Source organism: Eucalyptus grandis, chromosome 6, assembly GCF_016545825.1.
Source record: "Eucalyptus grandis isolate ANBG69807.140 chromosome 6, ASM1654582v1, whole genome shotgun sequence".
Classification (NCBI taxonomy): Eukaryota; Viridiplantae; Streptophyta; class Magnoliopsida; order Myrtales; family Myrtaceae; genus Eucalyptus; species Eucalyptus grandis.
This window is the reverse complement of record NC_052617.1, coordinates 16,803,235-16,875,323: the sequence shown is the minus strand read 5'-3', so window position 1 is coordinate 16,875,323 and position 72,089 is coordinate 16,803,235. Positions and strand designations below refer to the sequence as shown.

At 39.1% G+C, this 72,089-nt stretch overlaps 5 protein-coding genes across 5 annotated transcripts in view; 1 reads left to right on the top strand and 4 right to left on the bottom strand.

Moving 5' to 3' along the window:
* Positions 1-9,785: 9,785 nt before the first annotated feature.
* Positions 9,786-10,790, bottom strand: LOC104430041 (probable glutathione S-transferase). Its single transcript, XM_010042818.3, has 2 exons — positions 10,378-10,790; positions 9,786-10,294 (listed from the first exon to the last, which is right to left on the bottom strand). Exons 1-2 carry the CDS (start codon positions 10,690-10,692, stop codon positions 9,962-9,964), a joined length of 648 nt encoding a protein of 215 aa, XP_010041120.2. The 5' UTR covers positions 10,693-10,790; the 3' UTR covers positions 9,786-9,961.
* A 36,131-nt stretch (positions 10,791-46,921) lies between these two features.
* Positions 46,922-47,900, bottom strand: LOC104448643 (glutathione S-transferase U25-like). Its single transcript, XM_010062502.3, has 2 exons — positions 47,500-47,900; positions 46,922-47,424 (listed from the first exon to the last, which is right to left on the bottom strand). The coding sequence occupies exons 1-2, from the start codon at positions 47,812-47,814 to the stop codon at positions 47,092-47,094; spliced, it is 648 nt and encodes a 215-aa protein (XP_010060804.1). The 5' UTR covers positions 47,815-47,900; the 3' UTR covers positions 46,922-47,091.
* Positions 47,901-53,526: 5,626 nt separating this feature from the next.
* Positions 53,527-54,470, bottom strand: LOC104448642 (glutathione S-transferase U25). The gene is given in 4 exon segments (XM_010062501.3): positions 53,527-53,937; positions 54,021-54,105; positions 54,107-54,143; positions 54,146-54,470. Coding segments are annotated over 4 exon segments (642 nt in total). The 5' UTR covers positions 54,333-54,470; the 3' UTR covers positions 53,527-53,604.
* A 3,782-nt stretch (positions 54,471-58,252) lies between these two features.
* LOC104448641 (ubiquitin carboxyl-terminal hydrolase 25) lies at positions 58,253-65,317 on the bottom strand. Its single transcript, XM_010062500.3, has 8 exons — positions 64,661-65,317; positions 63,986-64,463; positions 63,833-63,908; positions 63,647-63,739; positions 62,098-62,184; positions 61,149-62,014; positions 60,607-60,738; positions 58,253-59,117 (listed from the first exon to the last, which is right to left on the bottom strand). The coding sequence occupies exons 1-8, from the start codon at positions 64,884-64,886 to the stop codon at positions 59,006-59,008; spliced, it is 2,070 nt and encodes a 689-aa protein (XP_010060802.2). The 5' UTR covers positions 64,887-65,317; the 3' UTR covers positions 58,253-59,005.
* Positions 65,318-71,790: 6,473 nt separating this feature from the next.
* The window catches only part of LOC104448640 (peroxisomal (S)-2-hydroxy-acid oxidase), a 3,852-nt gene continuing 3,553 nt past the window's right edge, over positions 71,791-72,089 (top strand). The window contains exon 1 of the mRNA XM_010062499.2: positions 71,791-71,949. The gene's annotated coding sequence lies outside the window, so the exon portion shown is untranslated. The remainder of the gene's footprint in view (positions 71,950-72,089) is intronic.

Sequence of the window (72,089 nt, the reverse complement as noted above, 5' to 3'; positions counted from 1 at the left end):
ATTTTGCAAATTCATATCCACGAAGATTTCTTTTCGAAATGCAATATTTGTTTTTTTCCAAATGTATTATTTGCTTTTGAATTGAAATCTCACAAAAATAAATCCGTAAAATCTCTCCGAGGATACGGGTTTGGGCCGATTTGCTTTCTTCGTGGGCTTAGCCCGACTCATCAAATTAAAGTTTCTGAACCATCAATTCGAACCCATCTGTCATCGGCCCAATGTAAATGCAAATAAAAAATAAATACACCTAAAACTATATGCTATGTGATTAACTATTTTTTCAGGGATATAATTAATCCATAATTTTTTAATACGATAAATAACTAAACAGGTTGCCAAAATTTAGGTGTCAACAAGGCCATTCACGTTGACTAGTGAAGTCCAAGCGAACCAATCCCCACGAAGCCAGCATCTATCGCTTTTGTGTCGCAAGTCCAACAAGCGTGCAAATAACTAGCAACGGCCACTTTCGCATCTTGCGGTTGGCGACACCGCAACACCGTCCAGAACTGTTCCTTAGTTGAAGCAATCTGTGCGACCTTGTGCCACCACGCCAAGCCCCGATCATGATTCACGAGTTGCCGTTCGTGAATCCTTGGCGCCGGTCCCATTTTGGAAACAAATAATCCAAACAAGGTAATTTTCTTGAACCAAATTTCATCTCGATATTGTTTCCTAAATTGGAATATTTGATGCTAATAGCGATTTCATTGAGATTTTAGACATTATCCATTAAGATATTATTAGCAAAAAATCACTATAATTACTAACTTGATCCGTAAGACTTCAGATCACTTTTTTAATTATTTTGATCTTCTTCTTTTTTTTTTTTTTTTTTTTTGCGCATCTTTAACTTTAAAATCATTATAATTATTAATTTGATCAGTAAGACTTTAGATCAATTTTTTTAATTATATTAATTTTTCTTGCATAGAAAATACTAGGAAAAGCCCACATACAGCGAAGATTTTTTGTTGCCGTTGGAAAAAGTAGAAGTCCCACTCCTATTAACATAGGAACTAGAAGTGAAATGAAGGGGATAATCCATGAATTTTGAAATTTATATTCCATAAAAAAACCTTTTTATTTTTAATTAATTCTTTATAATTCACCGGCTCTTATATCTTTTTATAGGTTCAATAAAAAATCAAGATATGGAATACTTAAATAGAATTTTCTATTCCTAATTATTCTGAATCTTTCTTCTTTAACCAATATTTCAAATATTCAAATCAAGAAGTTAGAATTGGTCAAATGATATGAATATGATCAAGTTACTATTTATATTTAAAATGAAATAAGTTATGATGTTTAGGGTTACAATAATTGTTAATTTAATCCTTGAGTCAATGGATTATTTTTTCAATTATTTTAACCCTTTATCTGAATTCTCAATGAATATCTTGAGTGGGTTAGATATAATGCTTATATTTGGTAATTGCTTGTTTTCAAAAACATCCAAAAAAAAATCAAATTGCGTATTAGATAGGATAGTTTCCCAAGTTAGGATTGCATATTTTAGATTAGATTGCATGTTAGAATATATAGTATTTCTAGATAATATTGCCTAGTTTGAATAGAATTACATGTTTAGATAATTTTAGAATAGATTTGAATAGATTCTAGAAAGTATTTTCTTTCATATATAGGGTTCTAAATAATGTTTGCATGTTTAGATAATGTCACATCTTTAAAATAGGTTTCTGAGATAGGATAGGGTTTAGGTCAAATTAATCCCTAAACTAGATTAGATAACTATTCATTTTAGATAGTTTAATTAAGGTTTTTATTAATTTCGAATTTTAATATAAAAAGACAAAAATAGCTCATGCATATCATATGGGTTTTAATTTCAAGACAAGAGAAAATCCAAAAATGTAATTTCTTGCCTTGGTGTGTTTAATTCCTTTGGTGCAATTTATTTAATTCATTGAGTGTTTAATAATGGCTGCGCACCTGCATAATCACCCCATTGCATGATTGTGATATAATCTAAAACCAACCTAGACTGCTTGCAAAGATATTTTTGAAAATAAAAAGAATGGTACTGAAATGGCATTAGAGAAATCTAACATAACCAAGTCGCCATACTCAAATTCTCTTATTCGAAATAAAATAATTCTCCACTTGTTTTACTTAAGTATCTAATCAACCTATCATAAACTGATTAATGGTGACTTCTAGATAATAATCTTTTGCATATTAAGAACTTAAACTTTAAGTTGCGAATTCGTATGGGCTTGAGAGAGCTCAAGCTAAGTCTAAGCTTAGTAATCTATTAGCCAAACCCTAAACGATCCACTTAAGGTTAGGTCGTGACAGGCTTAAATGAACATCGCCTCTCTTAATAGCATGAGTCACTTTTCCATTAAGAGTTCATCTAGGAAATCCACCTGTGATGTTCCTCAATTGATTTAGAAGAAAAGGCTATCCTATCACATGTTCGGAGCGCCAATATCGATAATCTAATTTGTGGAGACATTATTGGGTTGACTGATCTTACCGTGAGTTGATCATTCGAAGTGGGCAGTTTCATCGCCATAAATAGATTGACCAAAATGCTGAAATTGATCATTGCTAATTGTTGATGTTGTCTCAGTCCCGTTCAAGCCTCCTTAATTGGTCTCTGCAATAGTGTTAGAACTATCACTACTAGCCTATGCGGAATGTATAGCCATTGTGGAAGGATTCCCTTTGAGTGCCTTTCCACCTTGTCTTGGTAGAATTGAGCTTCTCTCTAAGAGAATCGTAAGCTTCATTTCGATATTGAAGATAATGAAGACTGAGAAATCGATTGATGATTGGTTGATCTAAGATTTACAAATAGAAATTAGGGAAAATACTAGCGAAAAAGCCCATAACGAGGAGGGGGGGCTCCCTATAAAGAAAGGGTAGGCGTGCTATAAGCTTACCTTGCCTTGAGAGAGACCATAGGACAAAATAGAACCGGCAATGCATCTCTAGACCTAGGTAGGGTAGGTAAGTTGTCTAGGCTAACCCGTTCACTAAGCTCTTAGCTATAAGCCCTTAAAAGTAGATATGAAAGAACTCTCCTTTTTGTATGTAGGTTGTTTATGGGATCTCTCGTCGAAAAAATTTGAAGATTGGAAGGTCACAAACTGCCCTCTACAACTGCAAATGTGAAAGACGATGATTAGGAGAAGAGGATTAGACTTAACGTGAAGAACCCCTGTCTTAGTCGAAACTCTAGGGTAAGAAATCCTAGACTAAAACTCCTCGGGGATGGTGACCCCCGGAATCCCAGTGACATAAAAAGAAAGTCAAACTTAGACTTGCTTGCTTAAAACTAGCTTTATAATTGTTGTATTGATAACTAGAGCTAAAGCTCTATGTTACCTTTGTTTGAATTCGAAAGTCATACTCGAACTCAAACGAAAGTTCTTTCGGAGAGCTACTTTCATTAATGTGTACCTTGATCTACATATTATAAGTAGGGGTGAGCAGCGGTCAAGGGTCGACCCTGGACCGACCCTTGGTCCTGAAATTCCAAGACCAACACTGTGCGGGTTGGTCCTCGGTCCTAAGAGTTTTGGGTCGGTCCAACCCTGGACCAACCCTGTATATTATAATATATTATATTATTTATAATTATTTTATATATTCAAACCTAAGTAAAATGTCTGTTATATTATATTATATTGAGATGTTCTATCAATAGCACTAATAGTAATTTCAATTTAAAACTTTTGTTGAGTATTAATTACGTGTCGTTTGTTTTGTTTTTTAGGTGTTTAGAAGTTCAAGTGAATTAACAAGATGTGAAATTATATATTCATGGTTTATATTAAGTATTTTGAACTTTTTATGATTTAATTGTATTATACTAATGAATTTCAGCTGCACTTTGCTTTTCAATTTGTGTCAAATGGTAGAAGTTTTTGAAGAGTAGAGTAGTACTGCAGTTGCTACGGTGATTTGCTAGTCAAGTGGTGTGAAGCTCATTTTTTGGTTGAGTGGACTCTACATGATCAAATGCTAGTCAAGTGGTGTGAAGCTCATTTTTTAGTTGAGTGGACTCCACATGATTAAATGCAGGAAAACGCTTTTGCATATGGTGTTATGAATATTAAAAATAGATGATTACAAGAACTTTCCATCTTGTCACATATCTCGATGAGCGATTAGTAGGTACAAAATTTCTATTATTGTGTTATCTTAAATTTACTAAATATATATTGGTATTTATAGTTTAGTTGCACAATGCCGCATTGTCAATGGATGTGTAATTTGAATTTGTAGGTTTGCTTTTTTATGGAGTATAAAAAATAAGACGAAAAAAATTATTGATCGGTCCCTAGTTGACCTTGGAACTGGACCGAACCCATTGGGTCGGCCCGGCCCGGCCCTTGTTCCTAGGCTCAATAGGGTTGGCCATTGGTCCTAAAAATTGAGGACCGACACTGTACGCGTGGGTCCTAGGGTTAGGGGGTGGCCTGGACCAACCCGGACCATGCTCACCCCTTATTATAAGCCACAGCTCACTTCAACATTTCCAATTTCCCATAGAATCTTTGGGGCTTTCCTAGCCATTATAGTTTTGTTTTTTCATCTTCTTTGTCTGAAGATAGGTTTGATTTGCTTCACCTATGATAATTTCTACCAATTCTTCTTTTATTCATCAAAGTTCATCCTAATCCCCATCGAGATTATTGCCTTAGCCCTACTTGTGAGGAAAGGAGAGTGACAAGGTTCAGTTCAAATTTGACTGTTTGTAGCATGGGAGTGGACTACCCAAAAAATCCCTAGGAATAATATGAAAAAGATATCTCGGTAATGAAAACTATAAGGGGCTGGATTGGCGAGATCCAATAGTGAACAGCTACCAAAAAGAAAAACCACCTGGAAGTCCTTTAGTACCATACCCTACCCCTAAACCAGCAGCGTTTACGCCAAGCAAGACCACCTTTGTCCCTTTCCTTTCTCCATTCTGCCTCCTTCTTTTCTTTGTTTCAATAGAGTCCAAGGCAAGGAAAAATGCCAAGAACTCAGGTATTACTCCATTCCATATATAGGATTTGTATCACATTTTCATGGCGATGATTAAGTATGAAATCAAATAATTTGTTTAGGCTTGGCTTACAATTTTTGTTTGTCGACCCCGGATTCACTTCTTTGTGAGTAAATACTAAGCCTAAATGCCCATCTCTGACTTATTTATTGGATACTGAGAATCCGATCCACACCTTCTCATTGACTTGAACAACGTATACGGATCTTTTCAACCCTTTTTTTCATTACTAATGGAATATCCTTCACTATATTACTAAATAAGTAAGCTATACTAAATGCATTGGATGCTTGGGCAACTGCATTGATCCCTACTACTAGTAGATAGTGATCCAGGCAAGACATGCACCTCTTCCACAACGAGGAATTTTTCCTTAATAGCCACCGGTTTTGGCTACAAGAATTCTATTGTTGAAGGTCGTTCAAGCTTTTTTTGGGAGTATGACATGGGTTACTTTAGTGCTATAGTGTCTAGCACTTGAACATTGGCTCAAAAGAAGTGATGTAATTGAAAAATGCAAGTCCTCTTTTTTAGGATTGATTCAATTTGAGGTTCACCTTCTCATAAACAACAAAACTTGATGCCGCTATGCTATTCGATCCAATCCATCAATTTCAGTCAATCAAATCTATCTTATGAGATCTTAGGGTCAAAGAGATGAAATGCACACATCACATTCAACCTTTAGGAGAAATAGTCATGCCGGAAGGGCCTAATCTTTGATCACTCAATCATATCTAGGGCTTCTCATCGATTAAAAAGAGTATGTGAAGAGGTCTGTGAGTAATCCCGTCTATCAGTCTCCTTCTTTTTACTATGAGCAATCTTTGTACTTTATATGTAAGTTTGGCTTATCCCATTGGCTACTTCATAGGCCCTTCCCCGTACTACCTTGTCTTAGCTTCAAATTGTTTTCTAACCTTCATTCTTTCACTTGGTTAGATCTTTCTTTCCTATTTATGAAAAATTATCCACTACACTCTAAAGTGTTCAACAATTATATTCATTAAGTCATTTTGAAATGGAGTTTTTTTAGTTCCATTTATTTATCTATAAAAGCTGGCGCATATTCATTAGCTACCTTTTCGTCTGTGATCAAAACATCGTCACCAAATACTGCATACTTAGTAAAGAGCCAAGAGGTCATATAGATCGGAACTCAAAGCGATAAGAACGAAAGCCCTACCCACAGCTACAACTATTGGTGCTTCAAAAGGCTTAGATTTGAAGGGCTGTCAAATCATTAGCTCCTTTGGAATCGAAGTATTAAGTACTCGAGGTATTCGTTAGTCTTTTTCCCAAGGGATGGCAAGGCACTCCTAGGGGAAGGCTTTTACCACGCGATAGGTCAGCGAAGTGTGAGCAGGTGCAGAGAAGGAAAGGCCAAAGACTTCGGCCTAAGGGAAATGAGCAACGATGAAATGACAAAATGAGGTGCTTCAAGCACTCCCATTTAGAAAGTTCTGTTTATTCCTAAAAGGAAGAAGGACAAAGAAGCTCTTTGAGAGAATGAGCACTCCGTTAGGTAGTTAGGAGATAAGTACATTATTAGTGCCAAAAATTGTGTATGGCGCTTATTTTGGTGCCAAAAGTTTCCATCGGATTACTTAAGTGCCAAATCGGAGAAAAAACGATCATTTTAGTACCACCAATGAGAAATTCTGACCAGATTAATTATGTGGCTTTTATATTTATTTTTTTTTAAAAGTTGCTCAGCTTTCAAACAACGTCGTTTTCCATCCTCTTCAAGAAATGATGTCGTTTTGCCGTTATACATGGACATCCTCACAAAAACAACACCGTATAGCTCATACATGGATTGAAATTAGGGTTAGGGTTTCTTCTTCGCCGCTCAGCCACCGTTGTTTGCCCGCCAATGCTCGGCCACCATTGTAGCTGCTCAACCAAGTGAGCGAGTAGAGAATGAGATTGTTGCTCAAGCAAGAAGTGGCAGGAAGAATAGGAGGCGAGGGTAGAGGAGGAAGAGGAAGAAGAGGGGTCGAAGGTGCCACTATTGGTGCGCCGCCACCGCCGCCACTAGTGCCAGTGCTGGTGCTGCTACTGGTGCGCTACTAGTGCTGTTGTTGGTACCATTTGCTACTGGTGTTGTTCTTCGGGGAAGAAGACGACATGCCTCCTCTCTCTCTCTCTCCCTCTCCCTCTCCCTCTCGCTCTCACTCTCAATTTGAGGATTTAGGGTTTTGAATTGGGGGAAATAAGCCAAACAACGTTGTTTTGTGATTTAGATGCTAACTGTACTCTCCGCCAAGCCGCCTCAACTTAAAAAATTAATAATAAAAAAATGCCACGTTGGATTTCCGGTCAATCTGATCGAAGTTGGCACTAAAATGATCGTTTTTCAAATTTTTTGGTACTTAAGTGATCTAACAAAAACCTTTGGCACCAAAGTAAGTGCCATACACAACTTTTGACACTGATAGTGTACTTATCTCGATAGTTAGAGTCTTTGCCTTTTCGAAACGAAGTATAGAAAGGGACACAGAAGACCCTTCTTGCGAACCACGGAAGCACCTAGCACCCAAAGGAGCAAAGCTCATTTTCCTTTCAACTTGGAGTCTGTATCATGGTGAAGGTAAGGTAACGCTGTGATTCTTGCTCAAAAAAAAAAAAAAAAAGACTGAGAAGCAAGTGAATGGGGCCAGTGCGTGGCAAAGGGAAGGGTTCATCAAGCCATTTCTCACCTCAACCTCAAAATCAAAATATTAGTTCTAATAAAACAAGTTCTCCTGCTAAACTATTAACATCAATAATAAACATTTGGCAGAAATGAAAAAATAGAAATGTTCGATTTTCAGTTGAAGTCTTTCCAATAGAATAGAAGAAGTCCATTGCGAACCGAAGAATTCTTCATCCTTTGGATTTAGAAAAATAAAAAATAAAAAATGCTATGTTGCTTGAGGAAGGCAACAGTCACAGGCTCATTTATTCTTTTCTTCTCCAGTAGCATCTTCTTCATCGGCTTATGTCTCTGCATATGGGGATGTTGTTCTATATCTTGATTGTATTCTAGACTCATAGGACTATGTTTCAAAGCTAGCCTATGTACCTTCCCCTTGAGGAGCAATCAAAGGCTTTAGTTTAGGGCCCTTTCTGTAGCAATTGGACAGACAAGCTCAACTATGGCATAATCAGTTCAAATTATTTCCGAAGCAAATGCTATGGAATATTCCATTCTTATAGCAGCCACTGCTTCGGATCTCATTCTACCCTTTTGACCTAGTCGATGTATAATAAGTCTATTTCTTAACATTTCTTTGACAGAATTGAGATCTCTAGCTCCACCAGAGCATTTAAAAAGAGTGCTCAGGAATAAAGCCTAATCAAAGCAGGCAAAATTTCCTTGCTCTTATGTCACACCCACACCTCAACACTCTTTGTATACTTCCTTTTCTTGCTCATTATAGGAAAATTCTATGTGAAAAGGCTAGCTTTTCTTTCTCAGGACAGTAAAGATAGAATCAATTCGAATCAGGAGAAGATCTCCCCGGAGTGAGTGACTCAAAGAAAGATGGCCCAGGGCGCCCCCCTCTCGGTGGGTCTTCTTCTTTCTCCATCTAAGGAGAAAGGGGCATTCTCAACTATATACCTTACCCATATCGTTACCCATGTATCCTATTGAAGAAGTCGGCTTGGTGACTGAAAGTATATGGATTGTCGTTACATCAAGATTGAAATTCCTGATGATAAAGGTCGTGTTTAAGTGATTTAAAGAACGAATTCTTTGAAAGCCTGAAACTGAATAGAAAACGAGCTCGGAGATGAGCCTTTCTTCGGCGCCAAGAAGTTTGGTTTCTTGGACAAATTGTTCATCGGCTTCTGCTGCTGGTTATACTCTTACGAGATGTTTCCGAGCTTCAGCATCGAAGTGGAGTGTCCCAAGCTCGTTGCGTGGGGCAATAGGTGCATGCAGAAGGAGAGTCTGTCCAAATCTCTTCCTGACCCTCGGAAGGTGTACGGCGTGGTCTTGGAGCTGAAGGAGCGATGGGCGTAGAGTAGAGGACTGTGCTTCTGCTTTCGCTAGATCCTGTTTACTTCTCTTCGTCCTGGAGTACTAGGAGAATACTACGTTGCCCTGAAGTAAGGCATGACAGCGCATGTCCTGCTGAGGTAGTAATTATAGTGGAAGGGAAGGTTCAGGTCAAGGTTCTTGTGTTTCTCAAGCTTCTCTGGATCCCGAGGCCTCCGAGTTTATAATCATGTATTCTCTCGGAGTTTGTCTTCAACTCGATCGTTACAGTAAGTTTTGACTCTGCGTAATTGGGCAGTCGTAATTAGATGGCCGAGATACAAAGCGCCCATTGACGATTGTTTCGGCGACGACCGTCGAAGAAGAAAGAGGTCCTTCAAGTTTCAATGCGAATTCCTCGTTATCTTAATCATCATCATCATGACCTCCTCCAGTGTTCGCTTTACTTTAGCTTTCCTCATAGACGTTCATTGTATGTGTCTTAAATACGTGGAGTGTCTTCGCACGTTCACGCAAGAGAGATAAGTAAAGCATGGCATATTTTTAGCAATTCATGGGGAGGCGGCTTAGTAAAGTTGAGTGAAATTCATTCGTCGAGTGAACGCTCGACATGTGATAAATAGATTCTTTTGTCTTTTAGAATATTTGTTTTTAAAGACATTTTGAAAGAGGAGACATTCTCTCGCAAGACTACAAGTAGTTGATGATGGAATTGATTGATCTCCATCGCTCACTTGACATACACGGCGTGGATAACACAAAACATAGTAGTAAACCAGAATTCATGCGATAGTGTATATAGTTATTTAGCTGATCCAGAGCCACAGTAGAGTACTAAAGGGAAATCATAGAAGTACAAAAGAGTTCAGCCTCATCCATTAAAAAGGGGTTATTGAACGAAAGAGTGATGAAATGAGCAATGATCAGCTCAAGAGAGTTATTTATTTGGCCTGAAGCTTCTTCTGGCGCACCAAGAGGAAGTCACGGAGCTTGTGCTGGTCGGGCAACGACTTGGCCACGCTCTCCCTCTGCATGCACCGCTTGGCCCATGCCACCAGCTTGGGGCACTCCTCCACGACGCCAAAGTCCAACGCATAGAACCAGCTATAGAACGGTATCAGCGACACATCCACGTACCCGAACCTCTCCACGCCAAAGTAGGCCTTGTCCCCGAGCTCTCCCTCCAACACCTTCAGGCACTCAATGAAATCCCTCTTCCCCGCCTCTTGGGCCTCCCCTGTCGACAGCCACATCGTTCGCATCGCCGGATTTAGCTGCACGGTCATTTCGTGTCATGATGTTAAGCGCGGTTAAGGGATAGGGAAATGTTGGAAAGATAAAGGAGTTGTTGTCTCACCTTCTTGTCCACGTAATCGGCCCAGAACCCGGCCCGGGCACGCTCGTAAGGATCCGAAGGCAAGAGAGGAGACTCGCGAACCCAGCTCTCGTCGATGTACTGGACGATGAGGAGGGACTCGCAAACGGGCTTGCCATTGTGGACGAGGATAGGTATCTTCTTGTGGACCGGGTTCATCTTCAAGAGGAGGGGGCTCTTGTTGCTCAGATCCTCCTCCCTCATATCGAACTCCACGCCTTTCTCTCTCAGGGCAATCCTGACCCTCATCCCGTACAGGCTCGGCCAAAAGTCCAACAAAATCACTTCCTCCGCCATTGGAATTGTCACTACAAGCTGAAGCTTTTGGTAATTTGAACTGAAATGAAGAATGCTTTCCTGTGGCGTGATCGGGCTAACGCAGGGTGCCACTTGTATAGAGGGAAAGGGAAACTTTTATACTTTGGGCGATGCGTGAAGAGGCTGTCCAATATTGTCATCGCTTGCGTCACTCTCGGGACTTTCATACTCTGCGAGGCGGGCTCAGAGGCTGCCCGATATCGTCATCGCTCGCGTCACTCTCAGGACTTTCATGCTTTGCGCGGTGGCTGAAGAGGCTGCTCGATATTTTAATCGCTCGCGTCACTCTCAGGTCCAACTCTAGTCTCTATGCCCGAGCCGATTAGGTCATGGCTTAGGTGTCGCATGCACAAGAAACATAACAATAATAATTATTATTATTAGTTCTGCCGGTGGTCGCTTCCTCCTTTCCGGTGCTTCTAGGTCCTCTGACCTTCTTCATTTTCCAACGACGGCGCTGCAAGCAACCGGGGTACAAGGCTAGCCTGCAGTTTTTTGCAGCACCGTAAAGCGTGCTAGACCTTGCAAAGTGCTAGACCTTGCAAGTAGATCTTTCAACCACCTTACTTATCTCAAACGCAAATGACTACTATATCAACCTGCCTGGCGATAGTTAATGCAAGCTCACCTTGATATGGAGTCTACGTTTTTATTGTGAGGTCCTTAAATTCTCTCTCTCTCTTCCCAACAAAGAGGGAATACAGAAGACAGCACGGGATCTCCCACCCCAAGATAGATTTCTCGCATGTTTCCTCCTTTAACCTTTTAAGAACTTGCCCAGGTCCTAAAAAATAAAAAGTGGTGGTTCAGTAGACTCAGCCCATTGGGTCATGATGGGCCCGAGTGGCACCAGCCCATTATCCTCCCACTGTCGGGAACGGGAGGTTTTCGCTGCTCTGTGAAGCCAGCCTCACGCAAACACCTCCACTCTAGGACCCGCAAGGCCCAAGCCTTCGCTCGAACCGCATGGAACAACTCTCGGCTTGGAATGGGTGGGCCAAAATATTGTCACAACGAGTCCGGCCCGCAAGATCTAAACTCATGTTCCACCACATTGTTGCCCCCACTTGGGTCACAAGCCAACACAACTGAGCTCGGCTATCTCTCGTTGTTATGTACTTGGACACAATCAACTCTTAAAGTACCATAATGAATCATTTATAACAAAAAAAATAAAGATCTGAAAAATTGTTTAAAAAATCCTAAACTACTATACAGCGATCAATCCAATCTTAAACCTTTCAATCGTGTCAATTTAGTCTTAAACTTATTATACAGTACTCAATTTAATCATAAACCTTTCAATTGTCCCATTTTAGTATTAAAATTTTTAACTAACAATTCTTAAAAACTAGGAATGTTCTAATTAATTCTAGTAGTATGCTCTGCACTTGTCAAAATGTGAAACATATGCATCGAAATTCTGCTACCCTAAAATTCTCTATGATATGAATCAAAAAATGAAGAGGAATTTGGTGGGTAATAGGTAGTTCCTATTTTGAGGCCATGGAAGAACCGTATGTGTAGGATAGCATACTTGCCACAAATTCTATTTTCGTTTTCCCTATCTCGTATCATAAGCCAATTTTCTACTGGTTAATTTTGACCAAAAGTCATTGGATTTATGATTCAATCAATAACAACCATCCTACGTGATGCAGCTAGTGCTAACATGAATAATATTTTTTCAAAAAAATCTAAGTTTTTTATTAGTTTTATTTTTTTCTACTATATGTGTTTTATTTTCCTTTTTTCCTTCATTGTGTCAATGGTGCCGTTGGCCACTGGCCAAGGGCCGGTGAACCCTACTTGCCCCTAGGCGAGGGCCTCAAAATCCTTATCAGCCACGAACGAGGGACATAGCCCTCGCGATGCTTAGGGAGGGCATTGCAACCCTCGCCTGCCCTCGTTGTAGCCACCACACCCTCACCTCAACAAATCTGGCATAGGCTCCCAAGCCCTCCCTATAGTTGATGAGGGCTTCACAACCCATGCGCAGGGAGCGACAGGGGTCATCGACCCTCACCAGGGGCCCATGGCCCCACCAACATGCTGAAGAAAAAGAAAATAATCAATAATAATTATACAAAGTCAGAAAATTTATTAAAACATCATTCATGTCAACATCGATTGCACCACGTAAGACGATCAGTATTAACTAAATTGCTACATTGACTATTTTTTATCAAAGTTAGTCGGAAGAACAAGATCTAAGACTAACTTGGCAAGATCTTTAAAAATATATATATAACTAAAATGGTACAATTAAAAAGTTTAGGACTAAATTGACCGCAATCTAATAATTCAGGATTTTTTTAATAATTTTTTCTATTATAAATTTAGGTCAATACTGAGTGTACTCGAGCAAAGTATTAGCAAATTCATATACATGACAACTTCTGAATAAGATTTGTAGATAATATTAGTCATTCTATGGGTGGAAATTTACTGAATGTACATGCCCTGACCGATTAAAGTTTCCCTTCCCTTTTTTTCTTTTTCTTTTTCTTTTTTTTTTTGTGGTGGGGGGAGAGGATGGGGGAATTACCACATGTTCATATGGAAAAGGATTAAAAGAATGGATGAATTAAGACGTAAAAGCCATCGAAAATAATTAAAAAGTGGTGCGGGACCCACGGTCCTTGCCTATCAAGGATCGTCTAATCCGATTGGTTATTTTCCTTCGGGATGTTTTCTTAGTCCCGCTTTGAACTTTCAACTTTCATGCCAGTTCCAGATCCTTCCGGAAGAGAAACGCTTCATCACTTCATACAATGAAATGCGACGTCTCTTCATAACAACCACTGTTCTTGCATTGGTTCTAGCCGAGTGAAAAAAAAAATAAAGAAAAAAAACATTGTTCCTACATTGAAATTGACTCGACTTTTTTTTTTTTTTTTTTTGGCATCAAAGAATTGTTGATTTCTTTATAGCTGACATTTTTTTCCGAATTTATGGACAAAATATAAGTCTCAGAAACACATTATCATCCCATGGACACAATCATGAACACTGACACGGTAGTCTGAAACTCTATCGCCATATAGATAACTCTTTTGACCCTCTTTAACATCCATATGTCGATTTTCATGACAAATTTCCCTTGATATAATCAGCAGCAAGCAGTAATTTGGCCTAGTATTTCAAGTACGCTTCTCACTCTTTCTTTCTCTCAAAAAAAACCTGACATCAAAACAAGAAACAGTCTGGTGTGCTTTACGATCGGTGATACGTGTTTTCCCGGGCATCGCTTCCGCATTCGTTTTAGGGTTCGATTTAGTGTCGAATCCGGTTTTCGGGATCCGTTATTCCCAACATTGGTATCGAGCCCTAGTTCACGTTTTTCCCGACTATTTGACGTTTTTTCATTGATTTTTTCGCGAAAACCTTCGGCCGTACGGATCGGGGCGAAAATCCCGACACCCGAGCGATGTTCGGCCATTTTTCTGAGTTTTCGTAAGTCGAAATTGAATTCTCGAAAGAACCGGGTGAAAGAGGTTGTTGAGACGAGTCCGGCGACATGTTGTGCATCGCCGGAACGCCGCACACGCCCACACGAGCGGCCACAAGCCGCTGCGCGTGGGCGCCACGCGCCCGAAGCGTTGGCTTCGGCCAGCGTGTGCATCACACGCGCCGGCAGCGAACCGACGCATCGGCGCCGGCGGCCGGCGAACCGGCACGCACGGTCGACGGACCGACGCGTGCGACGTCATGCATGACGTCACCCAACGGTCGTAATCGTCGGGTGACGCGCTGGCCGGGCGTTCACCGGCCGGCGACCCGACCGACAACCCGGCCCGACCCGACCGGGCGCGCCGCAGACGCGCGTGGCACGTGGCCTTTGGATGACGCCGCGTGACGTCAGCCCGCGCACGCGCGTGGCACGTGCGGGCGGTTCGAGCGAACCGACCCGACCGGCCCGACGGCCCGACCGGTCCGACCGGCCCAACAACTTGACCGTTGACCGACCGTTGACCGTTGACCGACGACCGTTGACTTTGACCATTGACCCAAAAAAAAAAAAAAAAAAGAATTTGTTTCTTTTTCAATTATGTCTGTGTGGGTTGTAGGTAATCCATTTTTCATTCTGCATTTGTTGCATGAATCATGGAAAATTATGTATTTTCCATTTGTTTATTATGGATTATAAGTGATCCATTTTAATTCGCATTTGCATAGAACTATGATGCGTTATGCACGGATACCGCAATCCCAAGAACGGACGAAGAAAGAGCTAGACTGAAAAGGCTGATGAAAGAGTTAGCTGATTATCGGTGGCTTGATGGTGATTTAGTATCACACATGGTCAAGGTCAATCGATGATACAGAAATCATCTGGAATGGTTATCTTATGCCGAACTTTGAGAAGGTGCCGGCTTTGATGAACACTCTTCCACCTGAATGGCAAGCAGTGTTAGATCGGCTATGGGAGGTCAACGTGGTCCCGGATTATAGGAATCTAGTGGATGCTTTTGTAAGAGAGTACTATAGGATTGAATTGGCCAAAACTTCAACCCTTAGATTGAGCGCCACATGGCGCAGAGTAAATGCGCCTTGGTGGCGACATGAAAGCTCTCCAAAAGTTTTTCCATGGTTGGCAAATGTGCCTTGATTTTCTCAGATGTTTTGACTAATAGATTAGAAGGGACATTCCCTAATTATTTCTTAGATTAATTGTGAGATTTTTTATGAATGTAAATATCTCTTTCCATGTTGATATTTTTCTTTGTATATATTGCTTAGTGTAATGTATAGTTGTATTATGTGAAAGCACTGTTATTCTATTGGATGTTAGATAATATTTGCTTTTTGTTACTGCTGATTGCTGTGGGTAGTTAGCTGTGGGTAGTTATAGAAATTTTTGTAACTTCATATAATTGATTTTGCATATGACAATCATATTAATGATAGTTTTAAGTTAGGATTTTTGGAGGATGATTGGAAAAGTAGTGAACTTTTGATTCTGAAGCCTTACTTAAAATTATTCATTAATATGATGGGTCTATGTAAAAGTGGATGCATAAATGATAGGCATTATTAATTCGTGCATGTATGTCTGATGTGTTCAGATCGATAGTTTCAGCAACTAAGAACGTAATTGCTGATATGAACGGCAACAATTGTGGAATATTGAGTACTAAGATTCAATATGTGCTGAAAAAGCAAGAAGCACTAGAAGCTCTTGACCATGTTATGGAAGATCTTATAAATGATGTGCGCCACTTTGAGCTAGCTGAGGACCGACTAACAGCATTTGAGCAGAAAATAGATATTTGTAATGCTGGTTCTAGCTCATAAAGGGCTTTGTGCTCTAAGCGCAAGCGTATTGATTCGTTCAATATGTGGGAATACAAAGGATCAAGTCCTTATTGCAAGAAATCAAGAGTTAACCAACACAAGAGAGGAAAATGTCTTCAAGTAAAGAAAATGTCAAGGGTGAGGTGTTACAATTGTGACAAGAGAGGTCATTATGCTCGTAACTGTTGTGAGCCAAAAAAAAAAAAAGATAAACACCTCTTGCACATTTGAGAACTTTGCTTATGTGTCAAGTTCTGCATTATTGGCCGAATCCAATCCTTTGTGGACTGTAGATTTAGGAACGACAGACCATGTAAGGAAGGATAGAGGATCCTTCGTGAAATTCCGACAATACCAACTGGAACTATGTGGATCTATGTGGGAAATAATTTCAAAGTTGAAGTTAAAGGGATTGGCACCTGCCAATTGAATATGCGTGGTGGACGCACCTTGTTCCTACATGATGTCCTATATGCTCCAGAGATTTGTCGAAATTTAAGTGTCTGTTTTGATGTTGGTTAAGCTTGGTTTTAGTATGAACATCCATAATAGATGTGTAGATTTGTATTTGGATACAAACTACTATGATTTTGGTCACTTTCTGGATGGTTTTATTGTACTAAATGTTGACTGTGGTGATGTCAATATGTTATTCCCTTGTTTCATGTCTTCTACTTTATATGATAATGATGTGAATATGGTGGCATGCTAGACTTGGTCATATGGGCCAACAACATATGAAAAGACTAGCCAAAGAGGGCTTGTTGGGCAATATTGAAAAAGTCGATTTGCTCATATGTAAGCATTGCCTAGAAGGGAAAACGACAAGGAAACCATTTGGAAAAGGTAAAAGAGCTGAATTTCCTCCGCATTTAATTCATTCTGATGTCTGTGGTTCAATGAATGTGAGAGGAAGGCATGGGGCTGTTTATTTCATCACTTTTATAGATGATTATACTCGATTCAGATATGTCTATTTGATTTCTCATAAATCTGAAGCAATAAGTTGTTTTCAAAAGGTTTATGAACTTGGTAGAAAATCAATTAGACAAGAAAATAAAAGCATTAAGATCCGATCGAGGTCGAGAATATTTATCTGATGAGTTCAGAAAATTATGTGGTGAAAAGGAATAGAAATACAGTTGTCTATTCCATATACTCCTCAACAAAATGGTGTTGCAGAGAGAAGAAACAGAACCCTACTGGAAATGGTTAGGCCCATGATGGCGCATGCTAACTTACATATTACTTTTTGGAGTGATGCGTTGTTAACTGCTGCCTATATACTTAACCGGGTGCCTTCCAAATCAGTTAGTTCCACTCCATATGAGTCATGGACAGGTAGAAAACCGGACTTAAGTTTACTTAAGTCATGGGGTTATGCTGCCTATACTCATGAATCCTCTCACAAGTTTGGGAAATTGAGTCCCAAATAAAGGAAGAGTATTTTAATGAGATACTTCGAACACTCGAAAGGGTATGTGTTCGTAGGTGAGCAGGAAAATGGGAGTATAACTGAATATGAATCACGGGATGTCACATTCTTAGTGGATGAATTTTCCTAAGAAGGGCGAAATAGGAGAAGATCACTCCCTATTTGAAACCTTGGATCAAGATAATGATATTAATGGAGTTCGTCCAAGTGGGAGTAATATGAGAAATGATGAATTGAATTCAACTCATTCCCAATTACAACCATATGATGAGACGATGTCATCATTATCTAATACGAGTGGGAGCATAATTGGGAATGATGTGCTAAGTATACAATCTCCCATACGGCGAAAAAGTTGCCAAAGTATTCCCCGTCGACGTCTTGACATTGAAGGGGAAACTTTTATGATTGCTCCGCAAGATGAGGATGAGCCAAGAAATATTAATGAGGCTCTTAAATGCCCTAGTAAGGAAAAATGGATTTATGCAATGAAAGAGGAGATGGAGTCAATGAAGTCAAACCAAGTCTGGGAATTGGTTGATCTTCCAAAAGGGACGCAGAGCTATTGGGAACAAGTGGGTTCTCAAAATAAAGCGAAAGGCTGATGGCTCGATAGAAAGGCATAAGGCTCGCCTTGTGGTGAAGGGGGTATAATCAGGAAGGAATTGATTATGTAGAAACATTCTCTCCCGTAGTGAGATTTACCTTGATTCGCATAGTGGCAATAGTGTTTGGTATGGATCTTGAGTTACATCAAATGGATGTAAAGACTGCTTTCCTCAATAGAGAATTAGAGGAAGAAATAAATATGGAACAACCTGTTGGTTTTATAGTAAAAGTCTAAGAAGAAAGGTATGTCGACTTTGGGGGTCGATATATGGTCTTAAGCAGTCGTCAAGACAATGGTATATACGATTTCATAATGCCATAATAGCATATGACCTTACAATGATAGATGAGGATCATTGTATATATATCAAAATATCCAAGGATCAATTTGTGATCATATCATTATATGTTGATGATATACTAATTGCCGGAAGTAATATGGAGTTTATTCATACTTTGTCAAAAGTTGGTTGTCTTCCAACTTTGAGATGAATGATATGGGATTGTAAACCCATAAACACTCCTATTGCAAAAGGTGAAGGATTGAGCCATAGCGTGTCCAAGGACTCCACAAGAGAAGGAACAAATGAAACATGTTCCTTATGCTAGTGCTGTTGGGAGCTTGATGTATGCTATAATGTGTACAAGACCTGACATATGTTATGTAGTTGGAATGGTGAGCAGATACCAATCCAATCCAGGTCAAGCACGTTGGAAAGCCGTTAAAAGAATACTAAGGTATCTAAAGGGGACTGCTGATTATACGCTGAGTTATTATGGAAAGGATCTCGCGACTCTAAGGCTATTCGATGTTGATTGGGGAGGAGATTTAAATAAAAGGAAATATACCTCTAGGTTTGTTCTCTTACCGAATAATGGCACCATGTGTTGGAGCAGTAAGAAACAAAAGTGTATAGCCTTGTCCACGATGGGAATTGAGTTCGTGGCATTATCAGCAGCAGTATAAGAAGATGTTTGGCTTAAGAGATTTTTGGATCATTTAGGTGTTATTGGAAGTGCTGCAGATTAATTGTTGGTTAATTATGATAGCCAAGCAGCAAAAGCGTACACCAAAGATCCAAAATATCATGGCAAGACCAAACATATAGATACCAAGTATACTTTTGTCAAGGATATGATTGCACGAAAAGATGTGAACTTAGAGTACATACTACGCATAGAATGGTAGCAGATCCTATGACAAAGCCAATACCTAGAGATGTGTTTTGTGGCCATATGAAATCTCTAGGATTGCGTAGAGTCTGATGTATTGGATTGTAATTTCCCTGAAGTGTTCACATTTGATGAATTTGTGTTTTTCATCATTAATACCTATGAATCTGTGTTTGATCTTTATGCATCTTAATGCTCAGTGCATTATCTTAAGTTGAAGAAGTATGTCGGACAGATATAAGATTAGCCCACTCACACGGGTAATCGCCTCTATTTACTATGTGAAAAATAGAGATGAGACTGTTTTTAAGCTTATTATCTGGGTGATAATCGAGAGCTCAAGCTTAAAACACGTATGTCGCCTTAACTAAGTGTTAAGATGAGGATATAATACTTACTATGTCCGAAAGTCAAATACCCCACATATTTTACTTTATCTGTCTAAGATGCCAGATGTGAGTTCTGATGAATTTTGTGAATGAGTAGATACGTGAACTCAAGTTAGACATTGGGTATGTCTAAACTATCATCTGTACGGTATTGAAAGTGTAGACATACGCTCCATGGGAAATGAGTTAATACCGTAATACGTATTTCATACTACGTATGCATGAAACGACCAATAAGAGTGGCAAAAAGTTTGATCTCAACTTTTATGACGTGTGAGACTCTTGAGGAAAAGAGTTCCTTAATTTTTTGTCCCCTCATGACTCTTACTTATTCGCAAGATTTTATTTAGTGTTTGCTATCTTAGGATGTTGCCAATGGTCATGAGTTTGATTCGATCTAATGGGGCATTTCTAGAAAAGCGAGCTGGACTGAAATTGAGAGTTTGAAGGAAAGAGGAAGATCGATTTTGGAGAATCACATTATAGTTTTGTATTCATCGGTTAACCAATTATGATTGTCTTTGTGATAATCATAATTGTGAATACAATATATATATCATTGTTTGAAAGAGATCAAGAGAGATATAAATGTGATCGATCGATCTAGGTACGCATACTAAATCTACTCGGGATGTGATGCCCATTATGAGCTGCTATATATTCCTAACAGATGTATAGCAACGAGCTCTCAAAGTATGCTGGTCGCACGGATTATTCACCGGTATGAATGTTGAAGAGAGGAAAAAGGATTCTGTTCGGCCCATCATGTTAAGTGAGAGTCTATGATGGATTTTTCTCTTATGGGGATGAGTAGGGCCTGTCCGCCCATGTTGGTTTTGGACCACCATGTGCGAGTGGGAGATGATGGATTTATGAGGTGGGCTTAAGGCCCGTCCGCTCAAGTTGGGCCTAAAAAGGCCTGGCCCACGGGAATAGGGCCCGTGGATGGGGGAAGGTATAAAAGGGAGGAGAGAGAGAGAGAAGACACCCTTTGGCCATTCTAACGTACACTTCTCACTCTTTCTTTCTCTCAAAACGCTTAAGGCACGTTGTTTCCCTTTTCAAGGCGAATTGATATCATCGGATCAGAATTTCTTCCTCAGTCTTCAGCATTGGTGTTTAATCTGTGGCTAACAAGGTACGCTCGAATCCGTGGTGTGCTTTACGATCGGTGATACGTGTTTTCCCGGGCATCGCTTCCGCATTCGTTTTAGGGGTTCGATTTAGTGTCGAATCCGGTTTTCAGGGATCCGTTATTCCCAACACGGGGAGATGCCTCCAAATCGCTCGGTACTTGGTAGTGCATCGAGAAACATTTTCGCAATGCCAGGGTAAATCTTGTTGTCCAACCGACATAAAGCAGTTACACAGCAGCTATTTCACAAAATCAAAATCTAGAGATAAACATAGAGAAGCTTTAATAACTAAACGCAGGGCTTTGCCAGCAACAGTCATCCATCCCGAATGATAACACTGGTACATCGATTGCAGACGCACCTGCACGAGCACATAGAACTCGAATGCAACATCTTAGGATTACTGCACTGCAACAAATCGAAACTACTTCCACAAGAGGGGAGAGTCAGACCAACAATTTACTCAGAACGGGAAGGTCAGAAGAACAATAATTTCAAGATAAGGGCCGGCCACATTTTAAAGGAAAAATTGTTAAGCATCCGCAAAATGAGGACTGTTTACGATCAAAAAGCCTATTGTACAGGATGAATAGAATTGCAACTCCTCTCTCACTAGCATCGCATGTCTCCAGAAAGCAAAATTTGGTCCAATCCGACTCAGCTTCTGTTTTCCAGATTAACCGTTCCTTCGCCAACAACAGATGTCACCATACGCAGGTATCAACTGAATGTCACTTAGCTATCAAAAGATGGTCTGGTATTGCAACACCCCTCAGTTATAACCCTTGGTATCCACATGAATGGGAAGCCTTTACCATCCGCTTTGGTGGCCCTCTCATTTTCTAGTTGGTTGTATTTATTGTTGATGATTAGAGTCACAGAGAAAATAACGAAAAAGTGTTTATGGTGACTCAACCCCAATTAGGATTGAATGACATGTATTTATAGAAGTGGTTAATTACAAAGAGGGTACCGATAGAAACAAAATTACATAAATACCCTATAATACATATAAAAATACACATTAATACTCCCCCTCATTCCAAAGTAGATGTAACAACTAGAGATTGGACCTCAATAGCCAATGACGCAGACGAGGTAGTCCTCTGGTTAAGATATCTACCGACCAATCCGTTGTAGACATGTAGATTGTCGCAAGCAGCCCGTTCTCGAACAAAACGGTAATCCAACTCAATGTGTTTGGTGCAAGTGTCACGGGGCGGTAGTTCCTTGACCACGGAATAAACCGTGCGGTGTCTAGCAAGTGGAATTTGCTAGGCCAGCCTTTCTTTTATAGTTATTCCAGTGAACAATGCGACAAATAGCTTCTTTATACAAGATCGTACCACGTGCAACTTGGCTCGGGCGTCTAGTTCATCGAGCGAGACAGTAGCCCTCTTTAGTCTCAACAATTGGTTTTAGCTTACCATGGCCTCATTAAGAGAGTGGCATCAGCTTCCGACCAATTTGTACACAGGAGGCCAACCTCGCCTTCAGAGCTTCTAAGTAATATAATACTTCTATCTTAGAACTCTTATCACCAACCGTCCTAATGCCACTCCCACATACTAGTTGTGTTCATCCTCACCGCGTCTTAACTCTTCACTCGATAACCCCAAGCTTCACTCACAAGGGTTCAAGGGTACAAGAGAATCATGGACCGTGATAAACTCCCCCACTCAATTCCGCAACGCCCTCGTTGCGAGCTATCCAGTCGCTTCCCTGTGTTTCCTAAACCATCAATGCCACTCCTTGGGACTTAAAGATGGCAACGCTCGCCCAACAAAACAAGTCACTCCACTCCATTGCTTGCTTCCCCTAATCAAAGATGTTCACGAATCTCTAGTCACTCGTACTCCACGATAAGTGTGGCACCCCTAGCCAACTGCACCCCTATGGCAACACCTTCTTTCGCATACTAAGCTCCTCCTAATTTCTGCAAGCCAACAGAGGGTCCCCCTTGGTGGAAACGTGATCGCAAACCTCTTCTTAAGATTCGTCCATTAATCTAGGAACATCATCCCCATTCAGCGAGCAATTCGGTTCATTCCTATGCCCCCATTACTATCCCAGAAGCTAGATGAGAGCCGCACGTTATCCAAGCCCCCTTTGGCCCCGACAATCAATCTTCGCCCTCATAGGACCAGGAAGACTACAAGCTTTTCCCCAAATCACCCACCTACTGGAGATCACCGCTCTTATACCATTTATCATGAGTCGATCGATCTAGCGTTCCCTAACTCGTGCGGCCTTAGGATTTCTTCCAAGTAGCCTTTCTCACACTCGAATCATAAGGATCTTTAGAGAGAGAGAAACTCTGGAATTGTATTTTACTTGTGAATGAGTTGGCTAAGGGGTGTCATACTTGTCGTGGGAACACAAGTGACTGGAGATTCACAAAAGGCTTTGATCGGGGGAAGCAAGCAATGGAGTGGGTGACTTATTCTGTTGGGCGAGCGTCGCCATCTATGTAAGTCCCAGAGAGTGGCATTAATGGTAAGGGAAATGCAAGGAAGCAACAGAACAGCCCGCAACAAGGGCATTGCGAAATTGAATAGGAAAGTTTGCCATGGTCCATAATTCTCCCGAACCCGTGAACCCTTAAGAGCGAAGCTTGGGGTTATCGAGTAAATAGTGATGATGCAGAGAGGATGAACTCAACTGGTTCATGGGATTCGCATCAGGACGGTTGGTGCTAGTAGTTCTAAGATAAAAGGATCATATTACTTAGGAGCTCTGAAGGCGAGGTTGGCATCTCATGCACAAAGTGACCGAGAGCTAATGTAGCTCTACTAATGAGGCCATGGCAAACCGAACCCAGTTGTTGAGCCTAAAGAGATCTGTTGTTTCACTCAATGGACTAGATGTCCGAACGAAGTTGAGCATGATACCATCTTGTATAAAAGAGCTATTCGACGTATTATTGACTAGAACAACTATAGAAAGAAGGCTAGCCTGGCGAATTACACTCACTAGGTGCTACAGGGGTTATCCGTGGCCAAGGAACTACCGACCCATGATACTAGCATGAAACACATGATTGATAGCAAGATAGGTGGCAGAGATGTTATCACAATAAATGGTGAGAGGATTATAAAGGGGGGCCTCAAGCTCATGAAGCAAGTGACGAATCCAAATAGTCTTAGCAACATAGTGAGCTATAGAACGATACTCAACCTCTACCTCTATACTAGAACAGGTTACAATGGGTTGATTCTTGGCATTCCGTGAAATAAGATTGGCATCTAGAAAGACACAAAACCTAGAGGTAGACTGTTGAGTATCTAAGCATCCACCCAATCTACATCAGCATAAGTGGTCAATGAAGTGGGAGAACAACACTCAATGAGCGATCCATAGATGAAGGTTGAAAGTGTTAGTATTAACACCTAGAGGGGGTGAATAGGTGTGAAGACACTTTTTTTCACAAGAAACGGTAGAAATAATTTGCTTTTAAAATAAAGTCTGAAGAATAACAGACTTTGAGCGAATTCAGACTTTAGCAGTTAAATAGAACTACAAACAAAATAAAGGAGTTTAGGGAAGAGAATAAGAACACAGAATTTATAGTGGTTCGGCTTAGATCAAGCCTACGTCTACTCTCCCACGCTAATAGCCTTCTAGCTAAATTCCACTATGTGATCAACAAGAGATTACAACTTTGAGTGCAAACACTTAGTGGTAGATCACACTATCTCACTAAGTCACTCTTTTAGTATTTCTCTCACGATCACAAAAGTTTAAGCTCACAAAAGACAAGTGTATGATAGAAGTTCGCTCAGAGTTTGGAATTATAAATTCTACGCTACATCTCTTACTTGTTCATTGGTCCTTAATCTCCTTAAATACTCCTCCACTTCCAAACTAATCGTTGGACAGTATCTTAGAGGATCGTCCTACCCATTGGACAGATCTATTTCTAGAAGATTTGGTAGCCGTTAAGTGATAAAAGTAGAATCTCAAATTGATTCTGATCACCTATGCAAACAGAATCTTAGTTTCCATAAGTAGAGCTTCTTCATATAGAAAGTTTTTGTCTTCAAGATCAAATTGTCAATCAATTAGATTGAGTCAATCAAATCTATTTTGATGTAGAATCCAAACTAGATTACTATCCATTATATGTTTGGGGTTTGTGTCACGTTCTGTCAAGTTGTTTCGTTCTGAATCTATTTCGTTCTGAATCTGCTACATTATGAACTTATGTCTCATTATGGACGTAAAGTCTGAGGGTGTTCAGACTGAAGTAGATTCTGAGTGTCTTCAATCTGAAGTAGAGTCTGAATGCAATAGACTTTATAATCTGGATGTAAGTCTGAACATAATCTGCTTTTAAACATATTTAGATTTAAGGTCTAGACACAATCTAAATAAGTTCAACTCCAGTATAGAGCCTGTCTTCTGTTTCTTTCAAATATAAACTTTGACAATATCATAGAGTTTATCTTCCGATTCTTTCAAGTATAGACTTTGACAGTATCATTTACATGTTTTATAATCTGCATAGTCTATTACTCAACCTTTAAACACATTAGTAACCTTTAATTTATTTTGTCATCTTCAAAATATCATAAGGCATTTCCCTAACAAAGGTGCTAGCTAAATATCAATATATACGTTTGACAACCTAGAGATGAGGTAATCTTGGTCGATGCATGAATTGACTAACCAAGTTCACAGCAAAACTAATATTGTTGAGAAAATTCCTATCAAGTTTTGAAGTTAACAAAACTTTCATATTCTTGTTTTTATTCTGAAGAATACTAGACTTATGTGCTATATCATGGAATGTTGTCAAAGTTTATTTTACTCCATAAATCTTTCCCACTCTGATGAGATCCAAACTAAAACCATGTTCAGAACAAAGATATAATCAAACTTAAGATTATTGATATTTCGACAAGGATTCAATACGTACGAGATTTATCTTTAATCTATGGCTTTTTGGCGAAGAATCTCACTCACATTTTATAAATATATTGATGGAATCAATCATGAATTGATGAAATCAATCTCGAAAACAAGTTCCTTTTTTGGAAGCATCTACTTATGGAAATCTAGATTCTGATTGTATGGGCGACCAAAATCGTCGGATTTTCATCTCAATCTTCAAATGGCTACAAGATTTCCTTAATCGATTATGTCCCATGAATTGATTGGAAGAAATTCCTTTAGGGAATGCCAATGGTTCAAAATGCATAGAGGAGTATTTAAGGGGGTCATTCAGTCCATTTGGGGTAGAGCGTAGAAATTGAAATTTCAAAGTTTGAGACATTTCCAATCACCTATTCTTCATCGATAGTGCTTACAAATTATATCCAAGAGAGAAAAACACAAGAGGTGTAACTTAGTAAGAGAAAAAGAAATCATCCACTGAGTGATTATACTCAAACCATTATATTTCTCTGTTGATACCTTAATGAAATTCAGCCATAAGGCTGCCAATATGGGAGAGTGGACGTGGGCTTGATCTAAGCCAAACCACTATAAATCTCATGCTCAATTTTCTCTTCCCTTAACTCTTTTGATTTGTTTGTCACAATATTTTTCTGAATTTAGCGAATTTCTAAACTACCTTCATTGAGTCTGAACTTACTTCAGAAGTCTAGTATCACTTTTAGTCAAACTTTGCTTGCAAAATAACTTGTTCTGCATTTATTTGTTTTTACACCTATTCACCCCCCTCTCTAAGTGGTAATACTAGCATTTTCAATTGGTATCAAAGCTGCGATGCTTGTCTTATTGAAGTGTTTTTACTTCTGAGCTATTGATCTTCTATGGCTAGTATCTTGGCATCGGGGCTAATTGAAGGACAAAACAATACCAGGCCACCCTATTTTGATGAAAAAGAGTACAATGTGTGGAAAAATAAAATAAATGCGTTCCTAAGATCCAAAAACCCTCTAGAATGAGATATTGTGGAAAGAGTCAATCTAAAGACAACATCAGCTTCAGACAAGGAAAAAGAAGTGATAGATAAAAATGCTGAGGATTCCAATCAAGCCTGAAATTACCAGGAGACAGGCTTTTGATGCTAAAGCTATTTATTCTTTATTTAGTCCCTTGTCTCTGTTGAATATAACATAATTTCTTCATATGAAACAACTCAAGAAGTTTGGGATAGGCTTCACGTCACTTATGAAGGAACAAATCATGTAAATGAGACAAAAATAAATATCTTACTTGATCAATATGAATCCTTCCAAATGAAACCTGGAGAATCTATTAGAGATATGTTCAGTCACTTTACGAAAATTGTAAATGAATTAACATATCAAGGTCAACCAATTTCTACTCCAATGAAGGTCAACAAACTACTACGAGGACTTTCAAATGACTAGAACCATGTGAAGATTTCAATTAGAGAGACACAAAGGATCATGCCTCTTTCTATTGACAAGCTAATAGGCACTCTTCAATCGTATGAAGTAGAACAGATCAATGATGAAGAGGATCCAAAAGGTAATAAGTCAATTACACTTAAGTCTAATGTTGATTCTAATGATACATACATAGATGATGACATAGATGACGAGGAGCTAGCCCTTATGATAAAGAAATTTAGAAAACTAAATAGGAAAGGAATAAGATTAAACTGAAAGAAGCAAAGCAAGCAAAATTTCCAGAAGAGATTAATGGAAGATGTTAAAACAAGCAAGGATGTAATATGCTTTGAGTGCAAGAAGAAGGGACACATCAAGCTTAACTTGTTGAAAAAGAAGAAAAGAAAGTATGAGAACTACAAGAAAGCTCTTAAAGTAGAAACCTGAAATGACACAAAATGTGAGGAAAGCGAACAGGAATTAGCAAATATATGTCTGATGGCTCGTTCAGAATTAGACTCAAAAGCAAACTTAGAGTTAGACTCAGACTCAAACATAGATTTAGAGTCTGACAAGGAAATCAAGGTAAATCATTCAGAAATTCCAATTAAAGTTTCTAAGTATATAGATGAACTTTGTCTCAATCTCAAATCCTCTCTTAAAATGATTTCCGAACTAAATAAGTAAAATTCAAAGCTTAGGCAATAGGATAATTCTTAGAGAGAAAAGTTTGAAAATCTAAAAAATGATTTTGATAGTTTGAAAGAAAATGTTGATTATTTTTCAAAAGAAAATGAATGTTTGAAAAATGAGATTTCAGATATTTCTAAAAAGTTTCAAAAGGATAAAAAACTTTAGGAAAAATTCTTTTAGCTCAAATACCTCATTTAAACAAATATGGTTTGGGTCTAAACAATGAAAGTACTCATTCAATTGATTTTCCTAAAGTGAATGAAAGACTTAGACAGACTCGAAATCTTTTTATAAAAATCATTTCCAAAAAGTTTTTGTAAAAGCTATTGGCTAAAATGCTCTTAAATGTTCTAAGTGTAACAGTTCAAAATATTTTGAGAATAAATGTCCTAAAATTTGGAGACTTGTTAAGAAGGATTGGGGAAAGGCTGTCTTTAAAACTAACTCACCTAGACCCAAGAAAATTTGGGTACCAAAAAAAAAGTTTGAGATTTCTTTTTTATTGCAGATCATTGTTAAAAGAAAAAGCAAACGGTACTTGGACAGTGGCTATTCTAAACATATGACTGGAGATTCAAGCAGTTTTGTAAAGCTAGAAAAACAAAAATGAGGAAATGTATCTTTTGGCGGGAATAGCAAAGGAAAAATTATTGGACATGGAACAGTGAAGATTGGAAGTTTAATTATCAATAATGTTTCATTGGTAAAATGTTTGAATTACAATCTTCTGAGCATAAGCCAGCTATGTGATATAGGATTTAGAATCAATTTTCAAGAAGATGTTTGTTCTAAAGTTAGTCGAGATTTATCTTAATCCTTTACTGGGCGAAGACATGGCAATATTTATCTTATGGACACAAGTCCAAAGAGCTCTTAATGTCTTATTTCAATTCAAGATGAAGCATATCTCTGGCATCGGAAACTTGGGCATGTGAATATGAAACAAATTGCTTAACTTTTTTCTAAGAAGCTAGTACGAGGTCTTCCCAAAATGGCATACCAAAAGTCAGAATTGTGTACTCTATGTATCTTGGCAAAACAAGTTAGAAGCTTTTTTAAACCTATAAATCAAATTTATGTCAATCGTGTCTTGCAGCTTCTTCATATGAATCTTTTTTGGACCAACAAGAACACAGAGCATTGGTGAAAAGATATACTGTTAGGTAGTCGTGGATGATTATTCACGATTCACTTGGGTTTTCTTATTGGCAAATAAGTCTGAAACCTTCTCTTATTTTTTAAAGTTTGCTAAGAAAGTTCAAAACGAGAAAGAATATGTTATTTCAAGTATAAGACTGATCACGGGGGAGAATTTGAAAATTAAGACTTTACAAGTTTCTGTGATGAGAATGGTCTTCAACATGTTGTGTCTTCTCCATATACCCTCGAACAAAATGGAGTTGTAGAAATGAAAAATAGATTGTCACAAGAGATGGCCAAAACTCTACTGATAGAAAGTAAAATCTCTTCTCGCTTTTGGGCAAAAGCAGTTTCTACTACCTGTTATATAATTAACAGGGTATTTTTAAGGTCCATCCTAGAAAGACCCCCTACGAAGTATATAAAGGGAAGAAACCAAATATCTCTTATTTTCATGTGTTTGGTTGCAAGTATTTTATCTTAAAGAATGCAAATGATCGGTCTGAAAAATTTGAAGAAAGATCGGATAAAGGAATATTTCTTCGTTACTCCACTTCAAGCAAAGCTTACAAGGTCTTCAATAAGAATACTCAAACTGTTGAAGAATCTATAAATGTCATATTTCAGGAAAATATTCAAAACCAACAAGACTAGACTCAGCTTAAAGAGTTTAAACTAGTTTCAGACTTAATAAAGTTCGATTCTCCCAAGGGACTTCACTCATTTGGTGATCAAAGTCAAGCAAAACAAGAGTCAAAGGAATCGAAGAAAACTAACGATCAGCAAATCCCTACGAGAAACGAAAAACCAAATAGCAACTGGTGTGAAAGCTAGTACGAGCACCTAAAGGGGGGTGAATAGGTGCGAAAGAAAATTTTATGAAATAAAATATAAGATTTTGCTTTTAAACCAACTCTATTTAGTAATAGACTTTGAAAAGGAAATTAGACTCTAATAAATAGATAAAGTTATGATCAAAGTAAAAGAGCTTAGGGAAGAGAATAAGAACACAAGGTTTATAGTGGTTCGGCTTAATCCAAGCCTACATCCACTCTCCCGCACTGACAGCCCACCGGCTGGATTTCACTAAGAATCAAAAGAGTTGTTACAGTATAACTCTTCCTTGATTCCACAGTGTAGAGACTCTACTACACTTCCTCAAGGTCTCACAGAAGTATAAACTCTCTTTTGAGTACAAGTTCACACTCAACAATTTGAATTGACAATGAACAAGGAGGTTCAGACTTTGAAATTTTTCTATTGCACACACAGTCGAATAACTAGAACATCTTCCTTATATACTCCTCCATGCCTCCACATCCATTGGCACTTTTCAAATGAGCTTTTCCAATCTACCCGTTGGACAGAATCAATTAGGGAGATTTCGAGTTACTTAAGGAATATGACGATAGCCCACCAATCCCGCTCACCCATATAATCAGGATCTAGGTTTTCATAAATAGAACCTTCCAAGTATGCTTCACCAATCAACTGATCCAAATTATCCGAATTAAATTTAAAATGAATAATAGATTCTAAAATGCTATATCCAGCCAAGAAATCTTATTTAGTCGATAGAATCAAATCCTCAAAGAAATACTTAACTCTAGATAACTTTTCTTTGACGGTCTAGAAACTGTCAATGAGGGTATACTTTGAATCTGGAGTTTGGTGGTCCGGTGGTCTTCGGACTTTGACAAAAGAGTCTGCAAGTCTTCAGACTAGACTGATGGAAATATTTTGTCAGCTTCAAAATACCCAATGAAGTTTTCTCCAACAACTGAAAACACAAATTAAGTCATCCCAAAGAACTCATCATTGGCAATATAGAAGAAGGAATCCACACCAAATCCAAAGCAAGAAAAGATTCAAATACACTAAGCACTTATTCCGGAAATAGAACCAAAAGGAGTAAAAGAAGCATTATCTGACGAAAGCTGGATGGAAGCAATGTAGGAAGAACTCATAAAATTTAGATTCAATAATGTCTAGGAGCTAGTTCCAAAACTGAAAGGAAAATCTGTGATTGAAACAAAGTGGGTGTTCAAAAACAAGATGGATGAAAAGGGCAAAGTAACCAGGAACAAAGCAAGACTTGTGGCAAAAGGATACACACAAGAGGAAGGAATAGACTATGATGAGACTTTTTCACTTGTGACTAGGTTAGAAGCCATTAGATTACTGCTTGCATATACATGTTTTCATAATTTCAAGTTATTCCAGATGGATGTCAAGAGTGTTTTCCTAAATAGATTTATACAAGAAGAAGTCAATGTGGAACAACCACTGAGATTTGAAGATCCTAGAAAACTAGACTTTGTCTATAGACTGAAAAATACGTTATATGATCTGAAACAGGCATCTCGAGCTTGGTATGAGAGACTAAGTAAGTTCTTGATAAGCAGTGGTTTTAAGAAAGAAATGATTGATACAACCTTGTTTATCAAAAAGGAAAAAAAAGATTTTCTACTTGTTCAAATATATGTAGATGATATAATCTTTGGATCTTTTGGATCTTCTAATGAAGATCTGTGCAAGAAATTCTCAAAGTCTATGCAAGAAGAATTCAAAATGAGCATGATGGGTGAATTAACTTTCTTTCTGGGTCTACAAGTCAGACAATCAAAGAAAGGAACATTCATCTATCAAGAGAAATGTGCCAGAGATGTTATCAAGAAGTTTGGAATGGAAAATTGCAAGAAGACCGAGACTCCCATGTCAAGTTCTTCAAAACTTGACAAGGATGAAGATGGAAAAAAAGTTGACCAAAAGATATATAGAAGCATGATTGGTTCTCTTCTTTATCTCACTGCCTCTCGTCTTGATATTCTATTCAATGTGTGTGTGTGTGCTAGATTCCAAGCTTATCCAAGAGAGTCTCATCTTAGTGCTGTCAAACGTATTATCAAATATATTGCAACTTATTAGAAGTTAGGTATGTGGTATCCAAAAGGATGAGACTTTACTTGGTTATTCTAATGCTGATCTAACTAGTTGTAAAGTTGATAGAAAAAGTATTTCAGGAACATGTCAATTGTTAGGACAAATGTTAGTGTCTCGGTTCTCAAGAAAGAAGAACATTATGGCACTCTCAACAGTAGAAGCAGAGTATATTGCTTTTGGAAGTTGCTATTCATAGATTCTCTTTATCAAGCAACAATTAAGGGATTTTGGAATAGAAGAATCCTACACCGAAATCAGATGTGACAACACAAGTGCAATCAATCTTACTAAAAATCATATCCTTCATTCAAGGGCAAAACATATTGAAATCCGTCATCACTTCATAAGAGATCATGTGCAAAATGGAAAAATCAATGTTCAATTCATTGATTCAGAGAATCAACTAGCAAATATCTTCACCAAGCAAAACATATTGAAGTCTATCATCACTTCATAAGAGATCATGTGCAAAATGGCAAAATCAATGTTCAATTCATTGATTCAAAGAATCAACTAGCAAATATCTTCACCAAGCCATTAGAGAAAGGCTTATTTGAGTCTATCTGTGAAAAGCTAAATATCACCCTTGCATCTGACTAAAGTCCACGGATGAGCAAACTCACCAGATCAACATATGGAAAATACATCCTTCTAAAAGCCTTCCAAACTCAGGTAATTTCATTTTAAATTTTGGCGTGTAAGTTTCTTTGTTTATTAAACAAATATGTTTATTCTCAATTTACTACTTGCCTTTTATATTTTTGGAAATTGTAATATCTCTTCTGATTTTTTGGAATTTATTTTGAAAATTATTGACAATTATATTTTTTGAATTTAAAAAAAAAAGTTTCGTTTTATGATGGTTCAGTTGCTGTACTTTGTTTTCTTTAAATCCTTCAAATTTTTCTTTCCAATAACTAGATTGTCTTCAAACCCTAACTCTCGAACCCTCATCTCTCTTGATCTTCTCTCAAATCCTCTGCGAAATTTCTCACACATTCTCACACAAATATGTCGTCCAAGTCCTCTAAGTCTACTTCAATGTCCTATAAAAGAAAATCCTCTCGTATTGCTAGTTGCAGGCCTCGGTTTGTCCCTGAAAGACCAACGCATTTTGATCTCACTAGCGACGATTTGCCTCGAAGCTCTTCTCATCGCTCAGCAGAAGAGGAAGTCACTCAGGAAGCAACTCCTATTTCGATAAGAAGGCCTGAAGTACTTCTTAAGCATTATAAATTTTTGAAATTGGGAGGAAGTCCTATGGATTTCATAAGTTTTTTTTTTTTTTGAAAGAAAATGGTTATGGAAATGAAATCCTATTTTTGAGAGCCATGGAGAAGTTAGGGCTGGTAGAAGTTGGCATAGCCGAAAAAGAATTTTTGAACTTTCCTGTTGATCCTCGCTTTAGGATGGAGAGTCAAATCGAAAACAAAAAGGAAGATGATGATGAGAGGGTTTTCAAGAATTTTCAACTAAAAATGAGTGTTGCTGCTGAAGTCGCTAGAGAAAAGACAGTTGTTTCATTTGAAAGATCACAAGAAAGTTTTCTCTCAAATGCTAAACAAAGGGGTCATCAACCCTCGCACTATGGATTTTGACTTCCTGGATTCCATCAAGGTGAACTTGAGAGAAAAGTTTTCCAAACTTCAGATGGAGAAGTTCTGTGTAGAGACATCGGAAGCTTACCCCGAATTGATAGCGTACTTTTATTCCAATTTGTCTATGTTGGATCCTACTCATATGCAAGTTACTGTGTGATAGAGTGTTTGATGTTGATGTTAATCTGTTGGCTGACATTCTAGGGGTTGAAAGGAGTGGTTTCCTGCTCATTAATGTGTCTAACGAGCAAGTCACTAAGTTTCTGGCACAGGACAGGATTCCTAAGGGGAGTATTACTTACTCTTGGATGTCTGCTTCCAATATCTTGCTGCACAAGATGGTCATCAAATGCATCAAACCAAGGCTACTTCAAAGACTAATACTTTCAAATTCAAAGCAAAGATGATGTGGGCCATCTGCAATGGTATTGTCTTCTCACTCCCTCACACAATCATACTGCACATGTACAAAACTATTATGAAAGGGAAATGACAACTACCCTACGTGGCGTTAGTAACCAAACTCTTCAGACACTTTCATACTCAACCGCCATCTTAGCTTCACTCCAAAACCATTGCTCCCATGCAAATTGGATTGAAAATTATTTCAAAGATGCGATTGAAGGATCTCTCTGGAGCCCTAACTCTTCTGAAGAAAGAATCTATTAGTAGAGTCAAGTCAGGATCTGCTGCTAAGAAGAAACGCAAAGGGAAAAGCGTCGTCTCAAAAACACAAAAAAGGAAACAACCTATTTTTCTTTAGGATGAAAAAGAGTAAGATGATGACGATGATGAGACAATCTCTACTATTGCCTTGTGTGATCTTTAAGGTTTTACTGATTCTAAGGACAAAGAAGAGGATGAAAGTGAGAAAGAACCAGAAGAAGAGAGTGATGGTGAAGAAACTAAAGTGAAAGAGAGTGAGGATGATGACTTAGAAGAAGATGCCAATGTGAACAAAGAACAGGATGAGACTGATAAGGAATGAGAAGATACAAGGAAAATTGATGCCCCAAATAATGAGGAAATGGGAACTGGTTAAACTCGTGATGGCAAAGAAAAGGTTCAAGAATGAGAAGTTACTTCTCAGACTGAAGGCACCAAGACAGGCGGAGTAGGTGAGAAAAATCCTTTTGCTGAACCAACTGCTAGTGATGGCATCAATCAATCTCCTCCAAATGCTGAAGATATTTTTGCATCTCATTTCCCTAAAATCTCACCTGAGAGTCTACAGACAGAAGCTAATGTTCAGGGGGAGCAAAGAACTTCACATGTTCGGGTTGATGTTCCTTCATTTCTGCACACTCTATGGTACAATTTGCCGAAGTTAGTACCTAAACAGAACCAAAATCAAACTATCCTCGGATAGTAGAACTTCTCTTGGAAATTAAGGCACGGCAATATGAAATGGAGTTTGAAATCCTAAAATTGCATGCTGCTTTCAGTACTACCTCAGAGTCTCTTACAGGTCATGCAGACCTTGGAGGATTTCCAACTTGTTCGTGTTCCCAAACAACCCTGATCCTTTTTTGACCCGACCTCTTCTTATGCTTAATTGCTTTTATATTTTTGTTGTTGACCAAAAGGGGGAGAGACTATGCAGATTGAATCAAATTTTATCTTTGACTTGTGATTATGTTTTGAACTTTTCTTGGTGTGTTTTGCAAACTGATGTGTTTTGTGGATAAAACTATATGCAGACTATGTGTATTTATTACAATTACTATCTGTTCTCTTTATCAATTATCATATGTTGCTAAAGTGTTGTTTTGCAGGATGTAATTTTCATATTATGATTAAATTTGCATGAAAAGTTTTGTCCCCATAAAAAATGAAGAGATTGTTGAGAAAACTCCTATCGGATTTTGAAGTTGACAAAACTTTCCTATTCTTATTCTTATTTTGAAGAATACTAGACTTCTATGCTATCTCGTGGAATGTTGTCAAAGTCTATTTTACTCCATAAGTCTTTTGTACTCTGACGAGATCCAGACTAAAACCAAGTCCAGAACGAAGATATAATCAAACTCAGAATTATTGATCTTTCGACAAGGATTCAGTACATATGAGATTTAACTTTAATATCTAGCTTTTTGGTGAAGAATCTCACTTACATTTTATAAATACATTGATGGAATCAATCATGAATTGATGAAATCAATCTCAAAGACAAGTTCCTTTTTGGGAAGCATCAACTTATAGAAACCTAGATTTTGATTGTATGGGCAACCAAAATCATTGGATTTTAATCTCAATCTTCAAACGGTTACAAGATTTCCTTAATCAATTATGTCCAATGGATTGATTAGAAGAAATTCCTCTAGAGAATGCTAACAATTAGAAAAGCGTAGAGGAGTATTTAAGAAGGTCATTCAGTCCATTTGTGGTAGAGCGTGAAAATTGAAATTCCAAAGTTTAAGCCCTTTCCAATCACCTGTTCTTCATCAACAGTACTTACAAATTGTATTCAAGAAAGAAAAACACAAGAGGAGTGACTTAGTGAGAGAAAAAGAAATCCTCCACTGAGTGATCATATTCAAACCATTGTATTTCTCTATTGATACCTTAGTAAAATTCAGCCAAAAGGCTACTACTGTGAGAAAGTGGACATAAGCTCGATTTATGCCAAACCACTATAAATCTCGTGTTCAATTTTCTTTTCCCTTAACTCCTTTGATTTGTTTGTCGCAATCTTTTTTCTGAATTCCATGAATTTCTAAACCACCTTAATTGAGTCTTAACTTACTTCAGAAGTCTAATGTCACTTTTAGTCAGACTTTGCTTGCAAAATAACTTATTTTGCATTTATTTGTTTTTACACCTATTCACCCCCCCTCTAGGTGGTAATACTAGCATTTTCAAATATTTGGTCTAGTCATAAACATATATTGTAGAGCACTAACCATTTGTCAATACAATGTTGGAGAAGCAAGAACCTCACCATCGTTAGCAAAAAATAGAGTCCTCTAAGCTAGAGGAGTAGATACAAACTTAAGCTTAACAAGGTCAAAACTTTCGCAAAAGACTATCAACATACTTGACTTGAGATAAAAGCGTATTGTCAAAATGTTGATGAGCCTCAATGCCAAGATCCTTCATAGCAAATTCCTGTGAGAGCCGAGTAAGCAAAGAGTATAATAACTCAGGAGTATCATTGGCAACAAGAATATCATCAACATGCAACATAAGATACACACTACCCTCGTAGGAAGCATGGATAAATAACGAAGGATCGACCTTACTCGCCATTAAACCCAAAAAAAATAAATAAATAAATAACATCTGAAACAGTGAAACCATGCACATGGAGCTTATTTTAAACCATAGATGGCTTAGTGGAGATGGCACACATGATTCGAGAATTCAGGATGAGAGAGGTTGGCACATGTAAACTTCCTCACAAAGGATGCCGTGCAAGAAGGCATTCTTAACATCAAGTTGATGTGTGGCCCATCCCGAAGAAATCGCAATAAAAAGAACAGCTCGAATTTTAGTGGGTTTAACACCTAGGCTAAATGTTTCCTCATAGTCCTGCTCGGCTTGCTGCTTAAATCCCTATGCAATGAGACGAGTTTTGAAGTGTTGTTGACACCTAAATTTTGGTGACCCATTTAGACATTTATCGTATTAAAAATTATGGGTTAATTTTATCCTTGAAAAAATAAAATTACATGGCATATAGTTTAGGAAACGTTTTTGTTTATTTTATTGGACCAACGGCGAGTGCAAAATTTTTCACATATTCCGTTAGGATTTTCATATATTTAGGCAATATACACCGAGTGATGTATTTTTGATGGAAAGGAAATTCTCAAATGAAATATTGGAAAAAAAACACAAAAAATATTGCGCATGGTGGGATGATATATTCAATGGTATTTTGCACGTGCCAAGTTGGCAATGAAATATACCACAGAGATACAATTTTTCGGTGTATAAAAAGAGTCGCGTACGGTGGGGAGCAAAGGAGGCCACGCAATTGAGACATTCGGCCATATTAAAAGAAAAAAAAATCAGAGAGAAAAGCATGAGAGAGGGGGGCCATTACGTCGGTAAAAAAGAGAAAAAGGTGAAAAAGTGAGTGGAGAGAGGAAAAGTAAAAAAAAAAAAAAAAAAAAGAGAAAAAGAAAAGAAAAGCCCCCTTTGCGCGACTGTTCATCTTCCCCGCAGGGGGGCCTTCACCGGCCCTGTCGCCGTCGAACCCCACCGTCGCCGTCGCCGATCTCCATCCGCAAGAGCTCGAGCTGCCGATCTCTACCGCGAGCCACGACAACCCCCTCGCCGGAGCCCGCGCCGGAACCCTAGTCGGCGATCTCCCCTCGCTAGACCGGCCATCAGCTTTATTTTTCTTTTTCTTTTTCAGAAAAAAAAAAAAGAAAAAAAGAGATAAGAAAAAGAAAATTTAGGTGATAACGGATCCTCCACGCTCTCCCATTATCACGCGATTAAGAGCAAGAATGGCCGACCAAAGCGAGATGCGCGATCGCATGTCCTCCGTGGAAGATCAACTCAAACAGTTAGCCGCTTCCATGCAGCTTATAACAGCTCAACTTCAATCCCTCCAAGTGAACCCGAGTCCTCCATCTGCTCTCCCTGAGATAGTGGTCCCGAAGTAGGCAAACAAGGCCCAAATGGGTGAGGATGACATGGATGAGCTAGAAGATGATCCATTCCCGATCAATGTGGAAAATGCTAAGCTTGTCAACATTCCTAAGACGGAGCAAGATGAACACTTTGCGAAATTGGAAGAAAAGTTGAAGCAATTGCAGGAGTCACAGAGTTCGCTCCCGTTCGACTTGTCTGTGTACGAGAAAGTCAAGATGCCAAAGAAGTTCAAAATGCCAGATTTTGAGAAATACAATGGTACTTCTTGCCTAAAAGCTCATCTGCAGATGTACCACGTGCGTATGGCCCAGTATGTCAAAAACGAGCCTCTTATGATCCAATCATTACATGCGAGCTTGACTGGGCCGGCACTGAATTGGTATGTCATGAAGAATGTGAACCTTCTCAACACCTGGAATGAAGTGTCTGACGCATTTCTCAAGCAATACAAGTTCAACATGGATATTGCACCTTCTTGAGAGGATCTTGAGAGGGTGGAGAAAAAGAAGAGCGAGTCGTTCAAAGAGTATGCCGTGAGATGGCGAAATCTGGCAGCTCAAATCAACCCCGAGCCTACTGACAAGGAGCTGATGAAGTTGTTTATCAAAACTCTCCCATCCGAGTTCCATATACGGATGGCCAGCACGTACGTTGAAAACTTCAATCAGCTTATTCTTGTGGGGGAACAAATCGAGATGGGGATAAGGGAAGGCTAGTTTACTAAGCCATCGAGTAGAAGATTCTTTGCCAAGAAAGATAAAGAGCCTACTGAAGATGTGAATATGGCTTATAGCCAAGAAAGTACCAATCGTGCCCCGACTATCCAAATGAATCAAAGGCAACAAGCTGCCCAAGCAAGAAGACAGTTCACCCCTCTCCCTGGATCTCCATCCCAAGTGTTGGCAATCCTAAGACAGAAAGGTTTGCTTACTAACGAACCGAAGCATCCTAATTGTGAAAGCATCCGAGGCTACGACCCGATGAAGAAGTGTGATTATCATAGCGGCGAATTGGAGCATTCAACTGATGAATGTTTCACTCTAAAGCATAAGATCCAAAACCTCTTAGACACGAAGGCCTTCTCATTTCAAACTGCTCAACCGAACGTCCAAAAGAATTCTCTACTGGAGCATGAGGGTACGGTCAATGTTATCCTGGAACCAGATGTTGAAGTTGAATCAAGTTACCACTCATTTGAGTTGGTATCCACCATACATGCATCTCAAGATTCACCACTCGCTCCTGAAGTATCAAATGTTGCCCTTATGATGGGAAGGGTGACGATTGGGAATGGTTTTGTTCCTGGTAATGGCATTGAAAGAAATGGTCAAGGTGTTCGAAGTCCCAATGAAGCCCCTCAGAGGTCCCGTGCTGCTAGATTAGGGTACCATGGAAGAGGTGGGGAAAGTTCTAGAGGACGAAGACAGGTAAGGCAGAACCTGCCACCTAACCAAGGGCAAGGAAGGCAAAACCCATCACCCCCGAACATTCGCGAGACATTCCCTGGTCCTCCAATAATGATGCAGAATGAAGCAGAAATAATGGACCCCTTGGGGCAACCAGGCGGAAAATTCGACTATCTGGTGAAGTATTCGGCTCCTCCTAGTTTCTACATTGATCCCCGCGACATTCTCTCAGATGGATGGGGTGGCATGGATAATCCGATACCCCCGGAAACAGAGAACCCCGAAGATGTATTCAAAGGAATCACTAGTCTCTTCGATGACGTCTTCATAGGGACCGCTGACGAAGGACCTTCGGAGGAGATGGGCTCTGGCCCACAAGAGTAACTTGCTACTTTCTCACATTCCCCTACGCGGGAATTTTTATCGCTTTCTAGAGCTTGTTTTTGATGTCTTTTTTTTCGCTTTCTTTTTAGGGCTTGAAAATCGCATTTCCATTCAATAAATGTAATTGATTGATGAATATCAATAAAATTACGAGTTTTATTTTGAGGGCATGATGAGGTATACCAAACTAGCCCGGTGACGATATCCAACAATGAAAAAAAAAAAAAGATATCATCCATAGAGAAATTCTGAGGACTAGGCTTCTTCATGCTTCCTCATAAGAAAAAAAAAATCATTTTTGAAACCATTTCAAAAAGCATGCATTAGGTTACCCTTGTTTGTTTTTCTAACTTATTTACTTCATGTCTCAGAGCATAACAAAGAGGCGATTGAAAATAACGCGTCAATTTCCAATGATAGTGGGCCCATTGATTTGGGAACATACCCCCAAAGAAAAAATAGATGTGGGGGGCAAAAGATCATTTCCTAGCTGATTGTGATGACATCTCCCAAGAGTGAAGAGGACTTTAAACACTACTTATCATTTTACTTGTCCTGAGCGATTTCCTTGCACATCAATAGATTTTTTTTAAGGTGTTAAACACTAAATTATCCCTGGGGTAGCAAGAAAAATAAAGCTGATGGCCAGTCCGGCGAGGAGAGATCGCCGGCTAGGGTCCCGACGCAGACCCCGTGACGCAAGCCCGTGCCGACCCACGACAACCCCCTCACCGGAGCCCGCACCGGAACCCTAGCCAGCGATCTCCCCTCACCGGACCGGCCATTAGCTTTATTTTTCTTTTTCTTTTTCAAAAAAAGAAAGAAAAAGAAAATTTAGGTATTTTCTTTATCTTATTTTTGTTTTATTATTTTTGCTATTTTATTTTATCTTTTTAGGGTAATTATTCTTTTAATGTGAAATTGAAATTTCATGATATGAAATTGCCTTGAAATTAGTGATTGTCAGTCCGATTTTCGCGCCCGAAATCCGACTCGCAATTACTTAAAAAAAATCGCTAATCCGATCTCTCGCCCGAGATCCGATTCATGATTTATGTGAAATTGGCCAACCCGATCTCATGTGCAAGATATGGTTCATCAATTTGGGTATCAATATGGCTTGATTTGCTGTGGTGTTACTTAAATTAGTTTTCTTTAAAAAAAAATCAAAAAATGTAGTTTTAGGGTTTGCATGCTCATAATTTGTATTTTATTTCGAATTTTCAAAAAAAAAAAAAAAAAATCAAATCAATTAATTTAGGTTGCTAGTTCATTTTTTAACTTGGATTGCATGTTTAATTATTTGGCAATTATTAATTTCAAAATTTAGAAAACAAAAAAAAAAACAAAAACACAAAAACACAAAAAAAATCATCATGCATATATCATGTAGAGTTAGGGTACATTTTGCACGTCATTGCATATTAGGATAAAAATTGCACTTAGTTTAATTTAGATAATTTTTTTAATTTATTTTTTTGTTTAGGTACTTTTTTAGATATATTGCATTTTAAGATTATTTTGGTTAAGATAATATTTTAGTTTAAATTAGGATTTGGCTCAACCTAATTCCTAATATAAATTAAATAGGATCTTAATCTAATTAGGTAATTTTCACATTTTATTTAATTTCGAATTTCATGAAAATACAAAAATGTCATAGGTTAAATTAGTTTTATTATTTAGGATGAAATGCATTCTTTTAGGAAAAAAAAAAACTTCATATGCACGTCATTAGGGTTAGATTCATTGAGATGCATGTCATTTAGTATTTTTGCTAGGCCCATTTAATTAGAAATTACATGTCATTAGAATTAGGTCATTTAGTTAATATTGCATTGCATATTGCATGATTTTCATTAAAAAAGTGAAAACAAAAAAAAGAAATTGTGTGTTAATTAGAAACCATATCTAGGATTATTGATGTGGATTTTAATTTAACATTGCAGATGCTTTCGTTGCTTTGAGGTAAGTTTTTGCAATTTATTTATTGTTTATTTGGGTGTTAAATTGGTGGATTGTGCACCTGTATGACCACCTCACATGTTAGGGAAATAGATTTAAAATCAATCCAAACTGCTTACCAAACATTTTTCAAAATAAAAAGAAAGGTATTGAAAGGGCGTTAGAGAATTCTAGCGTAACCAAGTCCCCGTACCCATAGTCTCTGGTTCGTAGAAGCAAAATAATTCTCTCGTTATTTTACTTGGGTTTCTAATCGACCCACCAAAAATAGATTAGTGGCAACTCCTTATTAAAAATCAATTGCATGCTAAGAACTTGAACCTAAGTCGCGAATTGGTATGGGCTTGGGAAAGCCCGAGTTAAGTCTAGGCTTAACAATCCATTAGCCAAACCCTAGGTGGTTCACACCCCGAAAAATTTGGTCGCAACAAGTGTTCCACAGTTCTATCGGGTTTTTCCTTAATCTAAAAAACCCATTTATAACTGACTAAATTCTTAGAGAGATCCGGTGGTACAAGATCCCACATGTGATTGGTGATCAAGGCATTGAATTCATCTACCATGGCCACTTTCCAAATGGCCTTAGAGTAGCAAGTCGAAGCCTCTTCATGAAAAGAATGAGAGAAATTAAAAATTTCCTGGTTTTAAAATTTTCAAATTTGGCACAAGTCTACATAGGATGAGTCAGAAGAGAAGAAACGGAAGTAGAGGAGCTGGATAGAGATGTAGAGGGGATTTGTGGGTTTGTTATGGGAGAAATTTGGTCGGGCAAGGAGTGAGGCAGGGACAAGGTGAGTGAGTTCGAAGGGAGGGGAGGTGGAGGCGAAAAAGAATTGGAAGTAGGCCGGGTAAGATGAGAGAAGGAGAGAGGCAAATTAGGAGATTGGGCTAGAGAAGAAGAAAGAGACTAATGAGGAGCTTGAGGGCTAGAGGAGGCAGAAGGAAGAATAGATTGATTGGAGTAAACAAAAAGTGAAGGATGTGATATGGAACAGTGGATTGTGGGACTAAGATTTGAAGGTTTTGATAAAAAGGGAAAATTCTCCTCATCAAAACCAAACATGACAACTGATAAAAACACAACCACTTGATCGATGAAGGCAATGATAGCATTTGTGATTGGACGTGTACCTAGAAATACACACGGCACCAAATGAGGTTCTAGCTTATGAGAAACACAAGATGGAAGAAAGGGATAACAAAAGCACACCCGAAAACCCAAAAGAATAAGTAATCAAATTTGAACCCAAATAAATAATGGAAAGAAGAAATATTGGATATGACAGAAATGGGAAGTCGATTAATAGGGTAAATAGCAGTGAGAAGAGCATCGACCCAATATAAAGGAGGCATATGAGCATAAATTAATAAGGTTTGAGACATTTGGATTGACTGTCTGATTTTGTTTTGATAGACCATATTGAGATGAGGCGTTTGGACAAAAAAAAAACATTGAATAATACCATTTTCACGTAAGTATGCTTGGAATGCATTATTAGTTATTCACCTCCCCCATCAGTTTGTAAAAATTTAATTTTGGCATTGCACAGATTTTAATAAAACAATGAAAGCAATGAAAGTGTGTAGGCACTTCATATTTATTTTTTTATGGGAAAGGCCCAAGTGAACTATGAATATTCATCAATAAATAACACAAAATATATGAAACCAGAATTAGATAAAATTGGACTTGTCCATACGTTAAAATGAATTACAACTAAAGGAAAAGATGCACAATGACTAAAAGACTCAAAAGGCAATCAATGAGAATTGTCTACAAGACATGACTCACAAGATATCAACTTAAAACTAGAATTGCAAACGCAACTCAAAAACTTGTTTTTTTGGATAGCCAAGACGAGCATGCCAGCAAGTGAGTGAAGTAGAGGAAGCCATGATAGGATGCAAGTGAGATGACACCATTGAGTTGGGAATCGAATAAAGACCATGAGAAGAATCAGCTTGAAGGAGAAACTTTCCCAGTTCGTTTGTCCTTCAAAAAAAGAATGAACCATTAAAATCAATAGCACAAGAATTTTTACGACAGAGTTGAGCAACTAAGAGGAGATTGCAAGCAAGATTAGGAACATGATAGAGAGGAGATAATAGTAAAGATTGAGAGCCGGTATGTAAAAAGGCTTTTTCGACTTGCTTAACAAGCAATAAATGACCATCACCAATCGAGACTTTAATCAAATCATAAAAAGGTCTAGGATTAAGGGTGTTACCAATATCACTAGTCATCTACATCAACTCTCCACTATCAAGATACCAATTTGAATCAGAGGTCTTTCCAACTAATAAAGCTGAGAAGGAGTTCGACAAATTAGTAGTGGTAGAAGCATGATTGAATCATTGGCGACATTGTAGCACAATATGCCCAGCTCCATTATAGATTTGATAAGTAAGATGAGGCCTAGATCCGAGAATACCTCCCTATGTGAATGGAGGAACATAGGGTTTCGAATCACCACAAGACCAACTAGAGGAGGTGGAGGAGGCATAGGGGGCCGATAATGTTTGCGAACAAAACTGAGTATGGGAAGGTTGCCAACTCGATTGATTACACGAGAATCGTCCACCTTGTCCTCGACCAAATCTGCAGTCTCTAGAATTAGGTCCACCTTGAGATCCTCGAAACGATGGACTAGGCGACGTGGCATGACCAATCAAAGCAAGATGAATATTAGATGAAGATGCATTCAATTTTTGGAGAAATTGTTCTTCTTGAATGAGGAGGCATGACCGCAGATCGCCAAAGGAGAGAATTGTCGAGCCATTTGTGACTCTGGTGGCAAAGGGATCGTACTCAGACAAGAGCCCATTAAGGGTTTGAATCACTAGGTCTTTATCAAAGATGGAGCAATTGATTGCGGTGAGAGAGTTCGCAATTGACTTCATATGCTAGAGATAATCAGACATTGATCGATTGGGTTTCTTCTTAGCATTCTGAAAATCAAGTTTTGCACCAATTTCCTTGGCTGCACAGCGATCAGTAAAATGTTATCCTAGAGCCAGCCAAATCTATCAAGATGTTCGAAGATTGTGAACTTCACGGAAATTCTCAACCACGGGGTTAAATTGATCAAATTGCAAACTCATTGAAATCTATTTACCTGAGTGGAGTAAGAGGTATTGACAACTGCAGTGCAGTTCTTATCATTAAAAAGTGTCGGCAGACATAAAAAAGAACCATGCGCATAGGCCAGTAGATAGTTGCAAATTAAATTAGATTCAAACTAAGATTTCCACAAAAGATAATTGTTTGCATCAAGTTTGATGGAGACGAGACTTATGATATCGGAAGAACAAGAGACAACAAGGATAATTGCATAGCCATAATTGGAGCTGCAGCAACAGAGAACGAAGTAGCAGAGAAGAGGGAAGAAGAGGAGAAATTGGGAGCAATTTTATAGAGAAGCGATGGGAAATTGAGACCAACATAATTAGAAGATGACGAGTAAAGGGATGGTAGAGATGAACAAAAATTTTGAGATGTTTTGGACATTTTTGAAGTAGTAATTGGAGCAAACGAAGTATTGATTTGGGGTAGAGATGTTGAAGAATTTGATGCGTTTTCTTACTCTAACACCATGTGAGATTTTGTGAGGTCACTGTCAACTATTCTAAAAACTTATACTATTAAATGAATGCATGGTTTACTTTTTAAATATTCTAACACTCCCCCTCACGCTTAGTCTCGGATTTTTGCCTAATACTAGACATGAAAAATTAATTAGAGAGGCAAATGGGGTCTAGAAAGATTCGAAATCAGGACCTCCAACTCTAATACCATGTTGATGTTTAGAGTTAGAGGGAAAATAACGAGAAAATGTCTACGGTGGCTCAACCCCATTTCGGGTTGAAAGATGCATATTTATAGTGGTTAATTACAAAAAGGATACCGATAGAAATATAATTATAGAAATAACCTATTATACATATAAAATACACATTAATATTCATAACATTGTTATTTCATTACCCGTTTATCCTTTTAAAGAAGTCGGCTTGGTGACTGAAAGTACATGGATTGTCGTTAAATCAAGATTGAAATTTATGATGATAAAGGTCGTGTTTAAGTGATTTAAAGAAGGAATTCATTGAAAGCCTGAAACTGAATAGAAAACGAGCTCAGAGACGAGCCTTTCTTCGGGGCCAAGAAGTCTGGTTTCTTGGACAAATTGTTCATCGGCTTCGACTGCTGGTTATACTCTTACGAGATGTTTGCGAACTTCGGCATCGAAGTGGAGTGTCCCAAGCTCCTTGCGTGGGGCAATAAGGTGCATGGAGAAGGAGAGTCTGTCCAAATCTCTTCCCGACCCTCGGAAGGCGTACGGCGTGGTCTTGGAGCTGAAGGAAGCGATGGGTATAGAGTAGAGGACTGTGCTTCTGCTTTCGCTAGACCTGTTTAATTCTCTTCGTCCTGGAGTACTAGGAGAATACTACGTTGCCCTGAAGTAAGGCATGACAGCGCATGTCCTGCTGAGGTAGTAATTATAGTGGAAGGGAAGGTTCAGGTCAAGGTTCTTGTGTTTCTCAAGCTTCTCTCTATCCCGAGGCCTCCGAGTTTATAATCATGTATGCTCTCGGAGTTTGTCTTCAACTCGATCGTTATAGTAAGTTTTGACTCTGCGTAATTAGGCAGTCGTAATTAGATGGCCGAGATGCAAAGCGCCCATCGACGAGTGTTTCGGCGACGACCGTCGAAGAAGAAAGAGGTCCTTCGAGTTTCAATGCGAATTCCTGGTTATCTTAATCATCATCATCATGACCTCCTCCAGTGTTCGCTTTACTTTAACTTTCCTCATAGACGTTCATTGTATGTGTCTTAAATGTGGAGTGTGTCTGTGCACGCACAGGCAAGAGAGAAATAAGTAAAGCATGGCATATTTTTAGCAATTCATGGGGAGGCGGCTTAGTAAAGTTGAGTGAAATTCATCCGTCGAGTGAACGCTCGACATGTGATAAATAGATTTTTTTGTCTTTTAGAATATTTGCTTTTAAAGAGGAGACATTCTCTTGCGAGACTACAGGTAGTTGATGATGGAATTGATTGATCTCCATCGCTCGCTTGACATACACGGCGTGAATAACACAAAACATAGTAGTAAACCAGAATTCATGCAATAGTGTATATAGTTATTTAGCTGATCCAGAACCACAGTAAAGTACTGAAGGGAAATCATAGAAGTACAAAAGAGTTCAGCCTCATCCATAGAAGAGGGGTTATTGAACGAAAGAGTGATGAAATGGGCAATGATCAGCTCAAGAGAGTTATTTATTTGGCCTGAAGCTTCTTGTGGAGCTCCAAGAGGAAGTCACGGAGCTTGTGCTGGTCGGGCAACGACTTGGCCACGCTCTCCCTCTGCATGCACCGCTTGGCCCATGCCCCCAGCTTGGGGCACTCCTTCACGATGCTAAAGTCCAACGCATAGAACCAGCTATAGAAGGGTATCAGCGACACATCCACGTACCCGAACGTCTCCCCGCCAAAGTAGGCCTTGTCCCCGAGCTCTCCCTCCAACACCTTCAGGAACTCGATGAACTCCTTCTTCCCCGCCTCCTGGGCCTCCCCTGTCGACAGCCACATCGTTCGCATCGCCGGATATAGCTGCACGGTCATTTCGTGTCATGATGTTAAGCGCGGTTAGGAAATGTTGGAAAGATTAAAGAGTTGTTGTCTCACCTTCTTGTCCACGTAATCGGCCCAGAACCCGGCCCGGGCACGCTCGTAAGGATCCGAAGGCAAGAGAGGAGACTCGCGAACCCAGCTCTCGTCGATGTACTGGACGATGAGGAGGGACTCGCAAACGGGCTTGCCATTGTGGACGAGGATAGGTATCTTCTTGTGGACCGGGTTCATCTTCAAGAGGAGGGGGCTCTTGTTGCTCAGATCCTCCTCCCTCATATCGAACTCCACGCCTTTCTCTCTCAGGGCAATCCTGACCCTCATCCCGAACAGGCTCGGCCAAAAGTCCAACAAAATCACTTCCTCCCCCATTGGAATTGTCACTACAAGCTGAAGCTTTTGGTAATTTGAACTGAAATGAAGAATGCTTTCCGGTGGTGTGATCGGGCTAAACGCAGGGTGCCACTTATATAGAGGGAAAGGGAGACTTTTATACTTTCCGCGGTGGGTGAAGAGGCTGCCCGATATTGTCATCGCTCGCGTCACTGAAGAGGCTGCTGGATATTTTCATCGCTCGCGTCACTGTCAGATCCAACTCTAGTCTCCATGCCCGAGCCGATTAGGTCATGGCTTAGGTGTCGCATGCACGAGAAATATAATTAGTTCTACTGGTGGTCGCTTCCTTCTTTCCGGCGCTTCCGGTTCCTCTGACCCTCATTTTCCATCTCTCATTGTTATGTACTTGGACACAATCAGCTCGTAAAGTGCCATAATGAATCATTTATAACAAAAAGATAATGATATGAAAAATTGTTTAAAAAATCCTAAACTACAATTCAGTCTTAAATCTATTGTACAGTACTCAATTCAATCATAAACCTTTCAATTGTCCCATTTTTGTCTTAAAATTTTTAACTAGGGATGTTCTGATAAATTCTATTAGTATGCTCTGCAATTGCCACAATGTGGAACCTATGCATCAAAATTCTACTACGCTAAAATTTTCTATGATACAAATCAAAAAATTAAGAGGAATTTGGTGGTTAATAAGTAGTTCCTATTATGAGGCTGTGGAAGGACCGTATGTGTAGGATAGCATACTTGCCACAAATTCTGTTTTCGTTTTCCCAAGCTCGTATCATAAGCCAATATTCTACCAGATAATTTTGACCAAAAATCATTGGATTTATGATTCAATCAAATACCGACCATCCTACGTGATGCAGGTAGCGCTAACATGAATAATATTTTTAAAAAATTTCTAAGTTTGTTTATTAGTTTTATTTGTTATACTATATGTGTTGTCTTTTCCTTTTTTCCTTCATTGTGTCAACGGTGCCGTTTGGCCACTAGCCAAGGGCCAACGAACCCTACTTGCACCTAGGCGGGGATGGCAGAACCCTTGTCAGCCATGGGCGAAGGACACAACCCTCGCGATGCTTAGGGAGGGCATTGCGGCCCTCGCCAGCCCTCGTTGTGGGCACCACACCCTCATCTCAATAGATCTGGCATAGGCTCCCAAGCCCTTCCTATAGTCGGCAAGGGCTTCACAACCCATGCGCAAGAAACGACAGGGGTCATCGACCCTCAACAAGGGCCGATGGCCCCACCAACACGCTAAAGAAAAAGAAAATAATCAATAATAATTATAAAAAGTCAGGAAATTTTTTAAAACATCATTCATTTTAGCACCAACTACATCACGTAAGACGAGTAATAGTGACTAAATTGCTACATTGACTATTTCCGATCAAAATTAGTCGGAAGTACAAGATCTAAGACTAACTTGGCAAGATGTTGAAAAATTTACAACTAAAATGGCACAATTAAAAAGTTTAGGACTAAATTGACCGCAATATAATAATTTAGGATTTTTTGAATAATTTTTCTTATTATAAATTTAGGTCAATACTGAGTGTACTCGAGCGAAGTATTAGCAAATTCATATACATGACAACTTCTGAATAAGATTTGTAGATAATATTGGTCATTCTATGGGTGGAATTTTACTGAATGTACATGCCGTGACCGATTAAAGTTTGTAGATAATATTTTTCTTTTTCTTTTTCTTTTTCTTTTTTTTTGGGGGAGGAGGAAGGGGGGAATTACCACATGTTCATGTGGAAAAGGATTAAAAGAATCAATGAATTAAGACGTAGAAGCCGTCGAAAATAATTAAAAGTTGTGCGGGACCCACAGTCCTTGCGAATCAAGGATCGTCTAATCCGGTTGGTTATTTCCCTTCGGGATGTTTTCTTAGTCCTGCTTTGGACTTTCAACTTTCATGCCACTTCCAGATCCTTCCGGAAGAGAAACGCTTCATCACTTCATCCAATGAAATGCGACGTCTCTTCATAACAACCACTGTTCTTGCATTGGTTCTAGCCGAGTGTAAAAAAAAAACGAAGAAAAAAACATTGTTCCTGCATTGGAATTGACTTGACTTTTTTTTTATTTTTTTGGCATCGGAAAGTTGTCGATTTCTTTATAGCTGACATTATTTTTTCCAAATTTATGGACAAAATATAAGTCTCAGAAACACATTATCATCCCCTGGACACAATCATGAACACGACATGGTAGTCTGAAACTCTATCCCCATAAAGATAACTCTTTTGACCCTCTTTAACATTCATATGTCGATTTTCGTGACAAATTTCCCTTGATATAATTAGCAGCAAGCAGTAATTTGGATTAATATTTCAAGAAAATTACCTACACACAAGAAACAGAAGCTCTTTGAGAGAATGAGCACTCCGTTAGGTAGTTAGGGTCTTTGCCTTTTCGAAAGGAAGTATAGAAAGGGACACAGAAGACCCTTCTTGCGAACCACGGAAGCGCCAAGCATCCAGAGGAGCAAAGCTCATTTTCCTTTCAACTTGGAGTCCGTATCACGGTGAAGGTAAGGTAACGCTGTGATTCTTGCTAAAAAAAAGACCAAGAAGCAAGTGAATGGGGCCGGTGCGTGGCGGAGGGAAGGGGTCATCAAGCCATTTCTCACCTCAATCCCGAAATCAAAATATTAGTTCCAATAAAACAAGTTCTCCTACTAAACTATTATCATCAATAATAAACATTTAGCAGAAATGCAAAAAAAAAAAAAAAAAAGTTCGATTTTCAGTCGAAGTCTTTCCAATAGAATAGAAGAAGTCCATTGCGAACTGAAAAATTCTTCATCCTTTGGATTTTGAAAAAAAAAAAAAATTCCTATGTTGCTTGAGGAAGGCAACAATCACATGCTCACTTATTCTTTTCTTCTCCATTAGCATCTTCTTCATCGGCTTATGTCTCTGCATATGGGGATGTTGTTCTATATCTTGATTGTATTCTAGACTCATAGGACTATGTTTCAAAGCTAGCCTATATACCTTACCCTTGAGGAGCAATCAAAGGATGCTCTAATTCCTTTAGTTTAGGGCCCTTTCTGTAGCAATTGGACAGACACGCTCAACTATGGCATAATTAGTGAGAGAGCTAGTACGAGCATCTAGAGAAGGGTGAATAGGTACATAAACAACTTTTGCAGAATATAGTATAAAACTTTACTTTTAACCTGAATCTAGTTGATTTAGAAAATTAGACTTTAATAATTAAATAGAGTTGCGAGCAAAATAACAGAGTTCAGGGAAGAGAATAAGAACACAAGGTTTATAGTGGTTCGGCTTAATCCAAGCCTACACCCACTCTCCCACACTGACAGCCCACCAGCTGGATTTCACTATGAATCAAAAAAGTCGTTACAGTATCACGTCTTTGATTCCACAGTGTAGAGACTCTGCTACATTCCTCAAGGTCTCACAAGTATCTAAACTCTCTTTTGAGTACAAATTTACGCTCAACAATTGAATCAGCAAAGAACAAGAAGTTTCAGACTTTGCTTCCTTATATACTCCTCCATGCCTTCATAACCGTTGGCACCTTCCAAAGGAGTTCTTCCAATCTACCAATTGGATAAAATCAATTAGGAAAATCTCGAGTTACTTAAAAAATGTGATGATAGCCCACTAATCTTGCTCGCCCATACAATCAAGATCTAGGTTTCCATAAGTAAAACCTTCCAAGTATGCTTCGCCATTCAACTGATCCAAATTACCCGAATTATTTTCAAAACGAATAATAGATCATGAGATGCTATCTTCAGCTGTGAGATTTTCTTTAGCCACTCGAATCAAATCCTTAAAGAAATACTCGATTCTAAATAATTCTTCTTCGACGGTCTAGAAACTGTCAATGAGGGAAGATTTTAAATCTTAAGTCTACGCGATCAGCGGTTTTCGACTTTTGATGAAAGAGTCTGCAAGTCTTCAGACTAGACTGATAGAAACGTTTTGTCAACTTCAAAACAAATAAGAAAGTTTTCTCTAACAATTAGTTCAAATTCTTTCTGAAGCGAATGCTTTGGAACATTCCATTCTTATAGCAGCCACCGCTTCGGATCTTCTTCTACCCTTTTGACCTAGTCGATGAATAATAAGTCTGTTTCTTAACATTTCTTTGACAGAATTGAGATCTCCAGCTCCACCAGAGCATTTAAAAGTAGTGCTCAGGAGTAAAGCCTGATCAAAGCAGGCAAAATTTCCTTGCTCTTATGTCACACCCACACCTCAACACTCTTTGTATACTTCCTTTTCCTACTCATCATTGGAAAATCTCATCATTGGAAAATTTTATGTGAAAAGGCTAGCTTTTCTTTCTCAGGACAGTAAAGATAGAATCAATTTGAATCAGGAGAAGATCTCTGTGGAGCGAGCAAAGAAAGAAGGCACCAGCGCCGCTCCCCCTTCTCCTTGAGGTGGGTCTTCTTCTTTCTCCATCTAAGGAGAAAGGGGCATTCTCAACTATATACCTTACCCATTTCGTTACCCATTTATCCTATTGAAGAAGTCGGCTTGGTGACTGAAAGTATATGGATTGTCGTTACATCAAGATTGAAATTCATGATGATAAAGGTCGTGTTTAAGTGATTTAAAGAACGAATTCATTGAAAGCCTGAAACTGAATAGAAAACGAGCTCGGAGATGAGCCTTTCTTCGGGGCCAAGAAGTTTGGTTTCTTGGAGAAATTGTTCATCGGCTTCTGCTGCTGGTTATACTCTTACGAGATGTTTGCGAGCTTCGGCATCGAAGCGGAGTGTCCCAAGTTCGTTGCGTGGGGCAATAGGTGCATGGAGAAGGAGAGTCTGTCCAAATCTCTTCCTGACCCTCGGAAGGTGTACGGCGTGGTCTTGGAGCTGAAGGAGCGATGGCATAGAGTAGAGGACTGTGCTTCTGCTTTCGCTAGACCCTGTTTACTTCTCTTCGTCCTGGAGTACTAGGAGAATACTACGTTGCCCTAAAGTAAGGCATGCTAGCTCTTGTCCTGCTGAGGTAGTAATTATAGTGGAAGGGAAGGTTCATGTCAAGGTTCTTGTGTTTCTCAAGCTTATCTGGATCCCGAGGCCTCCGAGTTTATAATCATGTATGCTCTCGGAGTTTGTCTTCAACTCGATCGTTACAGTAAATTTTGACTCTGCGTTACTGGGCAGTCGTCATTAGATGGCCGAGATACAAAGCGCCCATTGACGAGTGTTTCGGCGACGACCGTCAAAGAAGAAAGAGATCCTTCAAGTTTCAATGCGAATTCCCCGTCTTCTTAATCATCATCATCATCATGACCTCCTCCAGTGTTCGCTTTACTTTAACTTTCCTCATAGACGTTCATTTTATGTGTCTTAAATATGTGGAGTGTGTCTGTGCACGCACACGCAAGAGAGAAATAAGTAAAGCATGGCATATTTTTAGCAATCCATGGAGAGGCGGCTTAGTAAAGTTGAGTGAAATTCATTTGTCGAGTGAACACTTGACATGTGATAAATAGATTTTTTTGTCTTTTAGAATATTTGCTGTTAAAGAGGAGACATTCTCTTGCGAGACTACAGGTAGTTGATGATGGAATTGATTGATCTCCATCGCTCGCTTGACATACACGGCGTGAATAACACAAAACATAGTAGTAAACCAGAATTCATGCGATAGTGTATTTAGTTATTTAGCTGATCCAGAACCACAGTAAAGTACTGAAGGAAATCATAGAAGTACAAAAAGAGTTCAGCCTCATCCATAGAAGAGGGGTTATTGAACGAAAGAGTGATGAAATTGGCAATGATCAGCTCAAGAGAGTTATTTATTTGGCCTGAAGCTTCTTGTGGAGCTCCATGAGGAAGTCACGGAGCTTGTGCTGGTCGGGCAACGACTTGGCCACGCTCTCCCTCTGCATGCACCGCTTGGCCCATGCCCCCAGCTTGGGGCACTCCTTCACGATGCTAAAGTCCAACGCATAGAACCAGCTATAGAACGGTATCAGCGACACATCCACGTACCCGAACGTCTCCCCGCCAAAGTAGGCCTTGTCCCCGAGCTCTCCCTCCAACACCTTCAGGAACTCGATGAACTCCTTCTTCCCCGCCTCCTGGGCCTCCCCTGTCGACAGCCACATCATTCGCATCGCCGGATATAGCTGCACGGTCATTTCGTGTCATGATGTTAAGCGCGGTTAAGAGATAGGGAAATGTTGGAAAGATTAAAGAGTTGTTGTCTCACCTTCTTGTCCACGTAATCGACCCAGAACCCGGCCCGGGCACGCTCGTAAGGATCCGAAGGCAAGAGAGGAGACTCGCGAACCCAGCTCGTCGACGTACTGGACGATGAGGAGGGACTCGCAAACGGCTTGCCATTGTGGACGAGGATAGGTATCTTCTTGTGGACCGGGTTCATCTTCAAGAGGAGAGGGCTCTTGTTGCTCAGATCCTCCTCCCTCATATCGAACTCCACGCCTTTCTCTCTCAGGGCAATCCTGACCCTCATCCCGAACAGGCTCGGCCAAGAGTCCAACAAAATCACTTCCTCCGCCATTGGAATTGTCACTACAAGCTGAAGCTTTTGGTAATTTGAACTGAAATGAAGAATGCTTTCCCGTGGTGTGATCGGGCTAAACGCAGGGTGCCACTTGTATAGAGGGAAAGGGAGAACTTGATACTTGGCGCGGTGCGTGAAGAGGCTGCCCGATATTGTCATCGCTTGCGTCACTCTCGGGACTTTCATACTTTGCGAGGTGGGCTCAGAGGCTGCCCGATATTTTCATCGCTCGCGTCACTCTCAGGGCTTTCATGCTTTGTGCGGCCGGCTCAGAGGCTGCCCGATATTTTCATCACTCGCGTCACTCTCAGGTCCAACTCTAGTCTCTATGTCCGAGCCAATTAGGTCATGGCTTAGGTATCACATGTAAGAGTTTTTTTAATGGGAGCTACATTAGTTAATATTGTAATTTATCATTTTATGGGATTGGTTGGTCTAAAGTAAGATGGAAAGTTTCTTAATTAATCTAATATGAGACTGGTTAGTGTGGGCCGAATTAAACTTGATTTTGTAATTTAACGTGGTTGAAAACTCTATAAATAGTCTTTCCTCCTCTAAACCCTAATTTCTCACAAGATCTCATAAAATGAGCATTTACCCAAGCGCAAAAGGATAAGGAGAGCCGTCTTATTGAGCCAGTGATACTTAAAACAATAGAGAAGAAGGACTGTGTGTGGATCATTATTTTCCTCTTTCGCATCAAGAACGATAGATTTCAAAACAATTGTGTTAATATTTTACTCGATTATCGTGTTCTTGTTCTAGCTAAGAAGATCATGGGATTTCACGTTTTGCGTCTTCCATCGCATGCACAAGAAATATAATAATAATAATAATAATAATAATAATAATAATAATAATAATAATAATTATTATTATTATTATTATTATTATTATTATTATTATTATTATTATTATTATTATTATTATTATTATTATTATTATTATTATTATTATTATTATTATTATTATTATTATTATTATTATTATTATTATTATTATTATTATTATTATTATTATTATTATTAGTTCTGTTGGTGGTCGCTTCCTCCTTTCCAATGCTTCTGGGTCCTCTGACCTTCTTCATTTTCCAACGACGGCGCTGCAAGCAACTAGAGGTACAAGGCTAGCCTACAGTTGCTTGCAGCGCCATAAGGCATGCTAGACCTTGTAGTGGGCCTTTCACCCACTTTCACTTACTTCAGACATGCATGACTACTATATCAGCCTACCCAATGATAGTCAATGCAAGTTCACCTTGATGTGGAGTCTACCTTTTTCACTGTGAGATCTCAAAATTCTTTATTTATTTTTCTCTTCCCGATAGAGAGGGAATATGGAGGACAGCATGGGATCTCCCACCCCAGGGCAGATTTCCCATGTGTTTCCTCCTTGAGCCTTTTAAAAACTTACCAATCCTAAAAAATATAAAGTGGTGGTTCGATAGACTCAGCCCATTGGGTCATGATGGGCCCGAGTGACACCGGCCCATTATCCTCCCACTATTGGGAGTGGGAGGTTTTTGCTGCTCTGTGAAGCTAGCCTCACGCGGACCCCTCTACTCTAGGACCTGCAAGGCCCAAGCCTTCGCTCAGACTGCATGGATCAACTCTTGGCTTGGAATGGGTGGGCCAAAATTTTGTCACAACAAGCTCGGCCCGCAAGATCTCAACCCATGTTCCACCACATTATTACCCCCACTTGGGTCACAAGCCAGCACAATTGAGCTCGGCTATCTCTCGTTGTTATGTACTTGGACACAATCAACTCTTAAAGTACCATAATGAATCATTTATAACAAAAAAATAATGATCTGAAAATTTGTTTAAAAAATTCTAAATTATTATACGGCGATCAATTCAATCTTAAACTTGTTAATCAGGTCAATTTAGTCTAAAACCTATTGTACAGTACTCAATTCAATCATAAACATTTCAATTGTCCCATTTTAGTCTTAAAAATTTTAACTAATGATTCTTTAAAACTAGGAATGTTGTTCTAATTAATTTTAGTAGTATGATCTGCACTTGCCATAATGTGAATCATATGCATCAAAATTCTGCTACCCTAAAATTCTTTATGATATGAATCAAAAAATGAAGAGGAATTTGGTGGTTAATAGATAGTTCTATTCTGAGGTCATAGAAGAACCGTATGTGTAGGATAGCATACTTGTCATAAATTCTATTTTCGTTTTCCCTATCTCGTATCATAAGCCAATTTTCTACCAATTAATTTTGACCAAAAATTATTGGATTTATGATTCAATCACTACTGACCATCCTACGTGATGCAGGTAGTGCTAACATGAATAATATTTTTTTAAATTTTCTAATTTTTTTTATTAGTTTTATTTTTTTATACTATCTGTGTTTTCTTTTCCTTTTTTTCCTTCATTGTGTCAACGGTGCCGTTGGCCACTAGCCAAGGGCCGGTGAACCCTACTTGCCCCTAGGCGAGGGCTGCAAAACCCTTGTCAGCCATGAGTGGGGGACATAGACCTCACAATGCTTAGGGAGGGCATTGGCGGCCCTTGCCTGCCCTTGTTGTAGCCACCACACCCTCACCTCAACAGATTTGGCATAGGCTCCCAAGCCCTCCCTATAGTCGATGAGGGCTTCACAACCCATGCGCAAGGAACGACAGGGGTCATCGACCCTCACCAAGGGCCAATGACCCCACCAACACGCTGAAGAAAAAGAAAATAATCAATAATAATTATAAAAAGTCAGAAAAAAATTTAAGACATCATTCATGTCAACACTAACTGCACCACGTAAGACGATCAATATTAACTAAATTGCTACATTGACTATTTCTGATCAAAATTAGTCGAAGAACAAGATCTAAGACTAACTTGGCAAGATGTTGAAAAATTTACAACTAAAATGGCACAATTAAACAGTTCATAACTAAATTGACCGTAATATAATAATTTAGGATTTTTGAATAATTTTTCCTATTATAAATTTAGGTCAATACTGAGTGTACTGGAGCGAAGTATTAGCAAATTCATATAAATGACAACTTCTGAATAAGATTAAAGTTTTCCTTCCTATCTTTTTCTTTTTCTTTTTTTTTTTTTTTTTTGGGGGGAAGAGGAAGGGGGAATTACCACATGTTCATATGGAAAATGATTAAAAGAATGAATGAATTAAGACGTAGAAGCCGTCGAAAAAAATTAAAAAGTGGTGCGGGACCCACGGTCCTTGCCAATCAAGGATCGTCTAATCCGGTTGGTTATTTTCCTTCGGGATGTTTTCTTAGTCCCGCTTTGAACTTTCAGCTTTCATGCCAGTTCCAGATCCTTCCGGAAGAGAAACGCTTCATCACCTCATCCAATGTAATGCGACGTCTCTTCATAACAACCACTGTTCTTGCATTGGTTCTAGCCGAGTGAAAAAAAAAAAAAAAAAACATTGTTCCTGCATTGGAATTGACTTGACTTTTTTTTTTTGGCATCAGAGAGTTGTTGATTTCTTAATAGCTGACAATTTTTTTTACAAATTTATGGACAAAATAAAAGTCTTAGAAACACATTATCATCCCATGGACACAATCATGAACACGACACGGTAGTCTGAAACTCTATCCCCATATAGATAACTCTTTTGACCCTCTTTAACATCCATATGTCGATTTTCGTGACAAATTTCCCTTGATATAATCAGCAGCAAGCAGTAATTTGGCTGCATACAAGAAACAGTATCCCCAAAACTCTACTGGAAAAAAGAAAACTGTAGTACCTTGCAAGCGTGACCATTTGCTTGTCCATCTAATGGTATTACGGGTAGATGCCTCCAAATCGCTTGGTACTTGGTAGTGCATTGAGAAACATTTTCACAATGCCAGGGTAAATCTTGTTATCCAACCGACATATAGCAGTTACAGAGCACCTATTTCACAAAATCGAAATCTAGAGATGAAGATAAAGCAGCTTTAATAACTAATCACAGGGTTTTGCCAGCAATAGTCATCCATCCCAAACAATAATACTGGTACAACGCTTGCAGATGCACCTCCGGAACACCAAGAACCTCAAATGCAGCATCTTAGTATTACTGTACTGTAACAAAAAGAAACTACTTCCACAGGAGGAGAGATCGACCAAAAATTTACTCCGAATGGGAAGGTCAGCAGAACAATAACCTCAAGGTAGGGGCCGGCCACATTTTAATGGAAAAATTGTTAAGCATCCACAAAATGAGGACTGTTTACGATCAAAAAGCCTATTGTACAGGGTGAATAGAATTGCAACTCCTCTCTCACTAGCATCATATGTATCCAGAAAGCAAAATTTGGTCCAATCCGACTCAGCTTCGATTTTCCATTAATCGTTCCTTCACCAACAAGAAGAACAGATGTCACCATACGCAGGTATCAACTGAATGGGACTTTATCTGGTTGCCTGCACTAGCTATCAAAAAATGGTCTAGTATAGCAACACGCCTTAGTTATAACCATTGGCATCCACATGAATGGGAACCCATTACCATCCGGTCCATAGATGGAGGCCCACTGGCAGAAAACTGTGAGGCCATTGCTTCCCATGAACATAACAGTACCAACTACACCAATCGTCTCAAATCTTAACAGCCCTCAGTTTGTGCATAATCCTGTGGATGTAAAACTGCCTCCTCATGTCATATACCGCATGGATCAAGGCATGGTTAGGATCCTTTTTCCTCACTAAATGATCGGAGACGTCCAATTAGTTTCTCTTTCAATGATTCTGGAATTTGTGAGATAAAGGTTGATTTGGCATCCGCAATCAACAGCTTCCTGTGTTACAATAATCTATGTTAAAAAGTTCAACAAAAAGAATTAAAAATATTAGGTGAAAGGAGATTGTACACATATGATACCCAGTACAACCATATAAACAAGCGAAGTAGAATGCTTTAATACCCCTTTCACATGCAAACTGAAATAGCACATGATATTGACAAATGAGGAATTAAAAAACAGAAATCCACAAGTAAAACGAATAATTAAATGGGGATAAACAATATTAGAAAGTCCAACTCAAATAAACCATTAGGTGGCAGACTACAAGCATAAGGCACACAAAAAAAATACCCTGTAAAGGAGCAATGTGGAGAACTTTAACAATCAAAAACAGATTTTTATTATAGTTAAAAGAAATATTACTAAATGGCACTAAGGGGGTGCAAACCCATATACCAAAATCTAATGACTCAGTATTGTTTTTCAAATCAAAATTCATTAAGATGAACCACGAAGTGATCCAGTCAACAAGTTAGCAAGTCAACATGTGTCATAGTATTTCCATCATCATTAAATTTTGGTGATGGATTAGGATTCTTCTTCTAGTAGAATTAGTAGTTTTATCAATTAGGTACATTAGGAATTACACAACTCCTGTCTTTAAGTAAGATATTGTGTTTCCCTATTTAGATGTTTCCTCTATATAAATCATGTTTCTTGTTTAAAGATCGCCTATTTCTTTTAGTAGTACACTATACTAGGAAGAGTCTATAAGTATCATTGTAATTCTATTCTCTACAGAGTTTTGGCTTATTGAATTTAGCAAGTCTTTTATTTTCAAATTGTGTGATTCATTTCTCCTGCTAAGTGTGATGCATTAGGAACCCTTCTTGTGATGCCTAAAGAAAATTAATTGTTTTGAGTTATCTATCCTTATATTTCTCCTCAAGTTTTCAATCAAATTGGGCTCACTACTAAGGGACCTGTCATCCTACATCATTAAGTTAGAATGTGAGTGTCGCATAATGCAGATTTGAGTTTTCTCATGTCATTTGGGAATAAAATTCCATTTACATCAAAATTGCGTTCTGGGCTCACAGAAATTCAGCATGATAATTACGCTTTTTGGACAATAAAATCTTCAATCACTCTCTCCAATGGCATGGACAAAATAGTCTCTCTCCATGTGAAAAAGGACACTAACCCTCAGAATCATTCATCAAATGGGAAACATTCACCCAATCAATCTCCATTAGAGCAAAACATAAACTTCAATATCAAAGTTTCAATGACATTGATGACTGTTTAACTGAAACTAGCAAAAAAACTGTGTTGTGACAGGTGAAACTTCAATGTCAGGGAAAAAGAAATTTGCCTTCTATTGGAAGTCTCCCCAACTCAAGAAAAGAAAATGATCACAGAGGTTGATATCCTATTTCCAAAAGATGTACATGAACGCAACTTCAAAGAAGTTCTATACCCACATGCATTCCAGGGAGAAAAGTAAACTGCTCAGGTATGGAAAGAGAGGAAGAGAACTCACCTCAAATGGTCAAAATTTAGTGAATTATCATCTGCTTTGCTCGTGCACATTCTCTTCCCAGTGCGCATGCAAGCGTAGACATCATCCGCCCAGCCACATGATCGCAATACAGAGGAAGCTTCATTCTTGAGTCTGAATATACAAGAAAAATAAATAAAAGATGAGCACAAGCCAAATTTAGGAGCAGACTCTACCACCAAACAGTAGATATTATCTAAACAGAACTAATTTGCAAGACGGTTCAGATAATTTAGTAAATGTAAACAAACATAGATACAAGTTTTGGCCCCAAAACACCAACGGAAAAGCCTATCAACAGAGTTGTGAGAGAAAGCAATGACAATGTGTCAACCTTCAGGAAACATAAAGGAACATCACAAGAAATGCATGAGACCAGATTCACAACAAGCAATAGTGTTTTTTCAACATAAGCATCAGGAGAAAAAAAAAACTGAAATTAGCTAACTTAAACCATCATTAATTATGATTGGACAAAAGTAATCATAAATGACTAAAAATAACTTGAATAGATTCAAACATACATTTCTTTCAGCTCTTTGACTTTGGCCTGAGATTGAGCATCCTGTGCCAGCAATATGCAGGAGTCCTCCTGCAGCTTCCTCTTGGACTTTGTTACATCAGAGGGTTGATCAGAACTACCATTTTGCAGTTCATGTTGGTCAAACCCTCTCCCTTTCCCTAAGATGTGCGTTGTGCCATTTCTCTCATGGAGATGTGATTTAACTGAACAGGGGAAAGCAGTACCAGCAGTACCAGCAGTACCAACAGTACCAACAGTACCATTTCCATTGTGGGAAGAATGAACTTGACTCTTGTCACCATTAGAATCACCGACTTTCAGATTGTTATGATTAGAATGCGCAACTACTTGGGTCCTCCCGTTGGAGGAGTTCTTATTCTCTTTGTCGATATCATTCCTGTTTATTGAAGTTGAAAGATCTTTGTCACACTTGTTAACAGGAACTGGCCCTTTGATATGCCCATTACTTTCCCCCAACTGATTCTTAAGTGCATGCACCTTTCCATTGCTAACTGCAGGAACTCCTTTGGAACCAATATTTTCAGCAATGCTGAACTTCATCCGCGGGCCAGAAGACACTTTATCACCATTGGATGAGGCAGACACATACTTCCATGAAGAATTTTCAGTTAATGGTTTTGATTGTGCCGGTTTTGGTGGAATAGCAGAAGCCCGCTTCTTAGATGCTTTGATGCCATTCAGATCACGAGATTTTACTCCATTGGCAGCAGAAACTGCATTGGCAGATGCTGACCTTTGTTTGGCGCGAGAGAAAAACAGGATATAGACCTTTTCTGATAAGACCTCATCCAAAGTGGCCAGAGAAACCAATGAATCATTACAGCAATACCACCGGCCCACTGAGTCCTGTTTCCATATAGTCAACAGTGAATGATCGAAAATTTACAATAAATAGTCTTAAAAGGACAAAAAGGATACATGAGGCAGACCTTTATATAAGCATAATAGTGTCCTGAGTCTGGTGAGCAGCCTGCATGCACAATAGTACCAAAAAGATTATACTGCGGTGACGTATCCTGCACAAAATCCCAGTCATCACATGTTGATAGGCAAGTGATTGAAGAAGATAAAATGAGCACAAATGAGTAATGACACCAGAGAAGAAAGTAAACGGAGCTATTCCAGAGCACAATTCACAAGTGACAACCAGGAGAAAGTCATGCTGATACTTCTCAAATGAAACCACCACAATGAGGAAGCAGCACCCATGCAAACCTAGAGAATTCATATTTCTCATGAATCAGATGTATTGTTTGGTTCTTTTTCTGAGTAAAGAGAAACTACTACAGAGCACCAAGGGTATGCAAGCCCACATACAGAAAGAACTCGGAACCAAAAAGAGCTCAATTACAGGGGCTGACATTTACAATATCAATCAAAATATTTACATCCACTTGTAAGTCTACAGTATAAAATAAGTGTAAGACTTTTAGCCAATCCACGACACTTACAAAAACAGTTCTCTCCTCTCTTTCAAAGGCTCTCTTGTTCCACTCTTTCCACAATCAACCAAAAAATAGATAGAGACATTGAACATTCTTCTTTTCCTAACATTAGGCAAGGACCTGCCAATCCCATAATTCTTGTCTAATAGATCCTCCTATAAACCAAGTTAGCCCTATGCAAGCATAAGAGGCCGCCCATAAGAACATAATGTTCTTGTCCAAGGGTAATGAAGGAAAAGATGTCTCACAGCATCTACCTCTCCTCTATCACCAAGAAAGCATCTATTGACCAACACTTCCCCACTTTCTTGGAAATTACCTGAGGGGAGAATAAGTTCCCTAATTGCTTCCCCAACAAAAACAGAGACTCTAGTAGGAGGAGCTCATGAATCACATAAATCATTTGATATAGAGACAGCATCAACTCATAAATGCTTTTTTTTTATTTTTTTCCTGAGCAATCCATATGTTGTGTCATATTGGTTTTGTCCATCCAGCCATTGGTCCTCTAACAGATATCTTAACCCCTATCAAGATACATAAGGTAGCATTTTCTCGATCTCGATTGGAGAAACAACTTAACTAGAGAGTACCTCTAAAACTAAATAAGAATATCATTATCTTCCCATATAGTCCTCAAACTCTTTTTAAGTTGATTAAATTAAAATCTCTGGTTACATGGAAGCAAGCAGATTGCCAAAAAATTAATCGCGTCTACCTATAGATCTTCTTTTTTTTTTTTTTGTTAAACATGCTATATATACCTGAAACAATGCCCATGACACAAATATCTATCTGTGCGTGAACTGAGAGGTAAAATGCCACACAATTTCTATTCTTAGAGCTGTAGCCAAGAAAATAATGCATTAGTCAACTTCAATTTCTTTTATGCTATCATTGGATCCCTTGATGCAAGATAGATACTACAGATGACAGAAAAAGATCAAAGAAATAAGAGTACAAAAATTAGATCAGAAAAGAAATTCTGCTAAGCATATCAACAGGAGACCCCGAGAGGGCAATGTCAACATACCTGGCTTTCTTTGCACATGAAGCTCGAGAGCACCAAAATTTCTTCAAACGAAATAGCCTTATCAATCTTCCCACCATATATACCTTCGAACCTCTTTGCAAATCAAATAAGACGACAATAACTGCTTAAGCCACCGAGCAACACAATTAACAACAGTAAACACGCACAGTAAAGCAAACAACATACCTTAAACTGGATTACAAGAACATTAGGTGCTTGAAAGAGCGACATTTGCTTCCTAGCCACAACCAATTTCTTACAACTGAGCAAGCACAAGTATCTGATTTAGAATAAAGAAGCAAAGTTCATCGAGGTAAATTCGAAAGTCGAACCACTTACTTCTCGCACTTGTACTTATTGCTGCCTTCCAAAACTTCTGGCTGGAAAAATTTGTGCAACGCTTCCTTAATCGAACTACTTTGCAAGACATCTAGACTAATATCCATAATATCATCGACCTTGTTGGATTCCACTCCACAAGATAAACACTTGACCTGACTCTGCAGTGCCCCGCCGAAAATCTCCTTAACAACGGAATCGCCACAGTTGGGTGGCTCGGCACCATTGCGTTGCTGCTGCTGCCGCAGCTTCTTGAGGCGGAGGCAGGTGTTGTGGCACGCATCGATCACGTAGCGGAGGAACTCGTGCGCGTCCTCCTGGCGACCCCACCGAAAGTTCTCCGAGTACAGGCGCAAGCAGCTCTGGATCTTCACCGGCGCATCTTGCTGCTGATCCGATCTCAGAGATCGCACTATCCACCTCTCTAGTATACAGAAGGGGCAATCTCGCTTCCGCTCCACATCCGCACCCGAATCGCCTGAAAAACCGAAATCCCCCAAAATCAAAAAAGCTTCTCACGCCCTAGGGCACAAAAAAAAAAAAGAAGACGAAAGAAAACGCCCAAATCCTAACGCCGCCAGCGCCAGAGCCCCGTCGAATTAGCTAAACAAGGGCGCCGACGGCACGAACGGGATGAAGAAATCGAGAAGAGAGGGCGGGAAGGGGGCGGCTTACATAGAGAGGAGTGGAGGTTGCGGAGGCAGAAATTGGCGAGGGGAGGGGTGTAAGTGAGGCACTGGAGGACGCTGTTGATGTAGCAGGAGTTGCCGAGGTTCCTGAGGCCGAGGGGAGGTCCGTTCTTGCGCTTGAGTCCCAGCAGGCTCGGTTGCCAGCCCATCTGCAGCCGGTGGTGGTGGTGGTGGTGGTGTTGGTGGTGGCGGTGGGGCAGCTGCAAGGCCATCAACGACGAAAACGACGACGACTACTACGACGACCGCCTTCTTCTCCTCCGTCCGCCCCCGCCCTCGCACGCGCATTGCACGGCGGCGGCGCCGCCCCGCGCTGGCCACTCGCTCTAATCGCCGATCCCCGCGGCCCCGATCGCGCCGCTCGCATCGCTCCCGGCGGTCCCCGTCCCGCGGCGCCTCGTCCTCCTCCTCGTCGCCGCCGTCTCGTCGACACAAAGCGCGTTCTCAATCTCTCTCGCAGCCTTCGAAGGGAAGGAAGACGGGGGGGAACGGTGCGGTCTTTCCTCCAGGCTTCGAGGGGGTAAATAATCCCACGCGGTCGGGACTAGGATCGCCGTCGCCTTAAATCATAACCGGATTCGCTTCTTCGTTTTTCCATCTTCAATTTTTCGGAGCTTTCCCTTGTAAAAAAAAATTGTAAATAATGCGGGCGCTCGGAATCATAGCTCCAGTATCATCCTCCCTCCATGGAATTTGCAGTAGCAGTACTTCCATATTTAAAATGCAAGCTTCTCTCATCACTCGAGCAATCAATCGGGATCTTACAAATTCCTACTATTTCTTACTCATTAAGGAAATAAGCATTTTTTTATAGGGGGAGATCGAATGTTACATTACCTTAATAGTTCACTCCAAAAAAAAAAAAATATATAAAAAAAATTATATTTAAGTAAATCCTTCGTTAATCATGCAAATTTTAGTGGATTGAGCTCATCCTTTGATTGCCCATTCACGTGCCTCTGATTAATTTATTTCCATATAATTTTACGAAACAAATGAGCTCATTAAATGTTATAGTTATCGTTATATAATTATGAACGGAGATTTTATACATCTTAAAAAATAACTTATAAAAATATATATCTAAATAATTTTTGGTTTTTTCATGCCTTGCATTACAACAATACGGTGGCTTTTGTGTGCGTATATATTACAAAGTGAATTATGGATACCATCGTAGATCATCGAATAATAGGTAAAAGAACATTTTTTTTCTCCATCTCCATATTACATTCTTGACTAAATTATCTTTCCTTGGTGCCCTTTTCCTTATTTTCTATTGTTGCTTTTGTTGGTCTGAGGATCATTCGATTTTCTATAAGGACAATGATTCGGACAGGACCAAACTAGAACATAGATTCACCAACGAGTCAAAGATGGGAAATTCGTTATTATTACTTTTACCGACCTTACCGGGCATGAATATCCAGAGAATTATATAAGACAAAGCTTAAATCATTGCCGGTTTTGTACGGTCCCGACAGGGGCCGTGCTAAATTTATAAGACTACCATAAAAGAGCATAGGGAATTTAAAAAATGATAAGACTTTTATCTTCTAATTTTTCGTGGATTTTTCTTTTTGCGGTTCTCGATCGAGCGGCGGAATCAGATTTGCTCGGGGATTAACCGTCTCGGTCTGTTGCTAAATGAGGAAAGAATTAGCGATTAAGGAAGCTTCCTTATAAAGATATCTGCTTTTATTTTCCTTTTCTCTTTTTTCTCTTTGGTTGGATAAGGATCATGTTATGAAAGATTAGACAACTCCCCAATGTTGAATTTTCTCCGCGACAGATTTGTCTTGGCGGTAGTTTTGATTGGAGATGCTTATTGCCTTGGATAAACTTGGCCTCCGACAATACCAAATATAGAAGATTTAGGATACGTTTAGAAAGGTTTTGGGAAAAATCTTTGGAGAAATGTAATGACCGTTAAGTTAAAAAAAAAATTCAAAATACAAATTATATTTGGTAAATAGTATTGTAAATGTTCATTGTGAAGTACTTTTAAATAAAATAATGTTCGGAGAAATTATATTTGTTAAAGACTTTCTTATTGAAAAAAAGGAAAAAAAAAAAGTTGGCCGACCAAGGGCAAGAAATGGCGAAGGGTTGGCAGTCCAACAACCCCCGGCAAGGGTCACATGATCCTCCGGCAACCTTCGCCGTGACCCAGATCGTGCGGCCTTGCACGAATATCGTCGTGACCTAGATTGCGTGGCCTTGACCACCTCCACACAGAGGTTGTGGTGCAGCGAATCGCCATGACCCAAATCACACGAAGGTCATTGTCTAGGGCCGCAATCTAGGCCACGAAGGTCAGCCACGCAATCGAGGTTGCGGTGACCGTTGTGTGACCCTCGCCAAGGGTAGCCGCACCACCTGCCTTTCATCAGCCCTGCTCAACAAGGAAGAAGAAGATGAACAATTATCGAGGACAACGCTAGAAAAACAAAAAATTAGCAAGGATAATTTCATAATTTTTTTTTTTTTGGTAAGCCTAGCTCGGCATGCCTAGCTGCCTTGGGCTTTCAACTTTCTTCAGGTTGGTTTTTGTGAAATGGGGTTTTAAAAGAATTTACCAAACATCTACAATTTAGTTCAAGAAACTTTGAGAAAACCTTTTCCAAATGCACCCTTAATCATGGATCTGGCGATTACAAGCTCACCTGAGCCAAATTAAACCAAAGAGCATTACTAGGTAGGAGAAAGTTGTCTCAAGTGACGAGAACATCATGCAATTTAAATCAGATTTTGAAAATCGACAACTAAATAAATAGTTTACAGTTGATTGGTATCTTTCCTTCAAATTGTCTACATTGTTGATGCGTACTTCGCACGAGCTTTTGCCAACCTAGTCTATGTTCATATGATAGATTTCCGTTCATACCTCGCGGCGAGTTTAATTTCCTCTGGATCATGTAACAGAGTTAGCTCTCAATCCAATGGGGATATGTCGTCTTTGTACTTGTTTTCCTTTTGTTAAGCTAATAAGGACTAACCGGGGATAATGAACAACCGTGCCCGTCGGTGGCCTGTCTCTTTCGCTGAAGGTGAGTTTCCCTCTATCCCTTCCGGTGATAGCTTCCCCGTCTCATTACCCAAACCCATTTTCTCTCCTTGAGCTCTAACAATGAACAAATTGATTTCTAAAACCCTAATATGGTTGTTCCCGCAACTCTAGCAAGCGTTTTCTGCAATTTAAAAAGCTCCCTTCATTCCCAACTCAACCCATCCTCCCAACCAAATCCTTAACCCTTCCCGACAACCCAATCTCCGCTTCACCGAGTATTTCTTGTATTTCGGCAAAGATTATCTTCAGCCATGGAGGGCAACCACGAAAACCAACTCCGATTGCTGGCGCTTTGTAAACGGATGGGGTACTTATGGACCGCGGATGATATCATAGAGCTGAATGCCAACATTCCTGAGGTACACAAACAGGCTGATGAGTATCTATTGTATGGGAAATTATTCTCAAAACCTAATGTCAATTTTCAAGCATTTTGGGCTACAATGAAAAGGGCTTGGAAATTAGAAGATGTTAAATGTGAGGTGATAGAACCGGGTCTCTTTGTTTTCATATTTAAATCAGAGGAAGAGCAGAAAAGAGTACTACAGACAAGCCCCTGGTCGTTTGCAAGTAATTTATTAGTTTCACAGGACGGTGACCCTACCGCTCCCAAGCACTGCTATGAATTCATATATTGCTCCTTTTGGGTGCATCTTATGAGGCTTCCATGTGCTGCTCTGTCGAAGGATTGTATTCGGCTAATTGCTGGAAAAATGGGGGAGGTAGAGGAAGTTAGAATTGAAGCTAGAAACAATAGTTCACGCAATGCTATGCTATTTCAAGGCCAAAAACCACAAGAAACTCAAATAATTAGCGAAGCCTTCCTCTCCTAGCAGCTATATGAAAATTGGAGTCCACGAAAGGAAGTGATTACCTCCGAATAGAACACATGGGTGCCTCCAGATCCGGGCTCTTTGAAGCTAAACGTTGATTGCTCTTGGCAGGGAGGGAGATCTAAGGGCTCGATAGCCGGAATCTGCAAAGGTGCTGACAGGGTGTGCATCGCCGGTTTTGCGCAGAAGATTCGAGCCCAATCGACTTGCATAGGCGAAACCCTAGCTATCTTACAAGGACTCATGTGGTTGAAGCAGTTTCGAACTGATTTGACAGGAACAACTCCAACTCGAATTGATCTACCCATGTACATCTCCAGCGATTGTCTTCCAGCTATGGACTCTATCTTGGGCCGAACAGAAATTCCCTGGGCTTCTCTTTGTCGCGTACTTGACTGTAGACAGCTGATGGCCCAAATGGAAAACGTCTACTTGTTGTTTAAGCCGCGCCAAACAAACTGGGCTGCTGATTGGATTGCGAAAACCCACAAAGTCGGGCATCTTCCTAGTAATTGGGTCTCAAAGCCCCGCATGATCTTTATCTTATCTTATGTTTAGACTTTTGTACTACTTGTAATTCACCATCTTAGTATTAATCAATGAAGTATTTCCGACCAAAAAAAAAAAAAAAAACTAGTAAGGACTAGCTATTCATGACCGAACAAATACATGTAGGGTATAGTTACATGAAATAAATAAGGATAATGATACAAATAATTATTAAGCTTTGGCCTAATGTGCAATTCGGTTTCCGAGTTTTTGATTTGTTTAATATGGTTCATGGATTTTATCTCAATGTATAATGTTGTTTCTAAACTTATAATTTATTTAATATGATATCTAAATTTTTGGTACATATTCAAGTTAATCTCTAGATTATATAAAGATATTCAATATCATCTTTCTATTAAATCAAGTTTATGGACAAAATTGAATATTTTTATATAGCTCTAGGAACATATATAAAGAATTCAATAATCATATTGAACAAATTAAAAATTTAGAAATGATATAATATATTAAGCTAAAATTAATGAACTACATAGAATATATTTAAAGTTCAAAGACATTGGATTAAAGTTCGGGGATTACTTATGTCATTTTCCCAAATAAGTATATAAAGCATACAAAATCACAATTAAAGAAGACAAACGCACTAGACAATCAGACCCTTCAGACCACCCACAAAATTTTCCCTTCTTTTTCCTTCCACTACTAAAAAATTTGGGCCAGGGAAATGGATCAGTCCTAAACCTCAAAAGCCCTTGCAGAACAATCTCCTGGGCTCATTGACCTGTTTATAACTTCGGCCTGTTATTCTGCTGCGTCGGGCTGAAAAATGTGAACGCATACAAAGTTAAGACAGAAATGAAAATGGCAAGCAGCCTCCTCGAGAAAGTATCTCATACGATGGATGCATCATGTGGCTATGACATATAACGTAAGCGACCAACTAAAAGCGAGGTGTACATACACATGCCATCACGTAAGATGAGAGATTCATTGCATGCGAAACACCACAACATTCTCTCCTGTCTATTTAGGCCGAAATCGAATTTTGACCTTAGAAATATCAAATCTAGCTTACATTGTTTTTGGCCAGAAAATCCGGCATACATCAGACGGCTTAAATCATTGGCAAAATTTGTTCCACACAAAAGAAAAATTATGATACCACTCATAGATTCATATCGTAATACATAGCGAAAATATCAACAATGCACCTCATACTTCACCCATTGGCTAGTTGCATATCTTTACTTTTGAAAATACCAGAAACGTATCTAATCTTCCACCTAATTACCACTTACATGCCTCTACTTTAGAAAATACCCAAAATATACTTAAATTTTATCTTTAGATACCGTTTTACACCTTCATATCAATCATCCTTTTGCCACTTAAAGAAAATGTCCATCCTAAGACGCCCACAATTAACACAAACAAAACCACTCAAACACTAAGTGGTATGCGAAATTGTGTCTGTGAGGAGGGGTGATTTTACGTAAGCTTGTTTACAGGTATGTAAGCGTTAATCTCTTTTATTAAACTAGTGAGAGAGGGCTCTTCCCTAAAATAAAATCGAAAGAAGAGAATTATGTTTTCAAATATCCATACCATTATAAAGAGAACTTTTAGATTTGGAATCCACATGAAATTTACTATAACATCGTTAAGATATCTATAATCTTTTAACAACAGAATCTAGATTGGTCATTCATGCGTTTGGCTTGTTTTCTTTTCTTTTCTTTTTATTTATTAAGGGGTAGTTACTTCTACGGTTCCATTGCATTCACACTCTTGCATTATCATACCTCTTATGAACATTTACATCATCCGGAAACCATGCACTTCACCGTTTTCTTTTCAGGTATGATCAGGCTTTTGGCTATTGCCAATCTTCTTACATGGCACGCTGACATAAACAACTTTATTCGAAATGATATCCTAATGAATGATTCGATGTCAATTGGTCAAAATGACTACATTGGAATTTTGCGAAAATTGTTTAAGTTTATATTTGTAAAATTGAAAAGTTTAGAGTTAAATTAACATCAATCCAATATGTTTTGGACTAATTGGGCAATTATCCCCATGTGCCTTAGTTCTAATGTTGCATAAGGTACGGAGGGACATGAATATTGCACATATAAACTGTGAAATTAAGTGAACGGCCATCTTTCAATTATAAGTGTGCTTACGCATGTATTTATTGATTGAAGCCATTTAAGGAAAATTCTTTTATTTTTTTTCGACGGTGCAAATTACAATAATCAACCTATACACCTTGGGAGTGCAAGAATTTAACATGAATTATTGCTTTCCGTTGCATGGGCACATTACACCAAGTTTCATCCCTACGTCAGCCAAGACCCACTCATCTCATGCATTCTTATCCATATAAAATCAGTACGTGCAACGCAATCTCCAAAACAGGAGCTTACACTGTATTCCTTTCATTTCAATTTTTCATGCTCATCCATTCCTGAAAAGAAAACAAGGAACAATTACATCACATTTTTTTTTTCAATATTTTTCTTTCGGAGACATGAGTGATAATGAAGGAAGAAAACTGAGAAACACACAAAGGACGTGTGGTGGAGGGAAGCCCAATCGCCTTTGTTTGGATTTGGCTTCCAATGCTCACCTCCAATTGCTCATCCGCAGGGACTCGTAATTCACCATCGCTTGCTCATAAACTCGGAATTGTAACGGGTTACATCGTCCCCACCGTTCTTGTCTCCTTCCTATCCATATTTATTGGCTTCACGTACGTTCTCTACTCACTCTGTTCCTTTCTCCTTTTCATCCACTTGAACTCGTCTCTGCTGGGTTCTCTGCTTCTGCATGCACTAGCTCCGCAAACCCAAGGTACTCATTCCTCTCTTCCGGTGTTCTTGAATCTCGACGTTATGAGTTCGTTCTCGATGCGACCACCACACCTAATTGTTTGCGTTCTTTTTGTTTTTGAATCTGAACTTAACGAAAATCATGTTCTTGTCGAGTGTGGA

Excerpts from the sequence above, each read along its gene's own strand:
- LOC104448643 (XM_010062502.3), bottom strand. The coding sequence starts at position 47,814 with ATGGGGGAGGAAGTGATTTTGTTGGACTTTTGGCCGAGCCTGTTCGGG. Across the intron at positions 47,425-47,499 it reads CCGATTACGTGGACAAGAAG|CTATATCCGGCGATGCGAAC; the intron begins GTGAGACAACAA and ends ATGACCGTGCAG.
- LOC104448641 (XM_010062500.3), bottom strand. The coding sequence starts at position 64,886 with ATGGCCTTGCAGCTGCCCCACCGCCACCACCAACACCACCACCACCAC. Across the intron at positions 63,909-63,985 it reads AATAAGTACAAGTGCGAGAA|TTGTAAGAAATTGGTTGTGG; the intron begins GTAAGTGGTTCG and ends GTGCTTGCTCAG. Across the intron at positions 62,185-63,646 it reads TCATGTGCAAAGAAAGCCAG|GATACGTCACCGCAGTATAA; the intron begins GTATGTTGACAT and ends GATTTTGTGCAG.
- LOC104430041 (XM_010042818.3), bottom strand. The coding sequence starts at position 10,692 with ATGGCGGAGGAAGTGATTTTGTTGGACTTTTGGCCGAGCCTGTACGGG. Across the intron at positions 10,295-10,377 it reads CCGATTACGTGGACAAGAAG|CTAAATCCGGCGATGCGAAC; the intron begins GTGAGACAACAA and ends ATGACCGTGCAG.